General features: G+C 39.4%; 11 non-coding genes across 11 annotated transcripts; 6 read left to right on the plus strand and 5 right to left on the minus strand.

The window, feature by feature from the left end:
• The first annotated feature begins 2,485 nt into the window (after positions 1-2,485).
• Positions 2,486-2,558, plus strand: TRNAT-CGU (transfer RNA threonine (anticodon CGU)). Its single transcript has one exon. It is a non-coding gene; the product is annotated as a tRNA-Thr (tRNA).
• Positions 2,559-8,460: 5,902 nt separating this feature from the next.
• TRNAI-UAU (transfer RNA isoleucine (anticodon UAU)) lies at positions 8,461-8,554 on the plus strand. The gene is made up of 2 exons: positions 8,461-8,498; positions 8,519-8,554. It is a non-coding gene; the product is annotated as a tRNA-Ile (tRNA).
• A 23,071-nt stretch (positions 8,555-31,625) lies between these two features.
• Positions 31,626-31,698, plus strand: TRNAF-GAA (transfer RNA phenylalanine (anticodon GAA)). Its single transcript has one exon. It is a non-coding gene; the product is annotated as a tRNA-Phe (tRNA).
• Positions 31,699-32,610: 912 nt separating this feature from the next.
• On the plus strand, positions 32,611-32,684 carry TRNAI-AAU (transfer RNA isoleucine (anticodon AAU)). Its single transcript has one exon. It is a non-coding gene; the product is annotated as a tRNA-Ile (tRNA).
• A 1,576-nt stretch (positions 32,685-34,260) lies between these two features.
• TRNAR-ACG (transfer RNA arginine (anticodon ACG)) lies at positions 34,261-34,333 on the minus strand. Its single transcript has one exon. It is a non-coding gene; the product is annotated as a tRNA-Arg (tRNA).
• A 1,099-nt stretch (positions 34,334-35,432) lies between these two features.
• Positions 35,433-35,514, minus strand: TRNAS-CGA (transfer RNA serine (anticodon CGA)). The gene has a single exon. It is a non-coding gene; the product is annotated as a tRNA-Ser (tRNA).
• A 4,595-nt stretch (positions 35,515-40,109) lies between these two features.
• TRNAV-AAC (transfer RNA valine (anticodon AAC)) lies at positions 40,110-40,182 on the minus strand. The gene has a single exon. It is a non-coding gene; the product is annotated as a tRNA-Val (tRNA).
• Positions 40,183-44,267: 4,085 nt separating this feature from the next.
• Positions 44,268-44,341, minus strand: TRNAT-AGU (transfer RNA threonine (anticodon AGU)). Its single transcript has one exon. It is a non-coding gene; the product is annotated as a tRNA-Thr (tRNA).
• Positions 44,342-46,026: 1,685 nt separating this feature from the next.
• TRNAI-AAU (transfer RNA isoleucine (anticodon AAU)) lies at positions 46,027-46,100 on the plus strand. Its single transcript has one exon. It is a non-coding gene; the product is annotated as a tRNA-Ile (tRNA).
• A 21,353-nt stretch (positions 46,101-67,453) lies between these two features.
• Positions 67,454-67,536, minus strand: TRNAL-UAA (transfer RNA leucine (anticodon UAA)). Its single transcript has one exon. It is a non-coding gene; the product is annotated as a tRNA-Leu (tRNA).
• Positions 67,537-68,883: 1,347 nt separating this feature from the next.
• On the plus strand, positions 68,884-68,957 carry TRNAT-AGU (transfer RNA threonine (anticodon AGU)). The gene has a single exon. It is a non-coding gene; the product is annotated as a tRNA-Thr (tRNA).
• Positions 68,958-72,089: the final 3,132 nt, after the last annotated feature.

Consider the following 72,089-nt stretch of genomic DNA (forward strand, 5'->3'; position numbering starts at 1 on the left):
GTAAAGAGAACACTAATGAATGTAGGAATAGCAAATATAAGGAGCAGTCACTACCCTGAGGGCTGATAAAACACCTTAGGAAGTGCCCCCCTCACCTGCAGGTGAGATAAAGCACAGAAGGAAGAGACCTCCACCCTTCACCCCACCCCTAGCTTAAGGTGCAGACCTTGATGGGGAAGGCACAGGCATGGCTCGCCGAAGAGCGGAGAAATTGCTATGGGGTTGTGCCAGCAGAACTGGCTTGAAATCTGCCCTCTGGAACTTGCTGGAGATCCAGCTTCCAGCATTTCTTGGAAAGCTCTTCTTGGAGAGGTCTCTCACGGAGAGCATTCCACTATAAAACACTCAAGGGGGAGGCCGGCCGGGGGAAGTTGGTGGCTGCTGGTTGCTGCTGGAGCCTGAAGCAGGGGAAAGCCATGCCTGGTGTAGGAGCAAGGCCCTGGGGAAGCAGCAGGCCAAGTTACACTGGGAACCAGGATGCAAACCCCCTTCCTCTTGCAGTGATTCTCCACCATCCTCTACTGCAGAGCTTCAGTGTCAATTGGCAAAAGAAAACTATTTAACGGATTCATATCCATTCCCAGGAAGCAGGCAAAAAGGATGCATTTGGGACTGAATGGCAATAAATTCATGATGAGTACTGGGTAATGCAAATTTTGTTACCTGAAAATGGGAACAAACCCTAAAGTGTGTGACTTTGGGATTGGGCAGCAGGCAGAAACTGGAAAGACCTTGAGGAGAATGTTACTGAAAAGTCCTGAAGACAGTTTCTTCCTGTTGCCCATCCTGCTATACTTCATGGAGGTTACACATTTCTTTAGGTGCAAGAAAACCAGAGGTGAACACTCTACCTAAATACAGGATGAAATCTGCGAAAACTACAACCCACAATCTTGCCGGGACTTTATGATCTTTCTTGAGCCTACATCCCCCTCTTCTCTGATACTCAGGTGCTGAGAAGGAGCTTCACGAGATAGGCCCTTCTGCACAGGCAAGTTTAGGATTTCGGAGAATCTGAACAAACTGGTTCCTCCAGAAGGCAGGAGGCGGACCTTTACTCCAAAGAAGTTTAGGAAGCCTCTGATGAGGAATAGTGATAAAATTGACCTCACATTTCTTTCACTCCCCTCACCCTCATCTTCATTAATATGCCCATTTATTGTTTTGTTGTGTGTCCCTATTATTTCAGTTTATGACACTCCAGATCACAAGGGCATTGTTTTGCCCATATATGACTTTGGTGAGTGGGAGGTGGAGTGTGTTACTTTTTCACCCTTTGAGATCTTTTAGAGAGCTGGCTGGCTGGCTGGCTTTTCATAGATTCTGCAGCCTCTCCTCTGGATGATGGGAGAACTGTATTCCAGATTGGGACCGATGCACAGAGACTGGATTCCCCTCTTCTCCATCAATGAATCTAATTTTGCTGAGTTGTTTTAGTAAGTTACTTGTATTTGTCGGTAGTCGAGATGTTTTTGGCTTTGCTTTTTGTTTGTAAGTAAGAGACATTGTTCCTTTAGGAGCCAGCTATCAAATCCTGAAGGTAGACAGGAAAACAATTCTTGCTCTGTTTCAGGTGCACAGGGCCTCTGATTTGGGACAAGAGACCTAGGATTTGAGGTTGTTTTTTTCTTCACCACGTCTCTTTACATCATGGCTGTTGCTTGTCCAAGCTGAATCCCTAAACAGGTTTTTTTCTTTTCTTTTTTTTTTTGGTGACCCTTACAGCCCCTTTACCTGGGTGGAAATTAACAATTTTCTGGCCACAGCTCCTTTGGACAGAAGTTTTCTATTTGGATTTCAGCGACGCCCGGCGGAGAAGGAGAAACACGGCCCTTTCTTTACGTCCTGGATCGAGGCTCCAAAAGGTATTTCAGCCTCAAAGACTAGGCTACAACAGGCAGAGCCTCTCTTCGCCTTCTGTTCCGGGGAGGTCGCTCCATTTCGTACTTCCTGCTGGCCTCATCCTTATCCTCACCGCTCAGACTCTCTTCTGATAGCTGATATCGGGGAATTTGAGACAGATCTTGCCCGTTTTCCCCTAAAGCTCTAAGAACTGATATCTGGAATATCTGATCTTCAATTGGTGCGAAAGGTACTGCAGAGCAGCGGGCGTGGCTGTAATTAAAATCAAGTGGCCCAGTAGTTCTCACTGCAAACTCCGCGTCCTGGCAAATGGGCAAGCTGCTTATTCCTTACTCTCGTCAACGTGCAACCTCTGACCCTCGACTGCTCTGGATTCAAGCAAAACCCTCCGAGTTGGATTAGGGGTCCTGTACTTCCTTTGACAAAAGCCAGTCGAACGGGATGTTAAAATCTATCAGAGAGTGAGAGAATTTATTTGACCACAGCCCAGAAAATTGAAAAGAGGATGAGGGTAGAGCGTCAAATTTTCTAGAAACCAATCAAAATAAAACAAGACGACGAAAACCTAGATTTCGGCCTATAATCTGCTTTAGGACAAGGAGTTAAAAAGTTTGCCAGCCACGGCTCCGTAGCTCAGGGGTTAGAGCACTGGTCTCGTAAACCAGGGGTCGTGAGTTCGAATCTCACTGGGGCCTCGAAAAAAAGGATCTGTTTTCTACCTGGCGCAGGTGATTTTAATTAAGAGATGCATAGAATTCTAAAAGATATTTGGGTCACCCTCCATACTAAAAGTGGACCTTCTCAGGTACGAAAGGAATTCCATGAGAGAAATAAAGCTGCTGTGCTGAGTTCTTGATGATACCTGAAGTTCAGGTATAAAAAAGTCACTTGAAGTGCCACCAATACAATAATTAATAACAATATAAGCCAGCTGATAAACTTTCAATAATTTCTATTAGGATTCAATCAATTGCAACCTAGAGTCCTGACTAACTCGGGGTGCTGTAGGCCTAAAGAGATATTGTAATTATCGATTTCATCATACTTACCTAATCGACAGTAAGCACCCCTGAAGGCAGGAGTCCTATCTTGTTTGACATTGTATCTCAGAACCTTGCGGAGTATGGAACTTAGTGGGTGCTCAGTAATGGTTTGTTGAATTAAGCCGAGCTAAGGAAATGTGACCAGAGTGTGGTGAGTTTGTAAGCGACTTAGCAGGCATAAAAATTACCTGAAGGCCAAGGAACCAAGTCAGCTAATAGAGAACAAAGAAAGTAACAAAGGAAGAAAATCTGATGAAGATTCTACCTAAATAGGAAGCAACTAATCTTTCTGGTCTCAATTTATTATCCCATTATTGAAATTAGCTGTCTGCAAAAGGAAACCCCTGATCACTTCTGAACAGCTAACTTAAATTACTACAATCCAGAATCTATGTCAAAGATGAAATAATGGAATTTCCATATACCACGTTTGTATTAAATACTTAATAATATAATAATGCCCATGAGTCACAGATACATTCCTCAAAAAAGTACTTTGGATTCTTGAAAAAATCCAACACACTTTACATTGTACCATGTTTGAAATTTTTATTGTAAATTGCTAAAGATGCAGGACAGGCACAGGTGATTTGTTTTTATTAAAATCAACCAGAAAAAAAAAATCAACCAGAGTAGCTGTCTGTTTCTTGCAGCTGAGGACTCTGGTTGTTCCTTCGTCTTCATAGTTCTTTATGCTTTTCATGGCTTCATGAATACCACTCTCTCTGCTCGAAATATGCCTCCATCCCTTCTCCTAGCTAAGTCCTACTCATCTTTCAGAATTCAGCTCATATATCACTTTAGCTTCAATCTAGGTGAGAGGTGCCTTTTCACAGCACCATTTGTACACCTTTATTATAGCATATATTGTATAATATCTAGTAAATAATGGATGTATTTTTTCTCTGTTTCTTCTAAAATGGCACATTGATAGTAGAAACCAAGCCTTGTTTAGAGCTGTATCACCACAAGCAAGTTGGCATTCAAATATGTGTGGAAACGTTTTTAAAAAATGAGTGAATGCTACATTTCCAAGCCTGCATGTACTGTGTAGACAGATGACATTATCAGGAAATTATTTACCCTGATGTTAAAGGAAATAATATGGAAAACTAAAACCATCATTGTAATAATTTTACAGTCTTAATGTCTATGATATTTGCAGTTTATCCACTGAACTTCAGGGACCATGATTTTGGCACACATTGGTAAAAAGCTAATTGTGTGGCACTCTGTTCAGTAATTTAAAAAATGCAGCAAACGATTTCCAGTTCCTTGGGTAAAGAGCTTGGAAGTCACCACCCTGTCCTAACAACAGCTAAAAAGCTGAACAGACTAAAAGCCAACAACTCTTCTTCAATCCTTAAGAGAGAGAAGAATACAGGTCAAACCCCTACTGCCAAGAGTAGAGAGACAAACAGGTGAATACAAGTTACAAGCTTACCAAGCAGAGACTCATGACCAGAAACTGCCGGGGAACCAGCACTGGGTAGAAAACCTGAACTGTAATTGATGAATTTCTGGAGGCTCAATGTGGACAATTCTGAGAGTTAAAAACTCCAGGGGAACTTAGTCACAGGGGCGCCCTAACAATATTGTGAGATTTACTACCAGGAGTTCAACCAAGTTCTGAAAGTAAATATCGGAGAAAATTTTCCTCATAATTCTGGCAGAGAAAAAAGAAAAAGAACCGTTTTGAAATACACCAGAAGACTCTGTTCATCTTTAAAAGGCCTGCCCTCAGGAGCAACTAGTTAACCAGAGCCTGACCTGATGGGGTATTAGCAGAGCCTGACTGACTTAGGGGAGGGGAAATACCCAATTTCAGTCAGTTCTAGCCTTCTATACAGGAGAAGGAAAGTGCCCAACTCCAGCCCAGTCCAGCCATCCTATCCCATCTAAGGGGAGAGGAAAAAACAGAAATCTTGTGAAGTTCACAGTCCAGATGCATAGGCCCACTAAAAGGTCACTGCAACCTAATCATAGGACTATAGAACATTTCCCTTCCCCTACAGCTCACCACCACATTGCTTAAGGCCTATTTACAGCAATTCCTTTTACTCAGCACATTAGGTCTGGATATGGAGAAAAAATTACCAGGCATACCAGAAGGCAAAAACCAAAAACCAAAAGAAGTCACTTGAAAAGACAGAGCAAGCATAGCAGGGATGTTGGAATGATCAGACCAGAAATGCAAAACAACTGTGATTAATATTCTAAGGGTGCTAATGCATAAAGGAAACAACATGCAAGAACAGACAATGTAAGCAAAGAGATGGTAATCCTAAGAAAGAAAGGAAGAAAAGAAATGCTAGAGACCAAAACCACTATAATGGAAATAAAGAATGCCTTTGATGGCTTAAAAGTAGACTCTGCACAGCTGAGGAAAGAATCTCTGAGCTAGAGGATATATCAATAGAAACCTCAAAAACAAAAAGCAAAGAGAATAAAGACTGAAGAAAACAAAAACAAAAACAAAACAAACCCAGAACAGAGTATCCAAAGACTGTAGGACAATTACAAAAGTGTAACATATAAGTTATGGTAATATCAGAAGGAGAATAGAAAAGGAACAGAAGAAATGTTTGAAACAATAATGACTGAGACGTTCCCTAAAATTAATGTCAAACACCAAACCACAGGTTGAGGAAGCTCAGAGAACACCGAGAAGAATACATAACAAGAAGACTAGAACTAAGTATATCATTTTTAAACCACAGAAAATCAAAGGTACAGAAAAAGTCTTGAAAGAAGCCAGAGGACAAAACACCTTTCCCATAGAGGAACAGAGGTAAGAATTATATCCAACTTCTCCCCTCAATCCAGAATTCTGATACTCTTCATAATTATCCTTGAAAAGTAAGCAAGAAAGAAAGACTTTCTAAGACCAACAAAATTTAGGGAATTTGTTGCCAGTAGACTTCTTTGCAAAAAATGCTAAAAGAACTTCTTAGGAGGGAAGGAAAAAAATATAGGTCAGAAACTCAGGTCTACATAGACAAAGGAAGAGCACTGAAGAAGGAATACGTGAAGGTAAAATAAAAACTTGTATGTTTCTTATTCTTAATTGATCTACTATATAACAGTTTATTCAAAATAATGGTATCAACATTGTACTTGATCATGTATGCTTATTTGTATATCACATATATATGTATATATATTTGCTTATTTATATTTACATATATATGACATGAATGACAGCAATTATACAAGGTACAGGAGAGAGGAATTGGGATTATTTTGTTATTATAAGGTACTCACACTATTCATAATGTGGTATAGTGTTATTTGAAAGTAGACTTGGATTAGCTGTAAATGTATATTGCAAACCCTAGGGAAACCACTAAAAAAGGAAGTATTACTGATATGCTAAGACAGGAGAGAAAAATAGAATCGTATAAATGCTCAATCAAAACCTCAAAAGGCAGAAAAAGTGTAGATGACAAAAGTAGGAAAAAAGAACAAGGGCAACAAATAAAAAGCAATAATGAATTAGTAAATATTAATCCAACTATATCAATAATCACTCTGAATGTTAATGGTCTAAATACACCAATTAAAAGATGGCGCTATTATCAAAAATACAAGAAATTACAAGTGTTGGTGAGGATGTGGAGAAATGGGAATCCTCTGCACTGTTGGTGGAAATGTAAATTGGTGCAGTCACTGTGGAAAACTGCATGGAGGCTTCTTAAAAAATTAAAAATAGGACTACCATACGATTCAGCAATTTCACTTCTGGGTATTTATCTGGAGCTTGAAGGAAGTGTCCACGTTGATGAACTAGACCAAGCTGACCCAGACAGAGGGATCCAGAGAAATAAATACTCCAACCTCTCTGTCTTCTCTCATTCTGATCTCCTGCTAGTGCTCCCACAAATGAAACTCAAGTTGCAGTCACAGGGCAGGGGAGCACATGTTGTAGTCCATACAGGCCAGCCTTCCATGAAGAATAGGCAGAAATCAGAAGATGTGTGTGTGTTTTAATGTTAACAATTCAAAACACTTAGCTTTCTATCTACATTTTTCTCCATGAACATAATTTTATGCTTATAATGCCTATGTTGTGTTAATGAAAGTCAGTTTAATATCCGGTGACATACTGTCTTGTAAGTTTTCATCTCTTAAGAACAATAAATCCCTAGATACTGGTTCTTCTTATCTAGATCCAGACTTGGAACACAGTAGCATGAGCGCTATTATGAGGTTCATATAAATCACTTACAGCAGTGTCTGGCCCCTGATAAGCTCGATCCCTGGTGGCTGCTATTGTTATTTAGATGGAATGACCTCTAGAGGTTCAGGCAGATCTCGGTCTCTGTCCAGGACTGTGTGTTGGGAATGCAGGAGGAGATCATGTGGTGAGATAGTCATTACTAAAGAGTCTATGTCGCTTCTCACTGCTCCTCACTTTAAGGTGTATGTAATGATCCCAATACAGTAATTCAATAGACACCAAATTGTGGAAACAGTTCTGCCCTCACATCCCTTCATGTGTCTGTATGCAGAAATTTGCTCACTGGTCTATTACTCTTAGTCCTGTTTGTTAAGCACTGCGTGGTCAGGGATAGTCAGACTATTCCCTTCTTTACACTATTCTCCTTTTCTCTGACAGGAATTATTTCAAAAAAGCCAAAAGTCTTCTTGTCTCGTGTGCATGTGACAGCTGCGATTTCCCCGCGCCCAAAACAAGCAAGCGATCACACATATAAACAAAACTAGCCTTATAATTAGATGCTCCAGGCAGGAAATGAGGATACAGGGTGGGCATCAGATCGCAGAGGCAGACTATCTGCAATGAACCTCTAAAGAAGCTCAAAACAGGTGGAGGAGCAGGGTGGCAGTGGGGGTGGTGGACACCGCCTTGATCTCTGTTAACACGCGCCACAAAAGAGCGGTTACCACTCTGGCTGTTTTCCCGCAAGAGAGGCCGGACCAGCTGGCTGTATGATTTCGAATGCGGTTTTCGGGCAGGCTCCGGGAGGATTTGGGGGAACCGGGAAGCGCAGCCTAGAGGTGCTGCACAGCGAGGCGAGTAGTCCCGCCAAGAGCGCCGCGGGTGCTGGGAGAAGCGCGGAGCCAGGGCTGGGCTGGCTCGGCTTCTCGGCATCCTCCATCCTGTAGGAAGCATCAGGGACCAGCCAGGCTGTGCGCCGCGATGCTGTGCCTCAGCCAGATAGCCCTAGTCTTCCATGGAAATCGTTCCCTTCTTGGAGTCAAGGCGAGGAGGAGCCAGCGTCAGCTCGCCCTTTCTCCTCAGCCTTCTCTCGGGGCTTCTGAACGGAGCACCCCTGGATCCCTGGGAAATGCTGATTTCCCGCTGGCGCAGAGGAAAGGTCACATACACGCTTCCGGGAAAGATGGAAGCGTCTCGATCAAAGTGTGTTTTTTTCGCCAGGTTAGCTGCGGTGGAGGAGGGTGGGTGGGTGGGGGAAGAGGGTCTCTAGCAGTGCCACGCCCTCCCGCTCCAGCTTGTCGCAGGGACCGAACGCACCCGTCGCCCGTCGCTCGTGGCTCTGTAGAGTGCGCACTGAGAATAGGAAGAAAGCATGCTCCAGTGGCGCAATCGGTTAGCGCGCGGTACTTATACAGCAGTATATGTGCGGGTGATGCCGAGGTTGTGAGTTCGAGCCTCACCTGGAGCATGTTTTCTTCCCTTTACGATTTCAGTCTCTTCATTCTAATGATTTTTATCCCTCCTCTTTAAAGAAAAAGCTAAAAAGAGGTTGTTACATTTTCCATGGTGAGAATGCAGATATTCCCACGATTACCGAGGATATTCAGTCGTTTTCAAACATAGGAAGAAACCACAAGCCAAAAGGAGGCAAATGGAGCATATTCAAGCAAATTCGATTCTTCTCAATCAGAAGAATTTAAAGTCAGGTTGTACAGCTTCAGATGAGTCTTCCTCACTCTTTCCTCGTTCCTTTAAAAAAACCATTTCCTAGATCTTTGGGGACTGAGCAAGGAGGAGGAAAACCTGGGTCTCCTGCTCTGTAATTTCCTTCAGCTGTCACAGGGGCTCACGGATTTGTGGAAGCTGCTCTCAGGCATCTTAGCTTTGATCAAGTTCCACAAGATTTGCAGTGAGGTTGCAGAACTCCACCTTTGAAATATAAATGTGCTTTGAGTCGAGCTCCATCGCCTACTTTACATAAACCAGACTGGGGAACAGAAAGTAATTTCTCCCAGCAATGAAACATAGGTGGCTGTGTGTGTATCTCTTCCTAATTTCATCAGAAAATAAATGGCCTTGCTTGGGAAAATGACGTTCATCCTGATACTGTGTCTGAAACAAATGATTTCCTTTGCTTTTATCCAGTCCCTCCTAGATTTCATTGTCTCACAGGGCCTCCCTTCTCTTCTGTCTCTTACCTATGGCTATATCCCACAGTTCCATCTCAGCTTTTTTATCATCTAATGATATATGCATTCTTTGTATTATATTCATTCCATTGATTGCAACATCTCTCTAAATACTGATGATTATAAGATTTCTTTCCCACCCAGTCCTCTCAATTGAATCCAAACCTGTGCATCCTACTCTGTACTGGAAATTTCTGTAACATCTACTCCCTTTCCTGTGCACTGTATCTCAGAGGCAGTCATTCAACAAATACTTGATGCCTGCTTTTTGCCAGATCTCGGTGTTGAGATTACCCCAGTGAAATAAAAAAGTCAAACCTCTACTCTCTGGAATCTAAGTTCTAGTAGGGAGAAATAAACAATGAACAATTAAACACAAATGTGTAATTAGACAAAGTGGTGATACGCTTTAAAGAGAAAAACAAAAATAGGATAGGAGGGCTCAGGGATAGCAGGGAATATGCTGGGAGTGCTATAGGATGTAAGGTTGTTAGAGAAGTCCTCTCTAAGCAAGTGACATTTAAGCAGAAACCTGAAGGAAATAAGGGAGAAAATCTTGGCGATATATAGTGAAAGAGGTCCAGGCAGAGGTAAGAACAAATGCAAAAGCCTAGATGTGGGAATGGTCCCATGAGCATAGTCAGAGAACAACAAGGAAAAGAGGTCACTCCAGTCAGTCCCCTAAGTACAAACCTTCCAGGTGCGAATTTTCAAAGATGCAAACGTGTGTTTGCATATCCAATCACTTAAGTTAGTTCACATGTCTGGCGTATATTGTCATGTGCGTGCATCCTCTCCAAGTGATTGTGCTTTTGTGCACTTTACTGTACAGTACTGTATAGAGTATAGTAGTACAGTATCCTTATTTCAAGCCCAGGGTGTCTGAAACCAAGTATAAAAGCAGCAGTGATATAGCTGGTACTGCTAAGAAGTACCAGAAATTGGAGACCCAGAGAAAGGACGAAGAGAGACAAGAAGAAGCAGTAACTGAAGAATCAAAGAGATTCACGATGCAGGAAATGGCAAGGGGATTTTCTGTCTTTGAGGAGGCACTGTTAGTTTCTGAGGCACAGGACCCGAACCTAGCACTGTACACGAAGGTTGCAGCAGCCGTTCAGAATGCAATCCAGTGCTACTCTGTCATCTATGATGAGAAAAAAAGAGCTACTACTCAGACATCACTGGATCATTTTTTTCAAGAGGGTAGACAGAACTGAATCCAGCAAGGAACCAGAACCTGTGCCATCGACGCCAGGCATGAGTGAAATTGCAGCCTGCCCTCCAGCTCCTATTGCTGACGATCCTCCAGCTCTACCACCTCCCACCTCCTCTCCCTCCTCCAGTCAGTAACTTCTTGCCTGTTCCCTCGATGCCAGCCTCCGTATGCCAGCTGTTGTACTGTACTACTGTACAGTAAGATTAAAACTATTTTTAATTTTTTGTTTGTTATGTATTATTTGTGCGAAAAGTATTATAAACCTATTACAGTACAGTACTATATAGCCGATTGTGTTAGTTGAGTACCTAGGCTAACTCTGTTGGACTTAGGAACAAATTGGACTTACGAACGCGCTCTCGGATTGGAACTCGTTCGTATGTAAGGGACTTACTGAATTTTTATACAGAAGAGGCTCTTCAATAATTTTAAAAGCTAATACCTGACATGATGTTATATAATACTAGTTCAGACTGTGACCAAATGATGTTTGAGGAAACAATGTGAAAGTAAAATTGCCAGAGGCACAATGTCTCCTGTTTCCTGTAGGAATCTCTGATCAATCAAGGGCTGGGGTTGTCCCTGATTTCCATGGCTTGACTTTAGAACTCTGTAATGACTCTGATCACACCAACTTCTGTGGAGCTGTTCAAAACAGAAAGCAGCAATACAGTTCTCTAACATTTCCTTTTTAGTAAGACATTTATATACTATAAGACTCACCCATTTTAAGTGTACAGTTTGAGGAATTTTGATAATTGTATTAATTTCCTATTGTTGCTGTAACAAATTAGCACAAACTTAGTGGCTTACCACAAAATTATCGTCTTGCAGTTCTGTAGGTCAGAAGTCTAAAATGGCTCTCACTGGACTAAAATCAAGGTGTTGTCAGGTCTGTGTTCCTTCTGGAAACTCTAGGGGAGAATTCATTTTCTTGCTTTTTCTACCTTCTAGCCCATATTCCTTGGCCCTGGGCCCCATTCATCCTCAAAGCCAGCAATTGCATCACTCTGATCTCTGCTTCTGTTGTCACATCTTCTCTGACTCTCATCTTCTTATGCCTCTGTCTCCCATATTTTAAGGCAGCAGTCCCCAACCTTTTTGGCACCATGCACCGGTTTCGTGGAAGACAATTTTTACACGGAGGTGGTAGTGGGGATGGTTGAGGCGATAATGCGAGTGATGGGGTGCGATGGGTGCGGCAGATGAAACTCCACTTGCTCACCCACCACTCACTTCCTGCTGTGGGGCCTGGTTCCTACCAGGTCTCAGACCTCTACTCATCTGTGGCCCAGGGGTTGGGGACCCCTGTTTTAAGGACCCTATGATTATATCAAGCACACTTGTATAATCCAGGGTAACCTACTTGTTTTAAGATCCTTACCTTAATCACATCTGAAAGTTCTTTTTTGCCATGTAAAGTAGCACATTCACAGGTTCTGGGGATTATGGGGTGGACATCTTTTGGGGAACCCTCATTTGCATGCCACAGTAGTTACATACCATTGTATAAATAACACCATATTTAAGATGGGGAACAGCACCTTTCCCCTAAAAAGTTTCTTCCTGCTCTTTGGTAGTCCATCATCTCCCCACACTCCTGCCTCTGGCCACCAAGTGATCTGCTTTCTATCACTATAGTGTGTCCTTTTCTAGAATCTCACATAAATAAATGAAATGATACCATTTGTAGGCTTTTGTGTTAGATTTCTTTTACTTAGCTTAACACTGTGTTAATCTCCGTGGCAGAGATTCATTTTTGATTCCTGGCTTCTCCACACTCCCCATGTTTATCTGTTACTGAGTCTTCTCGATTCTATCTTACCTCCCTAATATCGCTGGATATTTCCCTGCTCACGGTCCATGTTCCCAAAGGCTCTATACATTGGCAAATACCTCTCTTCTGCCCTGAAACTTATTTGCTCCTCCTTTTCGTTTGCTTCTCCTTCTTCCCCTGGAGACCACTTGTGTGTTCTCAGGGCATGATGAGAGCTCCATCTCCGGGGTTTGGATATGACGCTCTCCTGTGAGCTACATATGCAGTGCCAGGCATTTGATACACTAGTTCAGTCTTCTCCTAACTCACTCTCTCATTTATTGGGTCATAAGCTCCTTGGGGGAGACAAGGACTGCATCTTCTTTGCTTGTTTCTTTAGCACCCAGCGCAGCTTCTGACTCTGAAGAGATTGTAACTCTCAGCATACTTTTTCTGCCTGTGGTATCATGGAGGTCTCTGCTTCCGTTACAGTACTCCTTTTGTCTTCCCCCACTCTCACTGCTTAGGGTAAGAGTTTATTTTATTGATCTAATTTATTCATTTTGGCAAAATAAAGGTTAAACTTCAGCTCCGAGAAATGAGCAACATTAATGAGAGAGTTTTGTCTCGCAGTTTCTTTCACTAAAGGAATGTAAAGATTCAAGGTCAGAAAAGAGATTTGCCAGTGTACATAAAAAAGACCTCTTAAGCTCTTTTCTCCACAGGTAATGCTCTTCTTCCTCTGGTCCACGTGACAGAGTCCTACTCATACTTCATGGCCCAGAAAAAAAAATCTGATAATTTCTTTCTTCTTAGTAATAGAGAATTTGTAATACTAAATGCACATTTATCTCATTGTAAAAAAGATATAATTACTCAAACAACTGTCTTCCTACCAATTTGCTTATCAGGGACAATTGCCATGACTTCATTAAAAAAATTTTTTTTCAGTTAAGTAGTCCAGTAGGTAACTCTTAATAAAGGCTCAAAAATATCAGTAGAGTCTCAAAGCAGTACAGTGGAATAAATTCAGAACTTTGGGGATAGAAGAGGAGGGTAGGAAAAGAAGAGGAAAAAATAAGGTGGTTTGGATGGGAATGATGAGAAGGACAAAATAATGTGTTTCTTTTTGGTTGCTCCAGATGAAAATATTGGACATGTTGAACACTGTAGTTCAAGGTTTTTCTAGAGTTGAGATATTCTTCTGCCAAATAAAGAACTAATATCAATGTATATGTTTGATTAATAATTAGAATTTGAAATGAGTTTGTTTTAGCCCCATTGTAAGGTAATAACCACTGTGTGATCTCATACTATTATCAAAAAGACCTAAATGTTCCACTTAAAATTTTTTCCTCTTCATATAAGAATACATCAATAATTTTTTTTTAGAATGTTTATGGAATTATAGCATCTTATATGGTGGAACAAGAAACTTTTCTTACCATTTTGACCTTTTGGGTTCCTTTGCTATTTATTTATCTTCAGTTTCTGTTTCCATTTCTGATGAAAGCTGAAAAGACTTGCATCCTTAAAAGGCTCTGCAAGTGATTTTTATCTATAACATAAATATGGCCTACTTTTGCATCTTTCGTCATGTCCAAATTATATTTCATAGAACTATTTTGTTAATTTTTAAATTTTTTGTATACATAAAATATTCATATGGTTTGAAATATTTTATATATAAAGGTCCTCCCTGTTCCTATCTCTCAGTCAACCAGTTCCCCTCAGTACAGGCTATTCATTTACGTTATTAGTTTCTTGGAAAAATAGAATTGTTTACATTCTCTTTGCCAGATACCATTTTAGATGAGTGTCTGCGGAGGAGCCCAACCCTTTCCTTGTAGTGAAAAATCTGGCCACACCCAAAGAGAGGTCTGGCCTTTGCTTTCAGCTTTTGGGAGGTAATCTATATCATATCTAACAGTAGTGTATTTTTTGCAGGGAGGTGGGGTTGGCCATTCTCTGCAGTCATGTCAGAAAGACCAACCATATAATTTAGGGTGAGGGCTCAGGATCAGTCAGCCTAGCAAGTGAGTTCAATCAAGTGGGTAATCTATCACTCATTCCTATGTAACGAAGCTCCAAATAAAAATTCTGGACAAGGAAGGTTGGCTGCGATTCCTGAGCTAACAATAATCTGTGTGTATTGTCACATATTGATGTCAGGAGGGTAACTCATCCTGAGGACAAGGAAAGTCTTATATTTAGAACCCTGTCTGAATGTATGCTATATGTCTCTTCTTTTGGCTGATTTTGATTTGTATCCTTTTTCTGTAATAAGTCATAACCAGTGAGCATAATAGCTTTTCATGAGTTCTGTGAATTCTTCTTGTGAATTATCAAACCCAAAGGTGTTCTGGGGAAACCCCCAAACTTGCAGTTAGTGGCAGAAGCGAGGGCAGTCAAGGGGACTTTGCTGTTTGACAAACTCCAAGTAGAGGGCTAAATACCTCTTCCAATCTGACAATTTGAGTTGTTTCCAATTTGAGTCGCTTCCCAGGCAACGCATCGATTGTAATGTATCAAATAAATTAAATTCCTTCTAGCACTTTTCTTTTTCGAGGGCCTTCTGGGAAATCTCAAGGCCAGTTTTAGCTGCAAATGATATACATTAAGATTTGATTTGAGGAAGAAAAATGTCAAAATATCTGACAAGATATTTCGAACATCTAATTAAATAGGATCACATGTTACTGGAAAACAATACTTGGCTGCCTATCTAATCAAAGTGACAATAATATTTTAAAAGTAGATATAGAGGACTTCAAGTTTCTACTCCAATTGTAAAAAGTGTGGACGTCATCACTCCCAATCTCACAGGAAATCTGAGAAAAACTAAAAACTAACAACTCTTCTTAGATATATCAGAGAATTGAGTCGCAGGGAAACCTGCTTACACAATTACCAGCAGTAGATGCCCAGGAGCAAAAGCTCACAGCTGGAGCCAGTACTAGTTGGAGTATCCAGTACATAAACTCTAACTGATATGCTAAGAGGAGAGAAAAAAGAATCTATAAAATGCTCAATTAAACCCAGAGAAGGCAGAGAGTGGAAGATAAAAAATAAAACAAAGAATAAGGAAAATGAATAGAAAATAGTTATAAATATAGTAGATATTAATCCAACAATAGCAATAGTCACATTAAATATAAATGTTCTGAATACACAAATAAAGAACAGAGACTATCAGAGGGAATAAAAAGACAAGACACAACTACATTGTTATGAGTTGAATTGTGTTTCCCCTGCTCCAAAGTCATATGTTGAAGCCCTAACCTCCAGTATTTTAGAATGTGGCCTTATTTGGAAATAAGATAATTGTAGATGTAATGTGGATCAATGCAGATTAATTAAGTCAGGATGAACTTATACTGGAAAGGAGGGGAATCCTAATTCAATAAAACCAATATGACTAATCTCCTTATAAAAAGGGAAAATTTAGAAACAGACATGCACACAGGGAGCATACCTTGTGAAGAGGAAGGCAGAGATTGGAGTAGTGACATTTACAAGCCAAGGAACACCAAAGATTGCCAGCAAACCACCAGAAGCTGGGGGAGCTCACAATTTATATTTATGACTAATCTAAATACACTTTCAAATAACACTGCACAGCTTCATGGTAGTGCAAGTACCTCATAACAGAATTTCCTCAATTCCTTTCTCCCATCAATTATGATGTTGTTGTCATTCATTTCAATTATTTATCAGCTATAATCAGTGAATACATTGTTGCTATTATGTTTAACAAACTGTTATCTCTTAGACTGATTAAAAAATAAGAATAAAATATTTGTTTTTACCTTCATATATTCCTTCTATGTTTTGGGTTGAATTGTGTTTCTCCAAAATATTTTGAACTAATAAAAATTAAAATACAACTTACCAAAAGTTGTGGGATGTAGAGAAAGCAGTGTTTAAAGGGAAGTAGACATTGAATGCATATATGAGAGAAAAACAAAAAAGGAAGGTCCAAAATCAATAAGCTTCCACCAGAGGAAACTAGAAAAAAAGAGCAAATTCAATCCAAGGTAAGAAGAAGAAAAGAAATGATTGTAAAAATTGAACATTAGAACTGAAATCAATTACACTGAAAACAGGAAATTAATGGAGAAAATCAACAAAACCAAAAGCTGGTTGTTTGAAAAGATCAATAAAATTGATAAACCTCTAGCCAGGTTAATAAAGAAAAAAAAAGAACAAAAATTACTAATATCAGAAATGAAAGAGGGGCCACAAGTACTAGATAATACAGGAATATTACCTATTATTATTTATGCACACAAATTTGATTACTTAGATTAAATGAGCCAGTTCTTTGAAAGATACAGTTAAAATCCCAGCAAGTTACTTTATGTATATTGATAAACGGATTCTAAAGTATATATGGAAAAACAAAAGATCCAGAATAGCCGACAGGATACTGAAGAACAAAGTTGGAGGTCTGACATTATCCAACTTCAAAATTAGTTATAAAACTATAGTGATCAAAACAATATGGTACTGGTGAAAGAATAAACAGACCAATGGAACACAATAGAGTGCCCAGATACAGACCTAAATCAATATAGCCAACTGATCTTTGACAATGGAGCAAAGACAATTTAATAGAAAAAGGAGAGTCTTTTCAACAAATGAGTCAGGAACAAGCAGACATCCACATGCAAAAGAAAAAAAAAGAAAAGAAAAAGAAAGAGTAGAGTCTAGACACAGATCCTATGTTCCACATGGCTTATGGGACCTCATTTCCCTGACCAGCGATTGAGCCTGGGCCACGGCAGTAAAAGTGCTGAATACTATCCACTAGACCACCAGGTAACTCTCAGGGCAATGACTTTTTTAGAGGCTAAACCAAGAGTATGATTCATGAAATAAAAAATTGATAAAGTGGACTCCATTAAAATTAAAATCTTCTGCTCTGTGAAACCCATCAAAGAGAATGAAGATAAAACAACACTGGAGAAAATATTTGCAAAACACATATCTGATAAAGGACTGGCATCCAAAATACACAAAGAACTCTAAAAACTTAACAATAGGTAAACAAACCAATTTTAAAATGGACAAAAGATCTGAATAGACATTTCATCAAAGAAGAACTACAGATGGCAAATAAGCAAATGAAAAGATGCTGAACATATATCTTTAGGGACTTGTAGATTTAAACGAGATATCACTACACACCTTTTAGTAGGCTAAAACCAAATGACTGACAACATCAAATGCTATTGAGGATGTGGAGACAGAAACTCTCATTCACTGCTGGTGGGAATGCAAAATGGCACAATCACTTTGGAAGACAGTTTGACAGTTTCTTGCAAAGCTAAACATCGTCTTACCAGATGATTCAACAACTGCACACCTTTGCATTTACCCAAATGCATTGAAAACCTATGTCCACACAAAAATCTATACACAGAAGTTTATAGCAGCTTTATCCATAATTGTCAAAATGTGGAAGCAACCAAGATATCCTTCATTAAGTAAATGAATAAATGGTGGTACATCCGTACAATGAAATATTATTCAATCTTATAAAGAAATGAGCCACCAACCATGAAAAGACATGGAGGAACATTACATGCATATTGCTTAGTGAAAGAAGTCAGTCTGAAAAAGCTATATACTGTATGATTCCAACTATTGAACACCCTTCAAAAGGCTGTAGAGACAGTAAAAAGATTGATTATTGCCAGGGGTTGGTGGTTTGTGTGAGGGATGAATGGGCAGAGGACAGGAGGTTTTTAGGACAGTGAAACTATTCTGCATGGTACTGTAATGATGGATACATGACAGTATGCATTAGTCAAAATCCATAGGACTGTACAACACAAAGAGCAAACCCTGATGTAAACTATAAACTTTAGCTAGTAATAATGTACTAATATTGGTTCATCCATTGTAACAAATGTACCACACCAATGCAGGATATTAATAATAGGGGAAACTGAAGTGAGGAGAAGATGGTATATAGGAACTCTGTATTTTCTGCATAGTTTTTATGTAAACCTAAAGATTCTCTAAAGAATAGAGTCTAGTTAAAAAAGTAAACAAAGGAGGTAATGTAATTATAAATAAACTTAGCTGTTTCAAAAGTGGAAAGACTTTGTTATCTTAACGAATCAAGACATAATAAGAAGAGAGTCCTAGTAGTTAAATTCTGCCAGTTTAGGAGGTAATGAACTGAATTGTTATCATAATGCAAAAGCAGGCAATGCTGAGGATTGAAGAGTGGAGTTTATATTTTAACCCCAAATGCCAAAGGCAAACAAAAACTAGCAAAAAAAACAAACCAAAAGAGAGCTCAAAATAGGAACAAAAATCAAGTCCTTACCATGCTAATACTGACACATGTCTGGAGCACAGGGACCAGGAGCTGGACTCGCTGTGGAATCTCCAAATTGCCAGTCAGGAAAGGACCACAACAGGCTTGAGAGGACTTGGTGCCTGGATGGAGAAGATGGGTATCCGAGGTGGACTGTGACTCATGGCACCAAACTGTCAAAGACAAAGCTCAGAGAAATAAGGAGATTTATTTTATTCGGGCCGTTGCATTCAGGAGAGTACTCCAGATTCAAAGATCAGTGTCTCTGCAAAGAAGTTTGCCTTAGGTTACTAAAGGGAATAGTAGATGAGTTAACAGGTGAGGTTATTTACATTTGGAATTGCTTGGAAATCTCAGTCAGATGAATAGAAAATACTTATCTCTGGGTCTAGTTACTTTTATGGGGATTGTACAGAAAAGGGTTAATATGGAAGCCTGAGATTGCTATCCTTAGAAAGATCAGCTTGCAAGATTGGCCTTAGCTGGCATCCAGGAACTATGATTTTGAACTAGTTCCCACCACTTCTTAAATGACACGAGTGGCTCACTCTGCCTAAACTGTGCAAACAATATGGTTTATCCTGAATACTTGCTTTCTTTTTGGGAGTCTGGAGTTTTAGTACATGCTAGGCAGCCACCTATAAATATATTGGACACTGAGTCTAATGAATTAATTTCCCTGGTGGACATTTCCCACTTCTTGTCTTTGCAATTACATATATATTATATATAATATTATATGTATATGTAAAATAACTCCTGTTTATAGATTAGAATGTTATTGTTGTATTGTTGTTAATAGTGCAAGGTACTGACTTTGGAATTTCTCATTATTCATGGTGCTCAGTTAATTAGGCTTTAATTATAATAGCTAAACATTTCTAAACATTGTGTTTCCATTTTCAAATAGTTATGATAACATTTTTCTATGTAAAATGGTATAAGAAATAATTTTATTAGTATCAGTGGGTTCTAATAATGTCCTCATCAAGTGTCTGAGGTCTTTCTTGATAAAGACAAAAACTATGTCTTTCTATGGCTAATGTTGGCAGTATGCGGGGTAATGCTTTAATGCTTTTAAGATGAGGTCCTAAATTCAAGCCCCTTGATATGAAATTTGAGCTTAACTTCTGCCTCTGAGAAAAATTATGTAGGACACATGAAATCCTAACACTCCCACTAAAATAAGAAAGAAGGCGAGATGAATTAGAATTATAAACATCATGTTTGTAAAACATTGGAGTGTTACAGAAGCAATGAAGACTGTGTGAATTGGAATTTCAGAGAATGGTAAACCCTTCTATGGTGAGCTTATAATAACTGGATTTTTTCTTTTGTTTTGTAACATACTGAGATTAGCTTGACTCATGTAGAAGGACTATACTGGAGGAAAGAAAAGCCAGAAGGGATTTAGGTGGTTAAGGGAGTTGACATGACAAATTAGAAAATACAGGAGCCTCAAATATGATTAGCTTCCCTAATGAAACAGTTGATGGATTGGGGGACTATACAAGGGTACTTGGGGAGTTTGGCCAAAGGTTTCTAAGGACAAAGTAAAATCTCCCATAATCATACTATGTTTAAAACATGAAGTCCCGCGAGAGACAGGCCTCTACCTTGTACACACAGCTGATCTCCCTTTTAAGATATTTGCTAGATTTGAAGCTGTAGGAGATGGCACTGCATTTCTGAGGGCTAGCATTGCATCTCCTACAGTCTTCTGGAGCTAAAGAGACAAATATCTGTCAGGGTAAAGCAAACAAACAAACAAAAAAAGCTCAGGAAATTCAAGGTACAAGAACAAACTAGACGGAGTAAAGATGTAAAAATTTAAACTCATGATTAGCCAATCTCACCTAACTGACATATCTAAACAAGATATAGAACAGTATTAGAGAGTTGCTGGAGGCTGGTGGGGGGCCTCGAGGCCCAAGGAGACCACAGGAACCTCTGAGTGACTGGGTAGGACGTGGGGGAAGTCAGGGGGGCAGAGAAGCGGAGGCCAGCCAGGACTGTGCCCCTGAGAGGTGGCTGGTGGAGGGGGAGGCTCCCGCCTGGAGGGACCCTGGGGTCTAGGAGGATGGGGGGGAGGGGAGGAGCACATCTAGGTTTCTCCTGCCCAACTGGCCAGGAGGCCTGCTGGGCTCCCCAGATGGGTCCTCTACCCTCCGAGGCCCCCTCCAGGCCACCTGGGTCCTAGGGGTGTAGGAGGAAGGGAGGAGGGGGGAAGAGGTAGAGAGGCAGACTGGTTGGGGGGCCTTTGAGATCGCAGGACCGGGGAGGCAGGAAGGCGTTTCCCCTGCCCACTCAGCCAGGGAAGCTGGCTGGGCTCCCAGGCCTGGTCCTTCACTCTTCAGGGCCCCCTTCCAGTGCGTGGGTCCTAGGGGTGTGAGAGGGAGGTAGAAGCGGGAAGAGGAAGAGAGGCAAACAGTGCGGGTGGGAAGGGACTCCTCAAGACCTGAAGAACAGGGGAGGTGCCAACAGGTATGCCTCCACCCACTTGGCCCCCGAAAGCCTGCTGAGCTCCCAGGCAGCTCCTCCACCTTCCAAGGGCCCTTCCAGGTAGTTGGTCCTAGGGGTGTAGGAGGAAAGTGGTGGGGGGAGAAGAAGAGAGGCGGAAGGGGGAGGGGCCCTCTGGGGTCAGAGGATGGGGGAGGTGCGGAAGCCTGCTGGGTTCCCAGGCCTCGTCTCCAACCCTCCAGGGCCCCCTCCCAGTCAAGTTGGTCCTGGGGGCATGGGAGGGAGGCAGGGGAAGAGGAGGAGAGGCAGATGGGTGGTGGGACCTTCTGGGATCAGATGACTCGGGGAGGTGTGGAGGGCATTTCCCCTGCCCACTTAGGCCTAGGGGTGCCTGCTGGGCTCCAGAACCTGGTCCTTCATTCTCTGGGGCCCTCTCCAGCTGCGTGGGTCCTACAGGTGTGGGAGGGAGGAGAGGGGAAGAGGAAGAGAGGCAGACAGTGGTGGGGGGGACCTAACAGGACCAGAGGATCAGGGTAGACACCATGGGAAATCTCCCTACCTACTTGGCACTGGGCAGCCTGTTGGGGTCCCAGGCCTGGTCTTCAGTCCTCCAAGGGCCCCTCTAGGCCTCATTGGTCCTAGGGGTGTAGGAGGGAAGTGGGGGGAGAATAAGAGAGTGTGTGTGTGGGGGGAGCGCCCTGGGGGGGAGGGGCCCTCTGGGATTGGAGGATCAAGGGAGGCAGGGAAGGCATTTCCCCTGCCCACTAGCACTGGGAAGCCTGCTGGCTCACGGACCTGGTCCTTCACACTCCAGGGCCCCCTCCAGCCGCTTGGGACCTAGGCAAGTGGGGGCGGGGGGGAGCGGAAGAGGCCCTCCAAGACTGGGACATCTCCAAGACTGGGACATCTGGGGAAGCGCTGCAGGCATTTCCCTAGCCCAGTTGGCCCAAGAAGCCTGTTGGGCTTCCAGGTCTTCTCTCCTACCTTCCAGTGTCCCCTCCAGCCACGAGGGTCCTAGGGAAATAGGAGGGAGGGGGCAGGGAATAAAAGAGGCCAAGGGAGAGGGACCCTCTGAGATGAGAGGACTGGGGGAAGTGCCTAGCATTTCCTTCACCAACTCAGGTCCAGGGAGCCTGCTGGGGTCCTGGACCTGGTCCTTTGCCCCCAAGACCAGAGGCACTCCTGGGCCCCTCTGCCTCACTGAGCCTAAGCCTCACTCCGCACCCTCATTTTCTAAGCACAGGCCCCCCCCACTGCCTAAACCCTGCCCCTTCCTAAGCCCTGCCCCCACAGTCAAGGCCTTTTCTGGCTTTTGTTTTTTCTTTTTTCTCCCCCCTCTCCACACTTTGGCTATTGCAGTTCTGTTTTACCTTCCAATTGTTGTTTCATCTATTTTTTTAATTTTTTCTAACACATCTGTTAGTTTCCTATTCTTATTGTATTTTTTATTTTGCTATTGTTCTGCTCCCTTTTTTCCTCCCTTTTCTTGCTCCGCATGGTTTGTGTGATCTTGGTTCACAGGCCCGGGGTCAGGCCTGAGTTCCTGAGGTGGAAGCTCTGAGTCCAAAACATTGGACTAACAGGGAACCCCAGAACCCAGGGAATATTCATCAGAGTGAGGTCTCCAAGAGGTTCTCATCTCAGCACCAAGGCCTAGCACTACTCAGCAGCCTACAAATTTCAGTGCTTGAAGCCTCAGGCCAAACAACCAGTGAGAAAGGAACACAATCCTGCCCATCCAAAGGGGGAGAAAATGAGATGACAAAAATGTCACAGATGAAGGAACAAGGTAAAAACATACAAGACCAAATAAATGAAGAGGAAATGGGCAACCTAGCTAAAAAAGAATTCAGAGTAATGATAGTAAAGATGATCCAGAATCTTGGAAATAGAATCAAGAAAATACAAGAAATGTTTAACAAAGATCTAGAAGAACTAAAAAAACAAACAGAGATGAACAACACAATAACTAAAATGATGAGTACACTGGAAAGTATCAGTAACAGAATGAAGCAGAAGAATGAATAAGTGAGATGGAGGATAGAATGATGGAAATAAATGCCAAGGAAGAGAATAAAGGAAAAAGAATGAAAAGAATTGAGCACAGTCTCAGAGACCACTGGGACAATACTAAACACACTAACATTCAAATTATAGGGGTCCCAGAAGAAGAAGAGAAAAAGAAAGGGTCTGAGAAAATATTTGAAGAGATTATAGTGGAAAACTTCCCTAGCATGGGAAAATAAATAGTCTCTCAAGTCCAGGAAGCACAGACAGTCCCATACAGGATTAACCCTAGAAGAAACACACCAAGACACATATTAATCAAATTAACAAAAATTAAATTCAAAGAAAAAATATTAAAAGCAGCAAGGGGAAAGTGAAAAATAACATACAAAGGAAACACTATAAGGTTATCAGCTGATTTTTCTGCAGAAACACTACAGGCCAGAAGGGGGTGGCAGGATATCCTTAAAGTGATGAAAGAGAAAAACCTACAATCTAGATTGCTGTACCCAGCAAGGATCTCATTCAGATTTGACAGTGAAATCAAAAGCTTTACAGACAAGCAAAAGCTAAGAGAATTCAGCACCACCAAACCAGCTTTACAACAAATGCTAAAGGAAATTCTCTAGGAGGAAACACAAGAGAAGAAAAAGACCCACAAAAACAAACCCAACACAATTAAGAAAATGGTAATAAGAACATATATATCAATAATAACATTGAACGTTAATGGATTAACTACTCCAACCAAAAGACACAGGCTGGCTGAATGGATACAAAAACAAGACCCACATATATGTTGTCTACAAGAGACCCACTTCAGACCTAGGGACACACACAGACTGAAAGTGAAGGGATAGAAAAAGATATTACATGCAAATGGAAATCAAAAGAAAGCTGGAGTAGCAATACTCATATCAGATAAAATAGACTTTAAAATAAAGACTGTTACAAAAGATAAGGAAGGACACTACATAATGATCAAAGGATCAATCCAAGAAGATATAACAATTGTAAATATTTATGCACCCAATATAGGAACACCTCAATACATAAGGCAAATACTAACAGTCATAAAAGCAGAAATTGACAGTAACACAAAAATAGTATGGGATTTTACCACCCCACTTACACCAATGGACAGATTATCCAAACAGAAAATAAACAAGGAAACACAAGCTTTAAATGACACAATAGATCAGATAGATTTAATTGATATTTATAGGACGTTCCACCTGAAAGTGGCAGAATACATTTTCTTCTCAAGTGCACATGGAACATTCTCCAGGATAGATCACATCCTGTGTCACAAATCAAGCCTCAGAAAATTTAAGAAAATTGAAATCTTATCAAACATCTTCCCTGACAACAATGCTATGAGCTTAGAAATCAATTACAGAAAAAAAAACCTGTAAAAAACACAAATACGTGGAGGCTAAACAATGCACTACTAAATAACCAAGTGATCACTGAAGAAATAAAAAAATACATAGAAATAAATGACAATGAAAACACAATGACCCAAAGCCTATGAGACCCAGCAAAAGCAGTTCTAAGAGGGAAGTTTATAGCAATTCAATCTCACCTCAAGAAACAAGAAAAATCTCAAATAAACAATCTAGCCATACACCTAAAACAACTAGAGAAAGAAGAACAAAGAAAACCCAAAATTGGTATAAGAAATCATAAATATCAGAGCAGAAATAAATGAAATAGAAACAAAGAAAACAATAGCAAAGATCAATAAAACTAAAAGTTGGTTCTTTGAGAAGATAAACAAAATTGATAAACCATTAGCAAGACTCCAAGAAAAAAAAGGGAGAGGACACAAATCAATAAAATGAGAAATGAAGAAGGAGAAATCATAACTGATACTGCAGAAATACAAAAGATTATAAAAGACTACTATAAACAACTATATTCCAATAAAATGGACAACCTTGAAGAAACAGACAAATTCTTGGAAAGGTACAATTTTCCAAGACTGAATCAGGAAGAATTAGAAAATATAAACAGACCTATCACAAGTAATGAAATTGAAACTGTAATAAAAAATCTTCCAGCAAACAAAAGTCCAGGACCAGATGGCTTTACAGGTGAATTCTATCAAACATTTAGAGAAGAGCTAATACCTGTTCTTCTCAAACTCTTCCAAAAAATTGCAGAGGGAGGAACACTCCCAAATTCGTTTTATGAGGCCACCATCACCCTGATACCAAAATCAGACAAAGATATCATAAAAAAGAAAATTACAGACCAATATCACTGATGAACATAAATGCAAAAATCCTCAACAAAATACTAGGAAACAGAATCCAATAACACATTAAAAGGATCATACACCATGATCAAGTGGGGTTTATCCCAGGAATACAAGGATTCCTCAATATAAGCAAATCAATCAATGTGATACACCGTGTTAACAAATTAAGGAATAAAAACCATATGATCATCTCAATAGATGCAGAAAAGGCTTTTTGACAAAATTCAGCACCAATTGATGATAAAAACTCTCCAGAGAATGGGCATAGAGGGAACCTACCTCAACATAATAAAGGCCATATATGACAAACCCACAGCAAACATCATTCTCAATGGTGAAAAACTGAAAGCATTTCCACTAAGGTCAGGAACAAGACAAGGATGTTCACTCTCACCACTCTTATTCAACAGTTTTGGAAGTCCTAGCCATGGCAATCAAAGAAGAAAAAGAAATGAAAGGAATACAAATTGGAAAAGAAGAAGTAAAACTGTCACTGTTTGCAGATAATATGATACTATACATAAAAAATCCTAAAGATACCACCAGGAAACTACTAGAACTAATCAATGAATTTGGAAAAGTTGCAGGATACAAAATTAATGCACAGAAATCTCTTGCATTCCTATACACTAACAACAAAAAATCAGAAAGAGAAATTAAGGAAACAATCCCCTTTACCATTGCAACAAAAAGAATCAAATACCTAGGCATAAACCTACCTAAGGATACAAAAGACTTGTAGTCAGAAAATTATAAAACACTGATGAAAGAAATCAAAGATGACATGAACAGTTGGAGAAATATACCATGTTCTTGGATTGGAAGAATCAATATCATGAAAATTACTAGACTACCCAAAGCAATCTACAGATTCAATGCAATCTCTATCAAATTACCAAAAGCATTCTTCTCAGAATTAGAACAAAAATTTTTTAAATTTGTGTGGAAACACAAAAGACCCCAAATAGCCAAAGCTATCTTGGGAAAGAAAAATGAAGCCAGAGGAATCAGGCTCCCTGATTTCAGACTATACTACAAAGCGACAATAATTAAGACAGTATGGTACTGGCACAAAAGCAGAAATATAGATTGATGGTACAGGATAGAAAGCCCAGAGATAAACCCACACACATATGGTCACCTAATATATGACAAAGGAGGCAAGAACATACAATGGAGAAAAGACAGCCTCTTCAATAAGTGGTGCTGGGAAAACTGGACAGCTACATGTCGAAGAATGACCCTAGAACACTATCTAACACCACATACAAAAATAAACTCAAAATGGATTAAAGACCTAAATGTAAGGCCAGACACTATAAAACTCTTAGAGGAAAACATATGCAGAACACTCTATGACATAAATTATAGCAAGATCCTTCTTGATCCAACTCCCAGAATAATGAAAATAAAAACAAAAATAAACAAATGGGAGCTAATGAAACTTAAAAGCTTTTGCACAGCAAAGGAAACCATGAACAAGACAAAAAGACAGCCCTCAGAATGGGAGAAAATATTTGTAAATGAAGCAACTGATAAAGGATTAATCTCCAAAATACATGAGCAGCTCATACAGCTCAATATCAAAAAAAAAAAAAAAAAAAAAAAAAAAAAAACCAAACAACCCAATCCAAAAATGGGCAGAAGACTTAAATAGACATTTCTCCAAGGAAGACATACAGATGGCCAACAGACACATGAAAGGATGCTCAACATTACTAATTATTAGAGAAATGCAAATCAAAACCACAATGAGGTATCACCTCACACTAGTCCAATTGTCCATCATCAAAAAATCTAGAAACAATAAATGCTGGAGAGGGTGTGGAAAAAAGGAAACCCTCCTGCAGTGTTGGTGGGAATGTAAATTGATACAGCCACTATGGAAAACAGTATGGAGTTTCCTTAAAAACTAAAAATAGAGCTACCATATGATCCAGCAATCCCACTACTGGGCATATACCCCAAGAAAACCATAATTCAAAAAGATACATGTACCACAATGTTCATTGCAGCATTATTTACAATAGTTAAGTCAGGGAAGCAACCTAAATGTCCATCAACAGATGAATGGATAAAGAAGATGTGGGGCATATATACAATGGACTATTACTCAGCCATAAAAAGGAACGAAATTGAGCTATTTGTAGTGAGGTGAATAGACTTAGAGTCTGTCATACAGAGTGAAGTAAATTAGAAAGAGAAAAACAACTACCATATCCTAATGTATATATATGGAATCTAGAAAAATGGTACTGATGAACATAGTGGCAGGGTAGGAATAGAAATGCAGATGTATAGAATGGACTTGAGGACACTGGGGGGAAGGGAAGCTGGGAGGTAGTGAAAGAGTAGCATTGACGTATACACACTACCGAATGTGAGATAGATCGCTAGTGGGAAGCTACTACAGAGCACAGGGAGATCAGCCTGATGCTTCGTGAAGACCTAAAGGGGTGGGATAGTGAGATTGGGAGAGAGGCTCAAGAGGGAGGGGATATGGGGATATATGTATACATATAGCTGATTCACTTTGTTATACAGCAGAAACTAACACAATACTACAAAGCAGTTATATTCCAATAAAGATAAAAAAAAAGAACAGTATTTGAATGCATATTACTTTCAAATGTACATGGAACATATATCAAAATAGACCATATAATAAGCCATAAACCAAATCTCCAAAGATTCAAGCTATGTAGTATATACTCTCACATCACAGTAGAATTAAATTATAAATCAATGAATGTATCTAGAAAATCTCCAAATGTTTGGAAATTAAGCAAAGAACATATTTCTAAACAACACTGGGCCAAATAAGAAATCAAATGCAAAATATGAAATAGGTAGAATTGAATGATTGTGAAAATATGACATATTTTTGGTGAGGTGTAATTAGAGCAGTGCTGAGAGGAAAATTCATGTCTTTAAATGTATTTTTTTTAACATTTTTAGAATATGTTAAAAAGAAAAGATTGAAAATCAAATATTTAAGCTTTCTTCAAAAGACGCTAGATAAACAAGAGCAAATTAATTCTGAGAAAGTAAAATGGAGAAGAGGTGAAATCCATTGAAATGAAAGTAAACACACAATAGAAAAAAATAAACCAAAGGAAAAAGTTAGTTCTTAGAAAAGATTAATACAAACAGTAAATCACTAAATGAGAAACAATACGGAAAACACAAATTACCAATATTAGCATAAACTGTTAAGATGATATTAACACCTTTTTGCCAATGAAGTTAACGATTTAGATGAAATGTGTGAAAAATACAATTTGCTATAGCCAACACAAGAAGAAATAGAAAATTTGATCTGTCCTATATCAATTAGAGAAATAGAATCTCTAATGTGAAATTCTCCTACAAATTAAACTTTAGGTCAATATAGCATATTGGTGAATTCTTCCATATATTTAAGAAAAATAGTACAAATTGTACCCAAACTCTTCCAGATAACATAAAGAGAAAGCTTCCCAGCTTACTTGATGAAGTCAGCATGATCCTGATATCAAAACTTGACTAGCATATTATAAAATGAGAAAATCTTAGGTCAATATATCTAAGGGAAATAGATGAAAAATTCTAAATGTTAGTTGAATCCAGTAACATATTGAAAGAATAATCTATTGTGACCACATGGAACTCATTCTGTAAATTTAAGAATATTTGGTTAAACCTGTAAAAACCAATATATCTTACTACACTAAATTCCAAAGGGAAAAAATTATATGTATATCTTGATGCAGAAAAATCATTTAATAAAGTTCAAATCCCATTCATAATTTCAATTCATACAAACAAGGAAGAAAGTTGTCTTCTTTAATTTAATACAGAGTATTCAGGGGAAGAAAACCCTACAGCTAACTTTACATTCATTGGTGAAATATTGAAAGGTTTCTTCTCTGATATTAGGAACAAGACAGGAGTGTCCACCATAATAACCTCTATTCAGTATTGTACTAGATGTTCTAAACAGCAGGGTAGGGCAAAAAAAAAAAAAAAGTATAAAGACTAGAAAGAAGTAAAATCATCATTGATCACACTGACATGATAGCATACATACAAATCCAAATGATCTACTAACAATTATCATTAATATGTAAATTTAGCAAATTTACTCTATATGTAGCAGATATACAAAAATAAATGGCATGTCTCTACACTAACAATAAGCAGTTAGAAAATGAAATTTCAGAAGAAATGTCATCTAAAATAGCATTGCTAAACATCTAATGCAGAGCAGTTAATCTTTTAAAACAACACTTCAACACTGAAAACTTCCAAACATTGTGGAGAGAAATTAAAGACTTGAATGGAGGAATCTACCATGATCTTGGCCAGAAAAATCCAATCTTATTAAAATATCAATTCCCCCCAAACTGATTTATAGATTCTATGCATCGGTGAAAAACAAAAAACAAAAACAAAACACACCAGCAGATTTTTGTGCAGGGTGGGGTGGGGTGGGTGGGTAGGAACAGACAATTGATTCTAACGTTTCTATTGAAATAATAATTTTTTACAAATCCAGAATAGCTATGGCAATCCAAAGTGAGAAAAACAAAACTGAGGCCCTATATTATCAGGTATTAGTATTTATTTTTAAGTTAAAGAAATTAAGACAGTGTAATACTGGTGTAAAGACACATATAAACCAATGGGACAGAACAGAGAGCCTGGGGGAAAAAAGACACATATACAGTTCCCTGTTTGATGATGAAGAGACATTGCAATTCAATGGGGAAAAGTTTGACTTTTCAATAAATAATGCTGAGTCAATTGAAGTCACATAGTAAAGAAAATGAATTCAGTCCCTATCTCACACAATACATAAATTCAAAATGGAATATAAACTAAATGTTAAAAGCAAAATACTTAAAATTCTAGAAGGAAACATAGGAGAATGGCTCCATGACTTTAATGTAGGCAAATATTTCTGAACTAGAATGCAAAAAAGCACTAACTGTAAAGACTGAGAAATTGGACTTCATTAAAATTGAAAAGTTCAAAATACAGAATTAGGAGAACTAAAGGTGTGCCACAAATTGGGAGAAGATATTTGCAACATACATATCTGACAAAGAACTTGTATTCACCATACATCATGAACTACAAATCAATTTTTAAAAAACTGGCAACTAACCCAATTTTTTAAATGGGGCAAAGCATATGGGAAGATGTAAAGTATTATAATGATCAGAAATCCAAGTCAACATCGCAAAAATTTATCACTACATCCTGGCCTGAGTAGCTAAAATTAAAATGACAATATCCAGTATTCGCTAGGCTATGAAGCAACCGGAAGCCTCGTACATCGTTTTGAGCAGTGTGAACTGATACATGCATTTTGGAAAACTGTTTAGCAGCCCCTAATAAAGTTAAACATACATATATCCTACAGATCAGCAATTCCACCTATGTATCTATCTAACAAATCAATGATTATGTTCGCCTAAAACCATGCACAAGAAGGTTCAGTGCTTTTTATAACAATCTCAAATTGAAAACCAAATGCCCATCAACATTAGCATGGGTGAGTAAATTGTGGTATATCCATAAAACGGAAGTCAATAAATTGGAACAAACTGCTTTTACTGCTTTAAAAAACATAGGTGAATCTCAAAGACAATATTGAGCGAAAAAAGCCAGATATAAGAATGCAGAGTATACTTGATTCAACGTAGAAGTTTAAAAACAAATGACAGTAGATAGAGCGAAAGATTTCAGAACAGTGGCTTACTTTGGGTGGGTATCAAATGAGAGGGAACATGAGGGAGCATGCATGGTCACAAAGAGGTGTAAACTTATAAAAATCATCATGATGCACACTTAAGATCTGGGTGCTTTACTGTATATAACTTACAGCTTAATAGAATAGAAAGGAATAAAAACGACGGAAAGAATAAAAGATATTTATTTAAGCGTCAAGCTAGAAATGATCCCAAATGGTTGTTGTCTTTAAGCTCTAGGAAGTTTACTATTCCAGCAGGAAGCTTTGAATCACCACACCCCTACAACTATCCAATTCCTGAAAAACCACACATAAACTTTCTTTTATCACTCTGTTTTGTTGTTTGTTTTTTTGTTTGTTCTTCCTATCATACTCAGGAAGCTTTGGGTATGTTTACCCGTTGTCTGATTTTTTGTTGGTACAATTACTTTTGAAATGGGAAATGTGTTATATTTTCAGAAAACAAGACAAAAGATTTTCTTATTTTTTTCTGAAATGGAAGAGGTTGTTAAGAAAAGACAACTTAAAAGGAATAGTTGGGAAAAAAAAGCAAAAAAAAACAAAAAAACCCTAACGAGTGGCCGAAATAGCTCAGTTGGGAGAGCGTTAGACTGAAGATCTGAAGGTCCCTGGTTCAACCCCGGGTTTCGGCAGTTGTTTGTAACTTTTTTTAGTGTGAAGTAGGAGATACTGACCCAATACCAAATGTCCGTTGTCTTCATATGTATTAAGTCCTTAGTGCCACTTATAAGGTGAGGAGTTAGATACATTTACCTATAATTTCTATGGCAAGACGCAAATCTATGCCCATATGCATAAATTCTTCCACAGCTTCCTTGGAAGTAATTCCTTGAAGTAAAGGGGGGGGGGAAAAAAGCAAAAAAACAGTGCTTTATTTACTTCGCACTTAAATTGTATTAAAGACATCTATAAGAAGCAGGGCATAAGCAATTTCAATTCTCCACTTATTCACAGTAATTCTTTCGGTGTTCTAATTACTAAAACAAGCTCATTCTTTAGCGAAGTCTTTCTGTGTGAATATCAGTGTCTATACACACATTTGGGAATGTACAAGGATCTTCAAAAGCCAGAATGTAGTTGATTTTGACCAGTGCAGAGGACGTGTGACTGCAGAAGAGGTATCGGATAGATTTCTTTTCCGTGATTTTTGAGCACCTGAAAGACTTAGGGATGCAGAGAATGCACTGTTGGGTGAAAATTTTAATACTGACTTGAAAATATTAAGTCACTAAGTTGCAAGTCATTAAAGAGAATTTCGCAGTTTGCGATCCAGTAGGGACATGCTTCTAAAAACCGGAGGTTCCCTTCACCCACGATTGAAAATCCCATTACAGTGCTTTCTACACAAATAAACTAGACTCAGCCTCTGCACAAAAATTTCTCCGTGGATTTTCTAATACAAATAAGAATTGAAACAGTATAGTTTCCTCATTAAAATCTATGAATGTGGTTTGAGAGAACTGGGGGGAAAGATATTCCTTGTAGTTTTCAAACACAAAAATGTAAATAAATTTACTTTCTTAAAAGAGACTGCTCCTTGCAGTGGCCGGTTAGCTCAGTTGGTTAGAGCGTGGTGCTAATAACGCCAAGGTCGCGGGTTCGATCCCCGTACGGGCCAGCTTGTGTTGGGTTTTGAACTTCTGGTACCTGCCGGATGAACATTTACGATTCGAGGCGTGTACAACCCTTATCGCTACTGCTCAGGACCAAAAACTCAAACACTCGTTGTGAAACATGAGGGCATTGTGTTTTCGTTTCGCCATTATTTTTTTTAAAGTAAAAAGTAACTTTAAAAGTTCAAGTTTGTTAAAACTGAAGGTGTAGTGTGGAAAAGAGGCGGTTGAGTTTTAGGGAAGGATTAAAGTTAGAAAGAGTTACGAGATGTGCCTGCTTTGTTTTTGTGAACTTTCAGGAGACAATATTATTTTGGCGCTTAAAGCAGTTTCAGTCGAGAAAAGGCAGCAGGCTCAGGGTGGCCAGTGACTGAGTTGTTTAGGGCGTGGTCCTACCAGCGGCAAGACCCAGGGTGTGTTCCCGCAACGTCTGTGCTTCGTTCTTCTCCCTTTTCCCAGGCAGTTTCCAAGGTAAATGCCCGCCCCAATGTGAAGATGCCACTTGGCTTTCACGGAAGATCGTCTCTCCCTTTAGCAGTGAAGAGGCGGGAACGGAATGCGAAACTGTAAGACGCCAGTTTTCCATTCAATCTGTTCACAGCCCAACAGACTTGGGTCCCCGGAGGCAGCACTCTTAGTGTTTCCTTTCGTTTCAGCCTCAGTGCTCCTCGTAGCACACACCGGCAACTTCGATATACTTACCTGCGGTGCAGACAGAGGATACAAACTACATATCTGGAAATCGAGCTACATATTAAGATGCTCTTTTGGATTAGTTTCAGGAAATTTCACCCACTTGGCAGCGATTTCCCCCCAAGCCTCTCAGTTCTGCCTCCACGCAGAGAGAGGCGGCAGGTCTGTCTCTTTGGAGAGTCCTACCTTCCCGAGCCTTCCTTACACGCTCATCTTATCCTGAGGTGTTTACTTTTAAAAAACAATGGGGAGGGCATTCCTTTTGGTTCTTCTGTTCACTGAGGTCCAATTTCCCAGCTCCTGCCTATGTCCGGAAGATGGCCGTTCCGGCTTATGCGGAAGATACCGGGGATGAGGGGCATCGGCCGGGCTTCAAGGGGGTGAACTCTGTCTAAACGACCCAGCTGAAGCAAAGAGCCCCTCACATCCCGCGACAACCGAACCTTTCTTGACTCAACATTTTCCCAGGAGATGTCCCTGTACTTTTTGCTAGTAGCAATGCAAGGAAAGAGATGTGCAGGATACTTCTCTATGAATGAGGACTCTTCCCAATGGAAAAAAATATTGACGGAGAGGATACTGGAAGGAAATTTTTTCGTTTATTTTTCTTCACAGCTACTTTGATTTAAAAACCTCCCTTCCAATGGTCTTTTTCGTCCAATCTCCTTTCTCAAGTTCAAGAAGTGATGAAAGGTAGGAAGAAAGTCTTTCAGGATGGGTCCTTTAATGCTTTTGAAGTCTCTTTCAGACTCAACTGACTGAAGGTGAAGGATCAGTTCCACTAAAATACATTCGAAGGATTTTAAAAATTGTTCCAGTATCCTTTTGTAAAAAGCTACCTAGGAAAGTAAAGGAAAAAAAAAAAAAAAAGAAAACCGACGGACCTCTCGAGCCAGCCAGGAGTCGAACCTAGAATCTTCTGATCCGTAGTCAGACGCGTTATCCCTTGCGCCACTGGCCCCAGCCTTGGAGAGTTTTCTCATGTTCTTGCTTTCAGTACTATTCTGTAGTTTATGCCAGCCAAAGAAATGATTGGTTTTTTAAAAATTTAGTAAGGGGTTAAAACCAAAGATTGTATTGCCTTTGGGAAAGCATGATTTCTTTTGTGATTTGGTTTCAAGACATAGATTTACATAAAATGTTTTCTTTGAAAACAATGGTCAATCTTCACTTATTTTCTGTGTTGAAAGCTTGTTTGGTGCTTAGTATGTAGCTCCCCTTGTTGCTTGAACAAATATCTATGGACTCAGTTATCTATTCCCTGTTTCTTTCTCACTCCATTTCACACCCTCTCTTACTCAGCTTGTATTAGTGCCTAGTTTTCAGCTCTTCGTTCCTTTTTTAAAGATTTCAGAATATTCATCTGCCCTCAAAATGCAATGAGACAAGAATTCATTAGAAGTATACATTTAAAGAATCTCATTGACAAAGAAACTTAGAAAACAATAAAACTGGCTTAAAATTTACTTAGCCGTTCAACGTGGGCAAAATAGCTGAAAATGCAAAAGTGCTTTAAAAGCGTGGTTTAGTACGTTAAGAAGGAGACGAAGTTTTGTGTGGGTTTGAAATTCGAGGCAAAGTCAGCAGTTAACATATATCCTCTCTGTGCCTCAATTTCCTCATTTGTATAAAATGCTTCTCTTAAATAATGCGTGGCAAATATGATGGAATATTATCTTAAATTTTTATGGCTCTCACCAGCAGCCCCTGCTATGAGGACAAACACTGAAGACTGCTGCCTGGGGATGCTTGAAAGATGCTGCGGCTCTCTATAACCACAAAGAGAAACTATTTCCCCAAATTCCAAGGCCTCCTATGTTCACTTTAACAGATTTAACAACTTCATCTCATCGCAGCCAGTATTTTTGAGCGGGCTCTAAGCCCGGTGTGGACAGTGGGGAGTCCGGGCTCAGGATGACCACAGACAACGAAAGGGAATGAATTTTGACTGGCGCCCACCCTGTTTAAAATTTCGGGTTCTAAATTGTAACCCTTAGGATTTCTCCGCGTGCTAGGTGGGACTGCAGCAAGTTTTGCGAAAGCTACACCTAAAACGAGGACGCTGTGAGCAGGATTTGAACCTGCGCGGGGAAACCCCATTGGATTTCGAGTCCAACGCCTTAACCACTCGGCCATCACAGCTTGGCAAGAAAAATTATCATTCATTATACTAAAAACAAGTATTCATCGTTTCTTTGCAAGGCGGAAGAAGAGATAAGAGTACTGATTTCTGAGTGTCCCCAAGAAAACCTTCTCCAACTCTAGGCTTGCATATTTCACTCAGTGGCGATTTCAGATTTTCAGATATTCAGGAAAAAAAAACAAAACAAAAAAAAAACTCGATAACATTTTTTACTTCAACTTTTCTTTCATTCCACGGATATGAGAGAATTGTCTTGTACCTTCAAAATGAAAAACTTCTCACCACCCAAACTGCTACAGCCCTGCTCCAAGAAACTTTCATCTCTAGTATGGAATATTGCAAAAATCTCTTAATAGGTTTCCCTTCTTCCACCCTTTCCATCCCTATAAAACATTCTATGAAAAGCAATCAGAGAGATCTTTTTGAACCTAAAACACTTTACGGCACAGCTTTACTCAAAACTCAACAGGCAACTCCTCATTTCACCAGAGTAAATGCCAACGTTCTCACTGGGCCTACTGGGTTGTCTGGGATCTCATTTCTCTGGCTGTACTCCTTCTTGCCTACTGTGCTGCAGTTACCATTGACCTTCTTGTTTTTCATTGTATATATCAGGTACATTGCTGTTTCAGGGCCTTTGCACTGACTGTTCCCACAGCCGATAATTCTCTTGCTTTGATACATGTATGACTCAGTCCCTTAACTACTTCAGGTCTTTTCTCAAATATCACCTTACCAGTGAAACACCAGCATAACTATAAACTCCCCTCATTCCAATGCCTCTCGTCCCCATTCTTTGCTTTATTTTTTTTATATCACTTATGATCATCTGACACACTTTAAAGCTAGCTTGTTTATTTTACGTATTTTCTGTCTCCTCTATGAGAGTGCAAACTCCAGTGAAGGCAGAGTTTTTTGTCTGTTTACTGATAGATTCCCAGTACCTAGAGGAATGTCTGGTGCATTTACTGAATGGATAACAATCAGTAAATATTTACTGAAAATGAATGAAATGGCTTTAAATATCCCATTTTGCAGATGATGAAATGACATCCAGGGAGGTTATTGAGTTTCCCAGGATCACAACATAATAAAACCAAGATTGAAATCCAGCATTCAGACTTCCTGCCTAAAGATCTTTCCACTCTTCCAGAGATGACTTAAGGGTTAGGGATGGAGTTGAAGAGGAGGAAAGGGAAGCAATGTTGTTTGACTTGGGAAAAGAGGAAGAACTTTAGGGGGATTGGGACGGTTCAAAACAAACAACTTCCTAGACAAGAACCATGTATTTGACTAGAACTTTTCTGATGCTCACATTCAAAGGCAGCAATCTATATAGTTTGTCTTAGGGAATACTGCCTCAGCATCAGGACCATTGTTCATACCCATTCCCTTAAATGAACAATTCAAGCCTCCTTTTGTTCTGAGATATGCATTTCCCCATTTCCTCCAGGGGAGCAATACCAGTAATAAGCGTAATGTTTGTGAGAGTTATCTCTGGCTACTCTCCACGTCCTCCGAGACTTTTCAGATGTGGCTTTTTCTGCCTTCTCCCAAAATTGGTAAAATTGCTTTCATATTCTATGCTCTGTTTCACCCTCTTAATATCCATGTCTTTCTGTAAGCCCATCCTTCTTCTAGAAAACTGCAGTAATGTAGAACACTTTAGCCTCAGACACTCATGGATACAAATACTGGCTCCAAATTTTACAACTTGGTCATCTTGAGCACTCCTCAGCTTCTGCATCTATAAAGCAAGGAAATGACTGTCAACAGCAATGACACCTACCCCTTAGGCTTGCTTGTTAGTTTATATATGAAAAATCAGTAACTACTTGATTTAATAGCTGGTAATAAATAGTAGCTATTACCACTGTTCTAGCTATTTCTTTCCCATTTTTAGTTTTAACAACATAGCATGGGAAGGGGATCAGAATATGCCACCCCAAAATATGCCACTTTGGCATAAGGATGGTTTTGAAGGCAAGGGAGAAAAAGCAAACACAGGAAGGACTCTGGGGCCTCCCCCCTCTCTGCCAAAAAAGCAAGGCATACATTTCCTTTTGTGAAGATGTTCCCCTCCCCATTTCTGGTACCAGAAGTTGGAAAACAACCCTTATCACCAGAGATGGAAGGGTGCCACCAAGATCAGTCTGCACCAAGAAACCTTACTAAAATAACCCTTATCTTCTGTTAGCTTCCCCATATACTTACCTTCCCAAATTACTGCCCTTGGAAGCCCAAATCCCTCTTTTCTCTGTCACTACTTCTCTATACTTTATTGCCTTTTGTTAAAACAGCATAAAATGTTCTGAGTCTAACTGATTCTTTAGGTTCTCACTTCTTTTCTGTGAAGTCTCTGTGCATGCAAAAGTAAAATAAAAATATTAACATCAATAAAATTTGTAAACATTTTCTTTTAGTAATCTGTCCTTCATCAGTTTAACTCATAGGTCCCAGCTACAATCCTATGAGGGTAGAGAAAAAGTTTTTCTTCCCTTACGCATGGAAACTGCAAAGATCAGAGCTTTACGAATTTGAAGAAAGTATACCCACTTCCAAGAGGATATTAAGGAATGAACATGTAATGTGGAGCCAGGAGTACTCATGTTCGAGTCATAACACACACACTAGCTCCACACTTAGGCCAGATAGGTGATCGCTGCAAGTCTCAGTGTCTCAACTTAAAATTAAGAAAAGAATAACTTCCTCAGAAAACCATGGTAAGGGTTCGATCTTAACACCAGTATCTACTGAGTGTCTCTTTTGTGTTAGGTATATGCAAGGCAGTGTGGATTCATTGATGAGCAGAACCAGACACTGCTCTTACCCTCATGCAATTTACTACATTCCAGTGAGAGAAACAGACATTAATCATGTTATCACACTGATAAATGTAAAATGTACAGGGAATTCATGATACTATGAGTACTATGGTACGTTCACTTAGGGATTTGAAGGAAGTCTTCCCTGAAAAAGTAATAATCCAGCTGAGATCTAAGCACGAACATGAGATAACTAGGCAAGGAGGCAAGTACAAAAATCTTCAACTAGAGGACTTTTCGTGTACAAAGTCCAGTAGTAGGAGAAAAACTAATTGCCTAAAGACCCATGAGTATGGAACACGGACTGCAAGTGACAGTGAGCTGTGACATGAGGGTGGAGAAGTACTCAAGGGTTGGCATTTGGGGCAGTTATACAGAATGTGTTGTATAATATGATATCTACAACGTGTAGTGTGAGCAGACTCTTAAAATGCTTCTTTCTGCCTCCACTTGCCTTTACCTAGACAAAATAACCAGAATATGAGGTTTGATGTGACTTAACCTCTAAGGAAAAACCAATTAAATTCCCCCAAGAAGTTTGAAAGAATTCACATCAGAAGGATCGTGAGAATCCTCCCGTGGGACTGGTGGGGGCACATTCTAGGCCCCTACTTCCCATCCGGAGAGCTCAGTCTCTGTCGCCCCCGTGTGGTCACTTCATGCAGGCGCGGCTGTTAACCGAGTTGAACACTTCGAGACAAAATTATCTCCTTCCAGGAAAATGGAATCATCCTCCTTGTGCTGTGTCCATTCGAAAAGAAAAACTGCATCCTTAGGTGATTTTTAGCAAAATATATCATGAAATACACACAAACAAGTCACCAAAGTTTTCAACCCTTTCTTAGCTCCGGGAAATCCCTCAAATTGCCCAAACCCCCAACTGATATCAGGAATGGCCAGGATCCTTCCTTTCATCCGGGACGGTCTCCTCCTTCTGGGCGCCCACTTAGGGCGGAGCTGGATGCCAGATGCTGAGTTTTAGGAGAGCGTCGTGTTGATTCCCCTGAAGAGGAGGCTCCCGGGAACAAGCGAGGGCCCGTGTCCGCCCTCCCAGGGGTGAGGGCTGGGGCAGCATTTCCCAGGGCTGGGGACATCTACTGGAGTTGAATAGCCTAAGAGCCAGCCCCGCCGAGAAACGGTACCGGAGGATCTTCCTGGGGTGGTGGGAACGGAGGGGAAAGGGCGGTCCCGAAAATGCGGATGAGTCGCCTTTCTCCAGTACAGATACCCGCGGAGTTCTTGAGGGCAGGAATCTCCTCTTATTCATCCTTCCACCTCCTCTCCTCCCAACCCTTCTTCCCCATCTACGCTTGATGAATTTTGGAACCACTGAATGGTACTAATAGGAATAAGAATAACTGGACAGTTGTGCGATCGCTGCTTAGCTTCGAAGTGGAGCACTTTTCTTCCTCTGAAGTTCAGGAGAAAACCCACACGTCCAAGGGAGGCAGTGCGGCCGGCGCGCCGCAGGCGGGGTCCTGTGCAGCGGGGGTGTCCTCGGGTTGACACCTCTCGGACCCCTCGGCCCTTCCAGCGGGAGGACGCCGAGTGCAGGAGGAGAAAGGGCGGCTCGCGGCCTGCGCGGGCCCGGGCGTGGGGAGACCTCGGCTTCAGCGCAGGTTGAGTCGGGATAGCTTTTCATTTTAAACCCCTAGACCTCCAAAGAAGGGCAAATATACTTCTATGTTTTGAAGTCTGGCACCACAAAAAGAAAGCATCTTGCGAAAAATGGAAAACCGCGCTTCAGCAATAGCGAGAGAAGGTATATATGTTCCCGCCTGGTTTCGAACCGGGGACCTTTCGCGTGTTAGGCGAACGTGATAACCACTACACTACGGAAACCGGATAAAAGCGCAGGACAGGTAAAGGTAAATATTTCTTGATGCCCTAGGTCTTTGATATTTTTCCATTTTTTGAAATCAAAGATATTACATATGAGTAGAAATGTGTTTACCAAATATACCTATCATAATGTTCAGAGAAGCTTGTTCGAACAGCCGAAAATTTTGGAATGCCCTTGAAGCCTTCCCAGAGAAAACGACACCAAATCTAAGACTTCGTAGATGAAAAGAAGTATTTCCTAACGAAAGGGAATTTTGTCATTGGGAACTGCATGAAGTGGGACCAGTCTTTGGAGTGGAGCAGGGGTGGGAATCCAAGAATCTGAAGCAAGGCATGGAAAGAAATGAAACTAAATGGGAATATATGGGCCAGCTCAGAGGGAAGAGGGATGTGCCTTCCAAAGAGGGGAAGATACATTTCAAACTGACTATGATGAGAGAGATTGGGACTAACCTTTAATTCTTGGAGTGTAGATGTCATCATCGAAGCTTTCTTGTTGTTGTTGTTTGTATATCAAAGTGTAATTTACATAAATTAAAATGCTCTAATCTTAAGGGAACTTATAGCTTAATGGAAAAAAAATGTGACAACTCGTTGATTCAATAAGCTCAGCAAATAACAACCAGCATAAATATAAAGGAAACTATAGCCAAATTATGTTGAAATTCTTGAAAAATAAAGATAAAAACATCTTAAAAGCAGCTGGAGAGAAACTATACTATATTTTAGGTAAAACAAAAATTAAATGGAATAAAAATGTTAATTCAAAAGAAGGTAGAAAAGGAGGAATACAGAACAAGTAGGACAAATGGAAAATAAATAATGATGATCAACTTAAACCCAAATATAAATAATTGTGTTTAATGTAAATGGAATAAACAATTAAAAAGCAGAAATTGGCATGCTAAATAGTAAAATAAAACAAAGAAAAACAGGAGCCATCTGTGTCCGCCTTACAAGAGATGCACTTGAAAAATAAGACAACAGGTGGAAAGTAAAGTGATAGGGAATGATAAACTATTAAAACTTCAACCATTAGAAAACTGGTGTGGATATACAATATTGGACAGAGTAGACGTCAAAGTAAAAAGACCAAAGATAAAGAGGAACATTTCATAATAATTAAATGATCAGTTCAGCAAGAAAACATATCAATTCTCATAGGAAGCAAAATTGAGAAAAGTAAAACAAAAACTAGAATAAGCACAACAATGGTTGGTGATTTTAAAGTCCACTTTGAGTAGCTGATGAGAAACTGACAAAAAAAGGGGATTATCTAGTTGACATTTATTAGACACTGCACCCAACTACTGCAGAATTCTCATTATTTTCAAGTGCACGTTAAAAATTCACCAAAACAAACAAGGGCCATCAAAAAAGTCTCAATAAATTTTAAAGGATTAAAACAATTTTTAAAATGTTTTCTGACAAAACAGAATTAAACTAGAAGCCAATAACAAAAAGACAATTAGAAAATTCTAATATTGGGAAACCTAAGCGTTACACTTCTACATAAAGTATAAGTACAATGGAAACTAGAAAATACTTTGAACTGAAAGAATGAAAATACAACATACAGCTAAAGCAGTGCTTAGAGGGAAATATATAGGTTTAAATGCATATATTAGAGAATGAAGAAAGATTTAAGATTGGGAAATTTTAGGGAGGAAATTATGTTTTGTACTTTAAGGCAGAGATTTTTGTCTGTTGTGTTGAGAATGGCACAGATAGCCAGTCTTGAAGACAGGGAGAACAGGAAGAGGCTGTTGTAGATTGTGGTGAAGAAGAGATATTGAAGATCCAAACAAGAACCAATAAATGAACAGAGGGAAAGGCATCTCACATATGTTGAAGGTAAAATCAGGAAGACTTTGCCATAATTTGGTTGGTTGGGTGGGAGCAGTCAAGTTTAACCACAGATTTCCAGTGAGATTGCTAATCAGTTGAGTTCATGGTGTGCTGTGCAAGTGGTAGTCATGTGAAATTCAGGTGGCGATGGAAATATGAGTTTGAAATTAGGGAGAGACCTCTTTCAGACATGGATATTTTGAAAGATCAGCTCCAGGCAGGCAGCCAAGGAAGGATGAGCTCCAGACACTCTGCAATGGAGTCAGGATGTAAATGTCAGCCCTGGAAAGTGCCAAGTGCTTTCAATTTTTCCATGTATGACCATTGTTTAGGTGCAAGGCTCAGAGAACTTTAAAACTTAACAATCTGTGGATGTTCAAGACTCAAGTTTGGTGTGCTGCTTGTGTGGAATTGCAGCCACAGAGAAGAAAGTATGATAACAGGGAACAAGGACAGTTGAATCCAGAAGATCTCAGTTGAGTCCACAGAGTAACAATGTTTGAAATTAACCTTCCACAGTGTAGTCATCATCATATTCACTTCACATACGTAAAGTTCCCTGGTTGGGCACCAAATGGGAACACTTCCTAAGCATTTCTGTTTCCCCAACATTTTCCATCATCACCGTGCCTTATCTTCCACCTTTTAAAGGGACATTCCATTTGAATCAGTTTACCAAACTTTATCCAGTCCCCAACATGGGAAATGAATACCTGGACATGAAGAAGAAAGAACCACACAGCTGGCCTAAGACAACATCAGGCCTACATTGAGAGCACAAAAGAGGAGCTGTCCATTTGAGGATCCCAAGCCAGGAACAGTTAATGGGGGAGGAGATTTGAGTGAAGAATTATTTAGATCAAGAAAGAAATTGTATTTCAATTAGAGAGGGGTCCGTTAACAAAGACACAATTGTGAATGTCCATGATTTATTTTAAAAATATTTTTATAGAATAATAATCTTTTATCATTTAGTACTATTAAGTAGTCAACACTTCTGGAGGTACCGGATATCATTGATTAGATTCAATTCCATTTTAAGAGGTTTATTAAAATGTCAGTCTTCTGACACATTTGCATTCTTGGATGCTCAACAAGGGATTAATTAATCTGTTGGGTGTGACAATGAGCAGCCAAAAGGTACTTAGGGTTCAATCATTGCTTGTAGAATTCTGTGAGTGGGCGTTTGTAGAGTCTGACATTATTTTAAGATATATCTTAGGATGCCAAAAGAAACAGAGCAGATAAAACAGAAACACCTTTGTTTTTAGGATTTGATGTCTTTTTCAGAATTTTATGTATTGAATAAAAATCTGTCTAGAAAAGAGTCTAAAGACTTCAGGTCTCAAAATGCTTTTTCATTTGTCACCAAATTTTGTTAGATGCTTTATATGTTTTGTCATTAACCATCCTTATTTTAAGATGACATCATATTCTCCTCTTTTAAAAAATTTCAGTGATGTCAGAGTCACTTAAAAAGTAGAAACAGCTATTACAACACTCAATTTAAAGCTTAAATTAGGATTTTTAGCCCTTTATTTTATTTTTCCCCTTACCTTCCTTTAGACTAGGCCTAAGAGCAGAAATGCAAGGGAAAATAGCAGGTTTACTAGGAGAAGTGGTGAGTAGCAAGAAAGACTCAATGGTAGAGGGTTTAAACTCACTGCCACTGACCATGGGTCTGTGTCTTCAGTGCACTATCCATTGTTCCGCAAAAGTACTTGATAAATACTTTCATATATTACCTTGAAATTAGAAAAGGCATTTGTAAAAAAAAAAAAAATTGAGATGCGCTGTATTCTAAGTGCGTCTGAGTTTACAAAAAAATAACTAAACCTCTCTCAGTAATCAGGCAAATTCAAAGGATATCTGAAAGGTACGTAAAGTTGTTGAATCTCCATCACTTGATTCAAATGGTTGGATAAAGGTGCAAACCTCTGCTAGGCTACGCTACCTATCCTTTGCTAACGTCATAATTAGGAGAAATATTCAGAGTCTTTAAATTACTCTTGGTATACGTATTGGGAATGCTTCTCAGGGTATTATTCCACCTTCTACCATATTATTCGACCTTCTACCGCTGTCCTCTTCTACAGAGTACCCCCTTTTCCCCAAGCAAAGCTTGAGTCCTGAGTATTCATCTGGTGTCAGGTCAAGTTGATTTCTACTCACCTAGAGAAAAACATCTTCTGGTGGGTTAAACGTCACGAAACGAAGGTATAACGCGAGACGAATGCAGGCCCCGCTGGGATTTGAACCCAGGATCTCCTGTTTACTAGACAGGCGCTTTAACCAACTAAGCCACGGAGCCTCACCTGGCTTTATTTTCTCTTACATGCTATTTGAAGATAATTTTACATATCGCTCCACTGTGATGGGTTTAGTAAGTGGTTTGCCAGGTGAAAAATTTTAAAAAGACACCTTGTTTCAGCCCAAACCAACGAAAAATGTTCTTTTGGAAGAATAAATACAGGGATTGGATTAAGATGACTATCTCCTCTTGGGAAATTGTTCCAGCGTAGACACCACTGGATTCACTAGATTAAACTCTGGCAACAGGGGTCAGAGACGCTTGTTCCAAGAGAAAAAGTGAAATGGCTTTATATTAACCATCATTTTGTTTTAACCACAGCTACACTCTTCTCTGTTAGTGTGCTGAGGGGTTACTAGTCAAAGATTAGCACATGTCTGACACATGGTTGCAGAAAGAGCAGTGTGCGCTGCGCCTGTCAAGTCACCCTCGGGATGGTAGCACTTATTTCTCCACTTCAGGAGTGCTGACTTCTGATGGCTTACAACTGGGTTGGTTTCTGGACACTGTCCTCAAGAGAAAAGAGGCAACTTGCTCAAAGTCACACCTGCCCCTGGGTGCAGCTCAAATCCAGCCTCAATTCAGAACATTACTGAAGGGCCATTTCAGGTTCAAATATCCCAGTGAGATCAGCTGAGGCCTCCGTTACAACAAATTTAACTTCTGCCTCTTCCTAATCCCGCTTCCCTCACCCTTTCACTACTATTGATTCCGAGAGTTCCCAATAAAACTCCTACACAGAAATCTCCATCTCAATGTCTATTTCCCAGGGAACTGACCTATGACCAAAAGCAAGTGACTGCGGCCTACTATCAAAGTAAGTCTGAATGTGGCCCAGATTTTCAAAAATCACTTAACCATACCAAGTACCCTAGTAAAACAAGAATGATAGATACTGCTGATAATATTCTGCTCTACAAACTTTCAAAATTTTGTACACAGAACAAATGAAGACATCTACAAGTTGATTCAAAAGATGTACAAATTTAGTGAAAGGTGCTAAAGAACCAGGAGAATCATTTACATTTATGATATTAAAAGCAAAGGATTGAAATGGAAACTTAGAAAATAGATGGCAAATTTAGCTAGTCAAAGGATATGATTCTCATTTCTAGGGAAAAAACCCCGTAAATACCAAGTACTAAATACTTTATATACTAGCGGTGCATATCCAAAAGGAAACTATGTAATATACTCGTATATTGATATATATGCACACATGTACATATAAATGGAAGGAGAGAGCATAAAGAAGGCTTTTAAAATGTATACAGGTCAACTAACTTCTGAAAAATACTACTACCCCTAACTTAACAGAAACAGTCGTGGTGAGAAGAAGGGAAGAAGTAGCTCCAAGCAAGGAGAGCAGAGGGCGACTCAGGAATTAGCTGCTCTACGTGCCCCTCCCTGGGTTGACACCTGCCCAGTTCCATGATCCACCCGTCGCGGTCTCAGGAAGCCCTGCCTAGGGACGTTGGCCTGAATCTTCTCGGGTCAGAATGCGAGGTTTGAGAAAGATTGTTTTCCTGGAAGAAGGACATTTCCTTGAGACAGAATAAGAAAGTTTTCCCACCCTCTTCATCCATTTCCTCAGCCAAAGAAACAATTCCCTCTTCCCAATGTAAACAGCAAGACAATGCTTTTGAAGTGTCATTTATAATTTGAAGAAGACTTTGGACCGTCGTGGCCGGTTAGCTCAGTTGGTTAGAGCGTGGTGCTAATAACGCCAAGGTCGCGGGTTCGATCCCCGTACGGGCCAAAGTGGCTGTAAACTTTTGCCCTCCAGAATGGAAATCTACCCTGGCATGTTAGAGTTCTGTACCTGGAGTCGAAACTGCGTGGAGGAAGAGCCTCTGAACGTAGAAGGACTATTACATTTCCTTCAAACTTCCTTGCTAGTGGGATCTAGAACATTGGTTGGGTGGAGTAAACAGACCCCGCCATGGCCTGGTGCCTTGTCTAGGCTCCAGGCACTCCTCCAACTCACAAAGCAAAATGGTAGCAGAGACTTGGCAGCTGAAAGGTACAACAAAGGGCCATTCTTTATTTCATTTTGTGGTTTCTTTTTTCCCCTGTAAGGAAACTATTTCTTGGAGAAAAAAACTGGATTATTTGATTGCTTCCTCAGAAAACAAATTGTAAAACCACCCACTCTTCACATTACTCACTCTGGGCCATTCTGCATCCCCCAGTTCCATCTAGCAGAAAACAAGGTTTAAAAATAGAAAAATTGTCCAAAACTTAAATAGAAAAAATGACAAAACTTTGTTTTATACATTCTACACATTTATAGCAACATGAAAGGAATACATAACTCTAAACATTTTTTATTTTTTCTTGCATAAATAATACATTCACATGTTTAAAAAAGCAGAAACTAAAAACAGATACATTGGAAAGTTTCCCTTCCATTCTTATCCTCCACCAGTCCACTTCTCACCATCACCTCCCATAGGTAAAGGCTGTCTTTACTTTTTCATTTATCCTAATTGGTTTTCTTTATGCATATATAGTCAATATGTATATTGACTGTTATATTTTCTTGTTCTTTACACGAAGGATAGCATAATTATTTATTCACTGTTTCGCATTTGCACTTTTCTCTTAGTATATTTTGGATGTTCCAAATTGCACTTTCAGCTTTGTACACTGTCAAATCAGAGTTTATCTTAAAATGAGTTGGTCCTGCCTGCCTGAAGTTAACTGACTCTGCAAAATTCTTAACCATTGTACAAAGTGTAAGTTTTTCCAAGCCAAGGAAGAAGGTGGTGGAGATGATACCCTTAATTTTCTTTTATAATGTGAAAAAAGCACTTTCTTAAGCCATATAGTGTTCAGGGAGGTTTGGATATGGGTTCCCAAGCTGCTCAATAATCAAAGAAAATTAGGTATAATTTTAATAAACATTGATTGATCTCTCTCACACTCTTCAGTAGGCAATCTATTATCCTTCATGAAAAGATATGAAGGAAATAGTGTTAATTGACAAATGCATGAATATGATCTCTTTAAAAAAATTATACTGCAATTAACTCTCAAATGGTTCAGGGGAAAAAATGAGTACATGTGAAGAGAGAACAAAAAAACAAATGTAGAAAATGTGTTAACAATTGCTGAAAATGGATATAGAATATATAGGAGTACTCTATTATTTTTGCACTTCTGTAAGTTTGACAGTTTTTATATATATTTTAAAACCTTAAAAGTGTAAACTCTATAAGAATGTGTACACACATATTAAAGGACATTCAACAAATGTGCTGAATAGTAATTCCCTTCAGATGGTGGAATGTGTGAACCATATTTATTTTCTTCTTTTTGTTTAGCCACATTTTCTACGTTTTCTACAATGAACCTTTACATATAATTATATAGTATAAAAAAAAAACTTCCGAGAAAAACAAAGAGCGAGAAAAAAAATCAATCAATCAATCTCTAGGGTGTTTGCACTCAATATATCTCCTTTCCTTATTGGGAAACCAAGAAAAGGAAGTGAATTACTAAAGAATAGAGTAAAATTCCTAGAAAGAATTACCCTGCAGTGTGCTTGGCTGAAGCTCAGAGTTCCTAATCTGAGATAGGAGTTTTCAGTTCCATGTTACATACTCAATATTAGTGGTGAGATTACTATTAATTGAAAATTGAAGCAATTAATACCCCAGGGTATAAATGAAGATGCTATGAATTTGGTTATTTGAATAGGAGGGTCCTCAGAATATGGTCATCCACTAACAAAATAATAAACATGATTTTAAGAAGCAGTTTAGTGACTTAGTTCAAAGTAAGTTCTCTAGAGCTAAATGATCAGGATACTGACTCTAAGTTCTGTCATCAGTTACTTGTAAAACAAGCATGATTATAATACCCACCTCATAAATTAGTTGTTATGTTTAAATATGTTAATTCACCTAAAACACATAAGTAGTGCCTGGTACATAATAATTGCTAAATAAGATTTTAGTTACAACTGTGATGTCTAAATAGAAAATATTGAAAACCAGAATTGAAGTATACCATAGCAATTCTGGGATCAACCTTAAAAAGTAGGTCTATTTTATTCTCACAACCACATTCATTCCCAAATTCAATGTATATTCTTTTCCACCTGTTCTAAAAATCAGCTGATTTTTTTCACCTCACATCTAGTTCCTCAATTGTTCATGCAAAGTTTTATTACTATTTCCTGGGTTCATTTTAGAGCTTTTTCACACTGAGTTTTTCCCTAGCTCAGCCTCGCTATCAAGGCCTTTTGCTTATCACGAGCATTATATTTCCATTATCTCCTTGTGGAAGGAAGCTTTTAATTTTTGTTCAGGGCTGGATGAATGGATGGATGGGTTGCTTTAAATTAGTTGTTCTTTAAAAATACTGCTCTTATTTCTTCCAACCACTCATTCTTTTCATTCCCAAAGTGTCTGCAGGTTGGAAGACTCTTTTCCCATCTTTTATCATCCTTTACTGTAGTCTCCAAGACGCAAATATATCAAAGTCCTTACTATTGAATGTTTCAATTTGCTATTTTCATTACAAGTGGGTTTTGTGCTTGTTACAAAAGAATTAGCATTGGTTCCAAGAAGGGATGTCCTGGAAGGCAAAGTTCATTCTTGACCAAGATAGAGCTTTCTCCTTTTCTTTTTTCTTTTAACGAAAGTGGGTCCAGTGGAAATAAGACTGACGAAATTCCTGTTTGCAGTAAAGAAATTCCAAGAAGTCAGTACTATTAAAAACATTAGAGGAATTCCCATGGCTTGCAAATTGGCCGGTTAGCTCAGTTGGTTAGACCGTGGTGCTAATAACGCCAAGATCGCCGGTTCGATCCCCCCGAATGGACCACTTTCGATGCCGAGCGGTAAAGGCCATCTCACACGCCTGGCTGGATGGAGGATTACCAGCAACGTGACGGAAGAGTATCCCCGAAGTTTTCACCAGTTTGTCTGCGTTACTCTTAGGCTATCTAACCTTATAGCTATCATTAATATGGCAACCTGAAGCACTTGGGGCACAGTGTTCTTTGCTTATGATTGAAAGAGAAATCATAACCCCTCTTCCAAGTCATGGAAATTTAATTATGACAGTATAGATCCCATGCCTATCTGTGGACGGGTAACAGCCAGCAGGGGAGCGCCTTTGCTTATTGGTTTAAACCTCAATTTGTAAGTCAATCACCTATAAAGGCACAGGATTTACATATTTATCTTAGACTAATCATGAATTGCCCCTGGAACTTAAACTGGGGGTAGAATCTCCTGAGTTACCCAGTGTATGTGCAGGGGTAGTGGATACCGGAACAAAATCAGAGTTGTATTAAGCAGGAAAAAGGGTGAAATGGATACCGGGTAGCAGCTGTGACCCGCAGTATAGATTGGCTTCCTCCACATCTCTGCAACCCCTTTGCAGTGTGCCTCCTGCACATGGGGCCTGCAGCAGTAAGAGCGAAATCTCTCAGACCTCCTTGTCACTAGATTCCCTGTGTCACATAGCTTTTGTTGAGCAGATGTACTCATGTGAGACTTGGAGAAATGAATATTGTGAGACAAAGGCTGGATAGCTCTTCTGGTATATGTCAATCTCAATAAAGAGGTAAACGAAGCAAGTTCAAATGACCAGAAATTGAGTTTATTCGGGAATAGCAGAGGAATTGCAATTCAAGACACGCATCACATAGCCAGCCATGCGTGGGTCTGTTGAGCATTTGAGGTCCCTGTATTTGTGGGCAAGGAGTGCAAAAAGGGGAAAGTCCAGCCAGACTAGTGGCTATTCACTGATCAGGAGGTAAGTCTCTGTCTTCTGTAAATCAGGCATTTAGGGGGAGTCAGTCTCTCGTCTTACCTTCCATTCTTCTGAGGGAACATGTGTGAGATTCTGCATTTCATATCTTCTGATTTGATATTTATTTTTAAAAAATTTTTTCCACTAGCTATTTTATTATTTATTTATTTATTTATTTATTTATTTGTTCCAGCTTTGGCTTATCTTTTGGTTCAATTTTTAGATCGAAATCCTTTCACACATGCATGGTTGTTGGGGTATTTTAGTTTATGTGCAGCTACTGTCTATGATTTTATGGAACCAGAAGTGGCAGAAGTAAGATTTCTACAGAAGCATTTTCATGGCTGGGTGCTTCTGGCAGTGTAGTATCCACCCTTGATTCTGGTCTCCAAGAAACTCTGTGAACTCATAAGGAATGCCTTTGAATTTAACCTAATTAGAGTGGATTCTATTTTCTGCAACTAAGAACACTGATTAGCTATCAACATTCTCTAAATGGTGGGAAATAAAGGCCAAAAAAAAAAAATCCAGTTAAAAAAGCTATGGTCCATATTTGAAATAAAGTTTAAAGGAGTTTAGGCAATTGATGGAGTAAAGGAGAAGGCCTTGACATTGGGAACATTGTAAATGACTCCTGACTTTTTAGTTGGCTTTTGCACAGTGAGGCTTACCCATCACAGATCAGCCTACAGGCTCCACTCCTTCGTGGACATCGATCGTTTTACTCATATATCTGATTGACAAACACCAAATTTCTCTTTTCTTTCCTGTGCTATCCCACAGCCATAATAATCTTTTCTCTTTACCCATGCCACTGCTATGGATCTATGTTTCTCTTGTTATAGCTCCATCCCTGTCTACATTCCTTGATGTTCCTTTGGCCCTGCTACTCAATCTTAGTACCATTACCCACAATTTCCACTATCTGAGAGACCTTCACATTCCTATCTCTTTCCTATTGTCCTACTCTTTCATTCACATAAGCTTCATACCCAGATATCAAGACAGCTTTCCCAGACCAGGCCTGTTGGAAGTTTGTCACCAAACCTCTGATGATGACATAATGCTTCAGACGATCTATGTCTATGGAATTGATAACATATGGGCCTTAGATAAAAGGTGCCTGAGAGTTCTCCCTGCAGCCCTCCTTGTGACTCACCTGTGACCTCAACAGGTTTCCAATTTGTGCACAAAATAGGCAAAGGGCTTGCTTTTCTGGAGCTTTCATTCTAGTGGGAGAGACAACTAAGTAAACAAATGAAGGATCAAGATAATTCTGAATAGTGGTAGATATATTATACTTACGAGAAAATAAGACACGGTGATGTGATGGAAAAGACTGGAAAGCTATTTTAGATGGGGTGGCCAGGGAAGGGCGCTCTGTAGAGGTCACTTTCGAGCTGATTAGGGAATGTGGAAAAAGTCAGCCATGACTGATCTGGGGCAAAGCACTGGAAGCAAAGGCACAGCAACTACAAAGGCCCTAAAACCAAGTGACTTTGCAGTGCTATAGGGACAGATGGCCAGTGCGGCTGAAGAAAGCTGGTAAAGGAAAGGATCTGGTACTCTGGCTTTCCCTGCTCATATCAGTCTTGGAACAATCTCTAGTTTCAGGTGGTCCAACCGCAAATTCTGCTTTTGTGAGGTAGGTTGGCTGATCTCTGGGCTTTGCCATTAATAAATAGATTGAAGCTGGTGAAGAGTGGCAGAGTATGTCAGCCCCCAATACACCATTTTGGCATAGGATTATTTTGAGCTAAAGGCAGTTGAAAAATAGCAGCTATAAGAAGAACACTCTCACTTTCTCTCTTTTTCTTTTAAGTAGGAGATAAAATTTCCATGTGAAAGATGTCCTCCTAATGTTGGGGCAGTTAGTAACATAGTCTTGTTCAGGCCTCAGAGGCAGAAGCAGGCCTCTGAACAACCTGTGACCCTGCCTGTCCTGCACGCTTGCTCACACACCTAACAATTGCTGCTAGCAAGTCAAATGATGCTTATGATAAGAAAGGGAGTGGGTCTTGGAATTTCTTGAGCCCTGGGGACCTGGCCAGTCCCCTGGGCTCTGGAAAATCTTGTGACTCACATGATGAAACCAACAACATTGTTAAAGTAAATCCAGAGCTGCATTTTAACAGATATTATCAGTTTGCAGCCTGGAATTATACGCAGAAGCCCCCAGAACTCCAATCTGAAGTCTTACCGGTGGAGTGGACGCACTGCCCGGGATCCTTCCCAACAGGGACTCCAGACTGCTGTTCCAGGGACTTCCCAGTGCTGCTTGAATCTGGATGTAGGTGTTTCTCCAATTTGCTGATGTATGAAACTCTGTCTTTACTCTTCTTTCTTAGTTAATTGTTTTCTTAATTAGTATACTGTAATCTTTGTTAATTCAATAAACTTTCTCTAAATTCTGGTTTAACTGAGTGTAGAGTGGTTGTTTTGCCAGCGAATCCTACAAACCTTGAAACCGAAAGTAAGGCTTTTGGCAAAATACCTTATGCTTGGAGAAAAGTAACATTCCTATGATCAAGGATGGAAAGTTGAGGCTGAGGGAAATCTGTACAAATTAACCCTTATCTCCCTAGTCACTTCACCCAATTAACTATCCCAGCCCAAGTCCCTTTGCCTCGTCATGTTTTCATAATTTTGCTGCTCTTTGTCTGATTCAGTATATATGCATCAACTCTTAACTGCTTCTCTGGGTCTTCATTGCCTTATGAGGGCTGCCATATCACATAAAACAAATACATTTGTATATTTTTCTCCTCTTAATCTGTCTTTTGTTACAGGGGCTCTAGCTGAGAATTTAGAAGGGTAGAGGGTAGGGTATTTTTTGTCCACTACACTGGAGTGAGTTTTCTGATAGGTGCATTCTTAAAAATCCCTGGGAAACAAAATCTCAGGTTTCTTCTACAAATACATGAAAAGGAGAAAGAGAGAAACTATAGATTCAAAAAACTTGAGACATACATGTCCAATGAATTCTTTATAAAAAGCATAGATATGATATATATCTTATATAGATTTTTATAGTATATATTATAGAATATATTTATAAAATATAAACTGGTGAAATTTTAACGATTGGATACTTGATGATCTTATTTTTGTTATTATTTTTAGATAACGATATTGTGATTATGTTTTTCAAAAGCATCCTTATCTTTTAGAGATACTTAAGTTTTAGTCTTGTGTCAGTCATATAGGAGCTAGGCAGAAGGAAAAAATCAGTAATACTGATTTTCTATTTAACATTTAGATACTGTATTCATTATAGATTTTTTGCGTTAATTTTCATTAAAAAACATTGCTTTAAAATATTATTTGCCTCTGTTGCTAAGCTTTTTGGCAGCCTCTTAAAGTTTGTGTCGGAAGCAAGAGTCTAACTTGTCTAGGCTGTGTTAAATTTATCAATGACACGTGTCCATGATTTACTTCAAACAATGGGTCGGGAGGAATGAGGTTTGGGGTATAGGTTAAGAAGATTGCCGTGAGTTGACAATTATTGAAGGTGTGAGATATGTGCATCGAATTCATTGTACAAATCTATCTTTGCATGTATACTTTTGAAGTTTTCGCAAATAATTTCTCTGTCAAACCTTCCCAGCCCATTTATAAGGCAAGGCCTAGGACAGAGTAAAGGCACGTGAAGCTTTAACAGCTAGAAATAACCACAGAGACGCAGAAACCTCCCAGATTCCTAGAGCGGAGCTGGAAATAACGCCAGGGGAGGTACACCATCCTGTCCCTTCATTCGACCCCAGAGGCGTAAAAGTGTTCGCGGCCTTGTTTTCTGGGCGTTGGGCCTCCGCGATCTTGGGAACAAACACCCTGAATCTCGTGCCCAAGCACAACCACCTGGTGCTTCCAGGCGGCTCGAGAAGGGCAGGCTTCGGAGCCTCCAACCTGACAAAGGTGGGACTTGAGCAAATGTCCAGAAGCCTAAGCCTCGGACTAGAGTCGGCCCCCATGGCGCACATTCCTGCTCGGAAGCAGCGGACTGCAAAAATCAGGAGGTGTCGGGGCGGGCGGGGGATGAAGGCATGTAAGCTCCCGGCGCCTCGCCTGCGGACCCCAACACAACCTCCGCGGATTTGCTAGCTGCCCGGAGTCGACGACTCTGCCGAGACGCATCTGACCCGCAAGCAGATGGCACAGCCGGCTTGCTCGCCATCAGTGAGGTCCGTCCGGAAGCGGCCTGGCCTTGAGGAAGGTAATAGGTACGCGTCACTCTTTATGGGTGTGGCTGTGAGGCGCGGACGCGTGAAGGGAGGGATTCAGGAACTTGAGTGACAGGTGCTGGAGAGTCCTCCTGCTGTGGATAATAATACCTGATGGAAAACAGTTACCTGGAAGGCAGAAATGTTGCGCCTGTGTTGAGTGCACTGTTTGATGATTATGGGCATCAAGTAAATATGAGATGTGTAATGGTAAGGGGCGGGAGGGTGGGTGTTAGTCATCAGACAATAGCAGTACGTCTCCACAGCCAGGCTGCCTTCACTTTAGAACCCTGGAGAGCTTTTAAATTTCCTAGGTAATGCTAGTGTGCAGCGGGTGATAATAACCACTGGGCTGCTGTCAGATCCAAGAAGTGCATCTTATGCTTTATACTTCTGGACAGAAACTATTCTTCTGTCACTGTCCAGTCGAAGCATTGGGGCTTAACTAACCCCAATCTGTGTGTAGAGTTTCTCCGAATGAAATTTACCAGCAGAGTACTACTGTGTCCAGTACTTGAATGAGTAGAAGAGAGTTCTCATTTTATCTTATCTAATATGAGACACTAAGCAATATTTTTTATGTATTTAAGCAGATATTTCTTCAATAAAAAGAAAGAAAAGCAAGATCCTTGTTTAGTTTAAGAATCAGGGTTGTTTGAAGATACGGTTGAGAATGTATTAGTCCTCAGGTTTCATCCATGTTGTGGCATGTGTCAGAATTTCTTTTTTTTTAAAGGCTGAATATTATTCCATTGTATGCATATACCACACTTTGCATATCCATTTATTCGTCGATGGGCACTTGGATTCCTTCCACCTTTTGGCGATTGTGAATAATACCGCTACAAGACGGTGCTTTCAGGGCTTCCTAGGTGGCGCAGTGGTTAAGAATGTGCCTGTCAATGCAGAGGTCACGGGTTCGGTCCCAGCTCCAGGAAAATCCCACATGCTGCGGAGCAACTAAGCCCGTGTGCCAAGAACAAGAACAAACAAACAAAAAAAAGATTAAGACCCTGCTTTCAGTTCTTTGGGGTATGTACCTAGAAGTGGAATGGCTGGGTCATATAATTCTATTTTTGATTTTTTTGAGAAACCTCCATACTGTTTTCCATAGCGGCTGCCCCATTTTACAATTCCACCAACAGTGTGCAAGGATTCCGATTTCTTCTCCGCCTTGTCAACACTTGTTCTTTTCTGAGTTTTTTGATAGTATCCATCCTCATGGGTGTGAGGTGGTAGTATCATTGTGGGTTTGATTTGCATATGCCTAATGATTAACGATGTCGAGCAACTTTTCCTGTGCATATGGCCGTTTGTATATCTTCTTTGGAGAAATGTTTGTTCAAGCTCTTTTTCCATTTTCTAATCAAGATTTTTTTTGTTAAGTTGTGATTTTTTTTTTAATTGAAGAACCTCCTGGCTCTGCTGTTCTTTGCAGGGATGGTAGATAAAAGAGAAAGTATGCTCAGAAATAAGTCTTGAATCACGTTCAATTCTTCTGGCTTTTTTTTTTTTTTTTTTAGTCTGTGTGTGTAGAGAAGGTAACACTTAAAAAATGAATTCTTGTTTTCCAGGTGGACAAGTTGGAGAGAGAATTCCCAGGCAGCAGGATTGTAAACAAATGCAGGTCTGAGAAATAGCCTGCTGACCTTTGGTAATGTGAATAGCAGCAACAGCAGGTAAGTCTGTAGAGAAAGAGCTTTATAGATCATGTAGGAGACTTAGACATGCATCTTGCAGCCCAGTGCTGTCCAATGGAACTTTGGATAATGCTGGAAATGTCCTACATCTGTGTTGCCCACCATGGTGGTCAGTGGCTACCTGTGGCTATTGGACACTTGAAATGTGACTAGTACTGTTGAGTTTATTTTATTGAATGTTTATTAATTTATTGTTTATTAATTTTAATATTTTTAATGTTTATTAGCTCCATATGGTTAGTGGCCACCATATTGGACAGTACAACTCTAGGTGGTGGTTTTAAATGAAAAGTAGCATAATCAGATTTATATCTTAGAAAGATTACAGCCAGAATTTGGAGAATGTATTGGATAGGGGCAAGACACAAAACAGTAAAATCAGTTAAGAGACTCTTGAAATAATCTCTGTAAGTGTATATAAACTTTGGCCACCTCCTCAGTTTACAGCCCCTTATTCTCTCTTTTTTTCCCCATGTATTAGTTAGGTTGTTTATATGATTAAAACCCCAAAGAACAAGTAACAGTGGTTTAAGCAGGATAGAAAATTTATTTATCATGTGAATGTCCTGCTGAAAGGCAAGCCAGAAACTTCTGGAAGCTCTTCTCCAAAACATTCTCCAGTGGCCTGTGCTTTTCTTGCTGCTCTGCGATCTCCTGAGCACTATTCTTGTCCACATGGGCAAAACGGAATCACAGCCTATAGGAAAAGGGAAGAAAATATTATGGCCAAACAACTTCCTTTTAAGCAACATGACAGAATGAAAGTTGCCCACAACACTTTTGCTCACACTCTGTGTTAAGCTAAAACTTGGGAGATTCTTTCTGACATCAGAGGGGCCGTATATTTAGGAAAGAGTTTGTATGTATGAAAAGTGTGGGCAAATTTTCAGCCACAGCTCAGCCTTGCTGGTATAACAGCGTCCTTGCATGGAGAAGGAAGGAGGTGGTCTTTGAATATGAGGAATAGAGAAAACTTTTCTGTAACATCAGAGAATCCTTGCTGTCCTAGTCTGTTAGGGCTGTCGTAACAAAGTACCACAATGGGGTGGCTTAAACAGCAGAAGTATATTGTCTCATAATTCTGGAGTCTGAAAGTCCAAAATCAAAGCGTCAGCAGGGATGATTCCTTCTGAGGGCTGTGAAGGGAAGATCTGTTTCAGGCCTTTCTCCACTTATAGACAGCCATCCTTTCCCTCTGTCTCTTGACATCGCCTTCCTTCTGTGTGTGTCACTGTGTTCATCTTTCCTCTTTTTATAAAAACACCAGTCATACTGGATTAGAGCTCTTCCTAATGACCTCACTTTTTTTCCTCATTTTACTTCTTTAAGGACCCTGTCTCTAAATAAGGGTCACATTCTAAGGTACTGAGGGATAGGGCTTCAGTGTTAGAATTTTGAGGGACTGCAGTTCAACCCATAATACCTAATAAATATCTGACCAGAGCTCACATCTCATCTGACACCAGGAATCCATATTTCTTAAGGAAACCATTCATAATAACATTTAACATGGTTTTATGACAACCCCAAATAAATTTGCCAACTGCTGCTCTGTTCTGTTCTTTTCTTTTTTTTTTTAAGAACTTTTATTGAGATACAGTTAACATACAATAAGCTACATATATTTAGAGCGTACTATTTGGTATCCCAATCTCTCAATTCATTCCCCCCCCCAACCCTCCCCACTTTCCCCACTTGATGTCCATATGTTTGTTCTCTACATCTGTGTCTCTGTTTCTGCCTTGCAAACCAGTTGTTTTGTACCATTTTTCTATATTCCACATATATGTGTTAATATACGATATTTGTTTTTCTCTTTCTGACTCACTGCACTCTGTATGACAGTCTCTAGGTCCATCCATGTCTACAAATGTCCCAGTTTCATTGCTTTTTACAGCTGAGTAATATTCCATTGTATATATGTAGCACATCTTTTTTATCCATTCATCTGTTGATGGACATTTACATTGCTTCCATGTCCTGGCTATTGTAAATAGTGCTGCAATGAACATTGGAGTGCATGTGTCTTTTTGAATGATGGTGTCCTCTGGGTATAAGCCCAGCAGTGGGATTGCTGGGTCATATGGTAGTTCTATTTTTAGTTTTGCAAGGAACCTCCATACTGTTCTCCATAGTGGCTGTGTCAATTGACATTCCCACCAGCAGTGCAAGAGCGTTCCCTTTTCTTCACATCCTCTCCAGCATTTACTGTTTGTCGATTTTCTGATGATGCCCATTCTCACCGGTGTGAGGTGATACCTCATTGTCATTTTGATTTGCATTTCTCTAATAATTAGTGATGTTGAGCAGCTTTTCATGTGCCTCTTGGCCATCCATATGTCTTCCTTGGAGAAATGCCTATTTAGGTCTTCTGCCCATTTTTTGATTGGGTTGTTTGTTTTTTTGATATTGAGCTGGATGAACTGTTTATATATTTTGGAGATTAATCCTTTGTCTGTTGATTCATTTGCAAATATTTTCTCCCATTCTGAGGGTTGTCTTTTCATCTTGCTTATAGTTTCCTTTGCTGTGCAGAAGCTTTGAAGTTTCATGAGGTCCCACTTATTTATTTCTGTTTTTATTTCCATGACTCTAGCGGGTGGATCAAAAAGATCTTGCTGTTGTTTATGTCGAAGAGTGTTCTTCCTATGTTTTCCTCTAGGAGTTTTATAGTGCCTGGCCTTATTACATTTAGGTCTTTAATCCATTTTGAGTTTATTTTTGTGTGTGGTGTTAAAGACTGTTCTAATTTCATTCTTTTACATGTAGCTGACCAATTTTCCCAGCACCACTTATTGAAGAGGCTGCCTTTTCTCCATTGTATATCCTTGCCTCCTTTGTCATAGATTAGTTAACCGTAGTTTATCTCTGGGCTTTCTATCCTGTTCCATTGATCTATATTTCTGTTTTTGTGCCAGTACCATACTGTCTTGATCACTGTAGCCTTGTAGTATAGCCTGAAGTCAGGAAGCCTGATTCCACCAACTCCATCTTTCCTTCTCAAGATTGTTTTGGCTATTTGGGGTCTTTTGCATTTCCATACAAATCGTAAGATTTCTTGTTCTAATTCTGTGAAAAACGCCATTGGTAATTTGGTAGGGATTGCATTGAATCTGTAAATTGCTGTCGGTAGTATAGTCATTTTCAAAATGTTGCTTCTTCCAATCCAAGAACATGGTATATCCCTCCATCTGCTTGTGTTGTCTTTGATTTCTTTCATTAGTGTCTTATAATTTTCTGAGTACAGGTCTTTTACCTCCTTGGTTAGGTTTATTCCTAGGTATTTTATTCTTTTTGTTGCAATGGTGAATGGGATTGTTTCCTTAATTTCTCTTTCTGATATTTCATTGTTAGTGTATAGAAATACAAGATATTTCTGTGTGTTAATTTTGTATCCTGCAACTTTACCGAATTCATTGATTAGCTCAAGTAGTTTTTTGGTGGCATCTTTAGGATTTTCTATGTGTAGTATCATGTCATCTGCGAACAGTGACAGTTTTACTTCTTTTCCAATTTGGATTCCTTTTATTTCTTTTTCTTCTCTGATTGCTGTGGCAAGGACTTCCAAAACTATGTTGAATAGTAGTGGCAAGAGTGGACATCCTTGTCTTGTTCCTGATCTTAGAGGGAATGCTTCCAGTTTTTCCCCATTGAGAATGATGTTTGCTGTGGGTTTGTCATATATGGCCTTTATTATGTTGAGGTAGGTTCCCTCTATGCCCACCTTCTGGAGAGTTTTTATCATAAATTGGTGTTGAATTTTTTTTTAATTATTTATTTTATTTATCTATTGGCTGTGTTGGGTCTTCGTTGCTGCACACGGGCTTTCTCTAGTTGCTGCGAGCAGGGGCTACTCTTCATTGCAGTGCACAGGCTCCTCATTGTAGTGGCTTCTCTTGTTGCAGAGCACAGGCCCTAGGCGTGTGGGCTTCAATAGTTGTGGCACATGGGCTCAGTAGTTGTGGCTCACGGGCTCTAGAGCACAAGCTCAATAGTTGTGGCACACGGGCTTAGTTGCTCCGCGGCATGTGGAATCTTCTCAGGGCAGGGCTCGAACCCATGTCCCCTGCATTGGCAGGCGGATTCTTTACTACTGCGCCACCTAGAAGTCCAGTGGGTGTTGAATTTTGTCAAAAGCTTTTTCTGCATCTGTTGAGATGATCATGTGGTTTTTATCCTTCAGTTTGTTAATATGGTGTATCGCATTGATTGATTTGCATATATTGAATCCTTGCATTCCAGGGATAAACCCCACGTGATCATGGTATATGATCCTTTTAATGTGTTGTTGGATTCTGTTGGCTAGTATTTTGTTGAGGATTTTTGCATCTAAATTCATCAGTGATATTGGTGTGTAATTTTCTTTTTTTGTAGTATCTTTGTCTGGTTTTGGTATCAGGGTGATGGTGGCCTCATAAAATGAGTTTAGGAGTCTTCCTTCCTCTGCAATTTTTTGGAAGAGTTCGAGAAGGATGGGTGTTAGCGCTTCTCTAAATGTTTGATAAAATTCACCTGTGAATCCTTCTGGTCCTGGACTTTTGTTTGTTGGAAGATTTTTAATCACAGTTTCAATTTCATTACTTGTGATTGGTCTGTTCATATTTTCTATGTCTTCCTGATTCAGTCTTGGAAGGTTATACCTTTCTAAGAATCTGTCCATTTCATCTAGGTTGTCCATTTGATTGGCATATAGTTGCTTGTAGTAATCTCTTATGGTGCTTTTTATTTCTGTTGGTGTCCGTTGTAACTTCTCCTGTTTCATTTCTAATTTTATTGATTTGAGTCCTCTCCCTCTTTTCCTTGATGAGTCTTGCTAGAGGTTTATCGATTTTATTTATCTTCTCAAAGAAGCAGCTTTTAGTTTTATTGATTTTTGCTATTGTTTTCTTTGTTTCTATTTCATTTATTTCTGCACTGATCTTTATGATTTCTCTCGGTCTACTAACTTTGGGTTTAGTTTGCTCTTCTTTCTCTAGTTTCTTTAGATGCAAGTTTAGATTGTTTATTTGGGATTTTTCTTGTTTCTTGAGGTAGGATTTTATTGCTATAAACTTCCCTCTTAGAACTGCCTTTGCTGCATCCCATAGGTTTTGGATCGTTGTGTTTTCATTGTCATTTGTCTCTAGGTATTTTTTGATTTCCTCTGTGATTTCGTCAGTGATCTGTTGGTTATTTAGTAGCGTATTGTTTATCCTCCATGTGTTTGTGTTTTTTACAGTTTTTTTCCTCTAATTGATTTCTAATCTCATAGCGTTGTGGTCAGAAAAGATGCTTGCTGCTCTGTTCTGATAGTTAAAGCAGAGGTGCCCAAAGTTCAAACTTCAGCATTTTAAAAAATCAGAAAAGAAATAAATCCAGTCCTACCTCTCTTCTTTAAATATTCATCCAGTTTCTTCTGTCATGGAACCCAAATCTCCAGTTATTGATGCCAGACTGAAATTCAGGACAGAAGAATGTAATTCCTAAGTTAATGCTCCCTGTTTCCCAACTTTATGTAAATCAAACAGGAAGAAAATACATGAAGAAACCTTTTTAAAAGAAGTATATGATCTATTTGGGAAGCCACATTAAAATACATACACACCACAAAAAATATCCTGTAGGACTACTTATAAACAGGTATTTAAATAATATAAGCAACATTTACAAGTTCAGTAGAATCTTTTGAAAAGGAAGAGAGATAGCAATTAAGAGGCTTCCGTGCTCTCAGGTTTTATGATTTCATGTGATGGCAGATATGGGGCATGCAGGGGAGTGGACATCCTTTTTGTTAAAATATTTGGATGTTTGAGTCAAGAAATGTGGGCTTGAGGATCTTTAAAAATCTGATGAAAGCTGTGTACTGACTCCTTGCGTGCGTTTCTGGGTGTTCATGCGTACTCTTTAGGCAGATGCTGTATATTATCTATCCCAAACTCCTTTCTCCTTTGATTTCCTCTGCCTTGGTAGCTAGAGAGCCAAAATCCTTCCCTTCCCTTCTCCCTTGTTTTTGGGGTGGCATGTGACCTGGGTCTGACTACTGAGATTCAAGTGAAAGTTGCTTGTGGGGTGTTTCTGGAAAAATTTTTTTAAAGTGAGTGACTTCTCTAACAAAATAAAATGTAGAGGGAGGGGCTGTGACTTGGCTGGCATGCTTCATCACCTCTTTACCCTATATCCTTTGCTCTTCGCTCTCCCTCTCTGAAATTCAGACAAGATTCCCAGAGGAACAGCAGCTATCCTGGATCTATGATGATAAAAGCCACGGAACAAAGACAATTGAAGAAAGAAGACAGAAGGAGCCTGGGAACTTTGTGAAGTTCTTGCACAGTGGTGCCAGCCCTAGATGACTGACCTCAGGACCTCTTGCTAAATGACATATACTAACTCCTTTCTGTTTAACCCACTGGAGTAAAATTTTCTTTTGCTAAAGAAAAATCTAATTCTAACTGATGATACTGGCTAATACGTATTGGCACCAGTTGTATGCCAGTGGAGTTCTAAGAACTTTTATGTACTAAGTTTTTAATCCTCACAGTGAATGACTTTATGAGATAGACCGAAGGTTCTCAAAGTGTGGTCCCTGAGCCAGTGGCATGAGCATCACCTGGGAACTTGTTAGAAATGCAGATTTGGGGGCCTGAACCCAGACCTCCCAAATTAGAAGCTCTGGGAGCAGGGCCCAACATTCTGTGTTTTAACAAACCCTTCAGGCAATTCTGATGTATGCTGAAGTTTGACCACTTTATCTCTGTCAGTAGGGTATTGTTGCTGTCCACATTTTATAGATAAGTAGACTGAGCTGTCTACTTGTGAACTCCTGCTCTGGAGTCGTAGTCTTCAAAATTTGAAACCGTATCACTTTGAAAAATTATGTGCCCCCTTGCACATTTTTAGATTGACATCTAAAAATTTCACGTAAGTTCAAGCAGTTGTAAAGAATCTGATTTCCAGTACATTGTAAATTGTGACATTTCAAAATGTGTTCCATCACTCTTCTAAATGAATCTAAATACCATAGTGATTATTTTTTAAATGGACTATCATCTATTTAAAAAAATAAATTTTCTCTAACATTTGAAATTTTATATCTTCTCTTTTGTATTTGAACTTGTGTTTTCATGCCCCATCCCATAAAAATACATTTGATTGTAACATGGCTGTTTTTTGATCTACTCTGTTGTACTTCTCTGCAACAAAAAAATATAAACATTAAACTTAATTAAAAAAAATTTCCAGTGACTATATAGCTTTGAGTTAACAATTTGTTTTCTTCATAAAGTTATTGCAATTTTTATTAGATCAAATCACTGTGAATGTATTCTATATTTTGATAAGTTATAGATATACAAACTAAACTGAATTGTAAACTCATCTCTTAATGAGATGGATAGGACTAATAATTTCTAATTAATTTGTGTATCCATGAATGAGTAGTCCTTGTTGCAAGACTGAAACAAGTTCAACATCAATTTTACTTCTATTTCATTATTATAGATATGAGATAAATAAGTAGATAGGAATTGAAAGAGTTTTGAAATAGGAATGCACTTCTAATTTTTCTAACCCTTATATTACATGCTAAAACCACACTATCATTAAAAATTTCTGTTAATCTATATTGACTCCTGGGTTAGACCCCCTTTCATGTTTGAAAGCCAGTATAATAAGAAACCACCTTGCAAAAGAATTTTGTTAACCAGTCTTTTAAGATATTCATTTTCTTACTGACACCATTATTTAGAATCCTTTTGTCAGATGCTTCAAGGAGGCTTTGAGTCTTGGGGAAATAGGAAGGGTAAGATATGGGATGGTTGAGACTTCCCTCCTTTTTCCTTAGTTGGAGAAGAGTTGTGACAAAAGGAGGTAGAAAAGCAGAAAGTTTTCAGGTAGATCAGTCCTATATGAATCCACATGGGTGTCCAAGATCAGGAAGATGATTCCCTTAAAACTGTCTCTGGCCATTTATTCCCAGGAATATACATATCCTAGTTTGAAAACTAAAGGATGCTAAGAGATACCTCTGAGAAGCACCATTGTCAGGTCTCTTCCTCTGTCTAGAAGCCTGGGAGGGTGGGGACTTAGTCCCTTACCCACCCCCACCCCCCAAATGCTGCATACTTAATGTCAAGATGCATGCTGCAAAACAAGTAGTTTAAGGGATAAATTGGTAGCTATTTTTACATTACGTGTTCGATGTGAAATTAACATCTACAATGCATAATATATACAACACTTAGAGAACATATGCTTATATTAATCTAAAATATAAATATTGGTTTCCAGATATCCATAGGGAGCAAGCATGTGAGGGTCACTCAGAGAGTCAGTAGCAGGACCCCAAGAAAGGGACAGGGCAAGCAAAGATGGAGAGTGGGCCCTAGAGGCACTTAACATTTTAACGGACGCAACTCAGTTTTCTGCTGTAACATTTCCATCTTCACATTTTACATTATTTGCTTTAAAAAATAAACGAATAGTTTTCTATTGCTGCATAAGACATTATCACAATTTAACAGATTAAAGCAATGCCTATTTATCTACCTAGTTCTTACCTAGCTCTATAGGTAAGAAGTGTGGGCACTGGGGAGCTGAGTTCTCTGCTGAGGATCTAACGAGGCTAAAATCATACCTGGGGTTGCATTCCAAGCTCTCTCGGTGATGAAAGAATCCCCGTTGGCTTGCTGTCAGCTGGGTGCTCTCAGCTCCCAACAGGCCACCTGCATTCCCTTGGCGCCCTCCATCTTCAAAGCCAGCAACTTCAAATCCCTCAGTTCCTGTCACATTTACAATCTCTGACTCCAGGAAGAGCCCAGTCTCTTTTAAAGGCTCATCTAATTAGGTCAGGCTCACTCCTGATAATCTTTCTTTCTTAAAGTCAACTGTGCTACATAGCATACCTTAATCATATTAACAGTACAAGGGATTATGCAGGACTTGTACACCAGAGGGAGGGCATCTTGGGGCCACCATAGAATTCTGCCTACCTCAAAAAACAACAATAGAGGTTGGAGTTGAGTAGAAATTGCCAGCAGCACCCATGATTGGAAGAATTTAGTAATCTCAGATACAACAGGTTCAGATTTTCCCTGTGGCAGAGATGGGAGTGGGATGGTAATTTCAGATCTGCATTTGAGTCTCTTGTGAAGAAAAATGACATAATTTAACTTATGTAGGGATGGAACCTGGACATTGGTATCATCGGCATTACACCCTAAACAACTTTGCTAACCAGTCAGTAAGATACTGCTGTGTTTCCTCTTTAGAAAGTTTCCATAAGGATGAAATCTTTGTTCCTTGGAGTCTCATTTAAGAAAAAAACAAGCCCTCCACTCATCCTCTCTCTACCCCATGAAGGAAAGAAAAGATTAGAAAATCCACCTGTGGTAGGGATGAATCTTGCCTCTCCACGGAAATTTACTCTTTCTCAAACCAGATACAAGTTCTCAGGAGGATCTTCCTTCCTTCTTCCCAGGACGGCCAGGAACAAACATGAAGCTGGTGGCTCAGACTTGAAACCCAAGGCAGCTCATGAAAATGACCCACTGAGCTGCCACTGGGATCAGAGAACTTTCAAATGTGGAATCTAGGTGTCTGATCTCAAAACATAAGGAATTTAAATATCAGGATGCTTTTTATCTGACTTCTGGGTTTCTCTTAAGGACTGCTATAAAGGAAGAGTGTGAGTTTCCTCTAAGGGGAAAGGGGCTAACCTGAGGAGTGGCAAAGAGCCCCTCTTAATTTGCCAGCCCTCCTTAATATATAATCTTTTCACTCTTACAACTACCTTCCAAGAAGTAGGGATTATTATCCCCATTTAACAAATGAAGAAATCAAGGCTCAGACAGTCGGTGGGAAAGCCAGAATTAAAATGTGTGATTGTTGAGTTTCAAAGTCCATGCTCTTTCTCTTTCTCTTTCTTTCTTTTCTTCCTCTTTCTCTTTCTTTCTTTTCTTCCTCTTTCTCTTTCTCCTTTTTCTTCTTTTTCTTTCTTTCTTTCTTTCTTTCTTTCTTTCTTTCTTTCTTTCTTTCTCTCTCTCTTTCTTTCTCTTTCTTCTTTCTTTCTTTCCTTTCTTTCTTTCTTTCTTTCTTTCTTTCTTTCTTTCTTTCTTTCTTTCTTTCTTTCTTTCTTTCTTTCTTTCTCTCTTCTTCTTCTTTTTTTTTTTCATTCTTTTTCAAATCATCTTAAAGATGCCAGGCTTCTGGTCTTCTGAATTTTAAAGAGAACAGAATTTAATATGCTGGCATTTCAATCAATGGAGACAAAATGGATATTCAATAATGGCGCTGGGATTACTGGTAATCCTCTGGAAATGAAGTAGAGGTGGATCTATACCTCACCTATTAAGACAGAAAAAAAATCGAATATATCAAAGATCTAAATATAAAAATAAATAGGGGACTTCCGTAGTGATCCAGTGATTGTGAATCCCCCATTCCAGTGCAGGGGGCGCGGGTTCAATCCCTGGTCAGGGAAATGGGATCCCACACGCAATGTGGCAAAAAAAAAAATTAATTGCTTACAAAGAAATAAAAACAAATAATGGACATTCTAGAAGAAATCATAGACTTCTATTTTTTTTTTTTTTTACTCTTGTTGATCTTGTAGTGGGAAAAGGCATATACAAGTCAGATGTAAAACCAGAATGAAAGACTGATAATTTCTCCTGCATAGTCCAAAGCCTACATGTCCAAATTTGCCACAAAACGCAACGGCAGATAGCAAACTGAACTATTTGTGACATATCAAAACATGGCTTAATCGACTCATTTGAAGAGTTCCTACAAATCAGAAGAGAAAAACCTAACAATTAAGTAGAAAAATGAGTAAAGGATACCAAAAAGCAGTTCACAGAAAAGGAAATGCAGATGGCTCTTAAACATAAAAGATGTTCAATAACATCACAAGAGAAATGCAAAAAAAAACTCCACTGAGGGACCACCTTTACATTTCAAACTGGAAAAACAAAACAAAACAAAAAGTCGTATTCTGCTGGTGAGGAATCAACAATGCTTTCCAGAGTTGGAGGGACAGCCCAGGTAGAGTTGGGCTTTCTAAGTACAACCATTTGGAAACAATGAGAATTCCCCTACTCACATCCTGGGGGCTACAGAGAGGTTCTTTACTGTTGCCTGAAGAGCGAATGGGGTCCAAAGTTCCATTCCTTTTGGGACTCAAAGAGCTGGAATATTTAAATCTGTTTAGGCAGACTATTGATTTGGGTGGTTTTCCCTTATGTTGGCAATCTGATAGGGCTGTGGGGGAACATAATTCACACACTGAAAATAATTCATGGCCTACTGAAGCAATTTTTTTAGGCTTGAAGACAAAAAGCAGAGTAGTGTTTTCACAAAAGGATAGAAAAACAGACATGTAATCAATCACATATATTTCCAAAGGCCAGTACTCTCCCAGGAAAGATTCTGGGGATCAAAACTCAAACTACCGAGAGTGGGGTTCGAACCCACGCGGGCACTAGCCCATTGGATCTTAAGTCCAACGCCTTAACCACTCGGCCATCTCGGTGGCTGGGAACTCAGTGTTTGCAATTATTTTTTAATTATAACCAATGTATTTGTGCTGCGCATTTAAGGATATGCTGAATTATTTCTGGTTTTGTGGAACTGCATCAAAATATGAGGAGGATTATGACACAGAAAACACAGCAAGCTCTCTGTGTTTCAGAAACCGCCCACTTTTTCCGATCCCTTCTCACTAGACCACCTCGAGTTCCAGAGAAATGTTTGTCTTTACTCAATATGAGAAAGAAAAAAGCGAGTGGGAGGAGGGGGGCAGAGAGTAACAGAAACCACCGCATTAAGGCCATCTACTACCTCTACTTTATCAAAGGCGCTGTCCCAATTTTTCCTTAAGAGATCATCGTTTTGCCGCTGAATTCAAGCCCCCACCCCACACCCAGCGAAGCATTGGAAGCCACAGGCTGGAACCCAAAAGACATTATATTAAAATGAGTTCACCTTGGGGTTACATTTGGAAATCCCTAGTGGACACAGACGCAGTTCAAATTCGTGACTTTGATTTTAATGACAAAATGCTTTAACTGACAGCCCAATATGTCCACAAAAGAAACCCACTGAGCTAGGTATGGGCTACAGACAGGAAGACCCAGCGCCAGAACTCAAAGCTCTTTCAGAAAATCCAGCAGTTGTTACAGTGGCGAATCCAATCTTTGCGGCCAAAAATATTCCTCGGGAGATATTACAAATGCAGATTCCAGAACCCCTCTTGCAGTGATCCTTTACTAAAGAGGTATAGGAGAGAAGAATCTTAATTTTACCAAGCACTCCAGGTAATTCTAACATCAATTATCTGCTGGCAGCACCGAGTTAAGAGTGCTGAAAGTTGTCATGGGGAATTTAAGAACCCATGAAAGAAGCTCCCAAATAGGAAATTTGGTGTATCTGGAGGAATCAGAACTCCTGAAGCACAGGTTGGAATATAATTAATTAATACTGAACACCTAATGTATGAATGTCCCTCAGGTAACCAAGGGAAACCCCACAATGAAAGAGTTGTGTCAGCTGTACCAGACAAGCAAAGGAAGTCCAATAACAACTGTTCAATTTGATGAAGACCAGTCCTTATTTGAAATGTTCGGACTGGTGCCACACCCAGATCTTTCTCTTTGCCTGATAAATTCATGTACAAGAAATGCCCTTGCTCAAGTCCTTTGGCTGTCCAGTTCTGAGTTTTATCTTTGGCCAGATCAAGATTCCATTTCTAGAGGGGGAGATTCCTGCCCAGGTACATCTTCTAGTTAAATTCCAAAGGAGCTGCTGAAATAAAAAAGCATTTACGGATTGATGTGTGACATTTTGTAAAATAAGATGAGCAACAACCCGGAAGAACGGGGGTCTCGTGGCTTAGTTGGTTAAAGCGCCTGTCTAGTAAACAGGAGATCCTGGGTTCGAATCCCAGCGAGGCCTTTCTCCTTACGGTTTTACTTGGTGAAACCCCCAAAAGCAAACTTCTCACAGCTTAAAGGCAAGTTGGATTTAAACCTGAGGCCTCAGTCATAGAATCTTGATGGCTGCTGTCTGAGACGTTTTGCAGAGAAGCAAAGAAACGGAAGTTAGAAAAGTATTCGCCTTGTTGGATTTTAAGATAACGTTTTGGGTAACTCCTTTATCACGTGTGTCATCTGCAAATATTTTCTCTTGATCTGTCTTGTCTTTTCATTCTCTTGAACGTGCCTTTCACAGAGTTTTTACATTTTAATGAAGTTCAGCTTTATTTCTTTGTTTCATGATTGCACCTTTTAAAAAAAATGAAGTACAGTTGATTTACAATGTTGTGTTAGTTTCAATTGTACAGCAAAGTGATTCAGTTATTCATATCTATATCTACATCTATATATATAGTTAAACATTGTTGGTACTATTTTGAACAAACTGTTATCAGTCAGATCAATTGAGACTAAGAAAAATAAGTTTTTATTTTACCTTTACTTATTCTTTCTTTGATGCTCTTTCTTTATGTAGACCCAAGTTTCTGACCTATGTCATTTTCCTCTCTAAAGAACTTCTTTTAACATTTCTTGCAAGGCAAGTCCACTGGCAACAAATTCTCTCAAGTTTTGTTCCCCTGGGTAAGACTTTATTTCTTCTTCACTTTTGAGGGATAATTTTACAGGGTGCAGAATTCTAGATTTGGTGTGTTTTTTTTATCTCTCAACATTCTAAATATTTCACCCTACTCTCTTCTTGCTTTCATGTGCTCTGAGGAGAAGTTGATATAATTCTTTTTTTTGCTCCTCTGTAGGTACTGTTTTTCCTCTATCACCTTTCAGGATTTTTTTGTCTATGTTTGTTTTCCTGTAGTTTGAAAATTATATGCCTATATATATTTTTTTTGGCATTTATCTTGATGTTCTCTGAGCTTCCTGGATCTGTGGTTTGGTGTCTGGCATCACTCTGGGGAAATTTTCATTCATTATTGTTTCAAAAATTTTTTCTATTTGTTTCTCTCTTTTTTCTCCTTCTGAAATTTCCATTAAACATATGTTATGCCTTTTGTAGTTGTCACAGTTCTTGGATATTCTTTTCTCTTTTTTTCAGTTTTTTTGCGTTTTTGCTTTTCAGTTTTGGATGTTTCTAATGGAGATATTTCTCAAGCTCAGAGCTTGAGAATATCTTCCCAACTGTGTCCAGTCTACCAGTAAGCCCATCAAAGGCATTCTTTGTTTCTGTTACCATGTTTTTGATCTCTAGAATTTCTTTTTGATTCTTTCTTAGAATTTCCATCTCTCTGCTTACACTGCCTACCTTTTCTTGCCTGTTAACTACTTCATCCATTACAGCACTTGGCATCTTAATTGTAGTTGTCTTAAATTGCAGGTCTGATAATTCCAACATCCCTGCCATATCTGAGTATGGTTGTGATGTTTGATCTGACTCTTCAAACTATGTGTTTTGTCCTTTAGTAATGTCTTATAATTTTTTCTTGTTAGCTGAACATGATATACTGGGTTTTTGTTTTTGTTTTTTTAAACTGCTGTAAATAGCTCTTAGTAATGTGATGGTAATATGTGTGTGTGTAGGAGGGGAGCATTCTATAGTCTTATGATTAGATCTGTCTTTTACTGAGCCAGTGTTCTTACCTGTGAACTTCACACATGCTGCACAGTGTTTTCCCTGTGCCTTAGGTGGTAACAAGCAGGCCAGAGGGAGCTGGAGTTGGGTATTTCCCTTCTTCCCTGTGGAAGGCTAGAGCTGGCTTGAGGGGTTATTTCCCTTCCACCAGCTCACTTAGGCTGTGATAAAACCCTGCCAGTTAGGCTCTGGTTAACTAGTTTCTCCTGAGGGCAGAACTTGTTAAGAACAGAATGCTCTGGTGTTTATAAAAACAACTAATTTCCCCTCCCCTTGCCAGAAGCATGAAGGGATTTTTCTCTCATAATTCCTTTGAAATGCTGGTCAAGCTCCTGGAAGTAAAATTTGCTGAAGTGTAGGGATGGAGATGACTGGGTGCTCTGGGAGTTTTTCTCTCTCAGACTTGTCCACACTGAGCCTCCAGCAATTCCTCAATGACAGTTCAGGTCTCTACCCCAGTACTGGTTCCTGTAGAGGTTTCTTCTGTGGGTTTCTGCTCTGGTAAGTTATGACTCTGTGTATTTGCTTGTTTGTCCAGTTTTGGGGGCAGTGACTTGCCCTGTGACCTCAGTTCTCTGATGGATCTAGCGACGGTTCTCTTTTTCAGTTACTTCAGTGTTTTGCTTGTTTTGGGGGCAGAGTGATGACTTTCAACTTCTTACATGCTTGACAGATAATATGCATTTAAATCTATAATGTTTCTCTCTCAAATTGGTTTCAAACTTTTGAGACTACCCACAAATATTGATATTGTACTTCATTATGTTTTTGGTTTGAGCTATATTCTACTTCCTTGTTTTGTTTTTAACTCATGGGTTACTGAGGAGTGTTATGTTACTTTCCCAGCATTTGGAGATATTCTCATTTTCTTTTTGTTATTGATTTCTAATTTAACTTTATATTGATTTTTTTAATACTTTATTATTTTAATCTTAACAATATAGAGAGATTTTCTTAATGGCCCAAATTTTGTGAATTTTCCATGTACACTTGAAAAGAGTGTATATTTTGCAGCTGTTTGTTATTGTGTCTTACACAAGTCTAATAAGTCAAGTTGTTTGAGTGTAGTTCAAATCTTTTATATCTTTACCGATTGTATTTTTATCTGCGTCTTCTATGTATTACTGAGAAAAGTATGTTAAGACCCCCAGCCACAAGTGTGGATTTTCTAGTTTCAGTTCCATCCATTTCTTTAAAAACTTGTAAATCTATAATTATTTCAAAACTAAAAGAAGTTACAAAGAAAGTACAGAGATGTCCCAAATACCCTTCTCCAAGTTTCTTCCAATGCTAATATTTTATATAATTACAGTACAATCAAAACTGGAAATTTGACATTGGTATAATGTGTGCATGTGATAGTTCTAGGTCATTTTATCATGTGTGTAGATTCATATGACAAGGACCAAAAGCAAGACACAGAATAATTCTATCACCACTGAGTTCTCCCTCCTGTTGCTACCCCTT

Source organism: Hippopotamus amphibius, chromosome 11, assembly GCF_030028045.1.
Source record: "Hippopotamus amphibius kiboko isolate mHipAmp2 chromosome 11, mHipAmp2.hap2, whole genome shotgun sequence".
Classification (NCBI taxonomy): Eukaryota; Metazoa; Chordata; class Mammalia; order Artiodactyla; family Hippopotamidae; genus Hippopotamus; species Hippopotamus amphibius.